Source organism: Glycine max, chromosome 2, assembly GCF_000004515.6.
Source record: "Glycine max cultivar Williams 82 chromosome 2, Glycine_max_v4.0, whole genome shotgun sequence".
Taxonomy (NCBI): Eukaryota; Viridiplantae; Streptophyta; class Magnoliopsida; order Fabales; family Fabaceae; genus Glycine; species Glycine max.
This window is the reverse complement of record NC_016089.4, coordinates 41706093-41778181: the sequence shown is the minus strand read 5'-3', so window position 1 is coordinate 41778181 and position 72089 is coordinate 41706093. Positions and strand designations below refer to the sequence as shown.

Sequence of the window (72089 nt, the reverse complement as noted above, 5' to 3'; positions counted from 1 at the left end):
GAACGCTCGGAGGGGAAGCAACATACAAAGGACTCGAGGAGAACGCAAATCTGAGCTTGGATCTGGATGTCGGGGTGAAGGGCTCATCCCAGTAGTTAGTGTTGCGGGAGTGCAGAGAGGATTCCACGGAGTCGGGGTAGTCGAGGTGCGGTGGCAGAGGTGGCGACACAATCAACCACGTTGTTTTGCCGAAGCTTTCTTGCGAAGGTGGAAGGGTTTGTGGGGTTTGAGAGTGAAGGTGTGGGAAAAGGAGAAATGATGTCATTTTTACCTTTTTTTTAAAAAAAAAAATCCTAAGTGTAATCCCAATCTGACAAATATTATATATGACACCACACGTCGCGTGCCTACGTGTCCGGTTAACAATCATGTAAGTTGATAATGGATAAAAAGTTTTCAAATATTAGGGATCCATCTCGAAACAAAAATTTACTAGGGATCAAATGTTAAAAACAAATATATATTAGAGACAAAAAACATATTTAAACTTTACTTTTTATAGGGCTATATCTTGTCACGCTCATTGTTGTTAACTTGTTATCGTAACTTTTAAGGACATTTTTTAAAGGAAATTTGACTTTCTTTTTTAAAAAAAACTTAAGTCTCAAATTGAAGAAAATATTTCATGATTTTGTCATGCTGAAATTTAAAATGATGCGATCTCGCTTAATTTCCATGCCACATATACTCTTTTTTTTTTTAATTTATAAAAAATTAAGGCCATATGAAAAATCAAGATCATATAATTTCTCCTCAAATTAGTCCTCATGAATCATGATCTTCCTAGATTCCTGACTTTAATTTTAAGGATATTATAGTCATCCTACGTATACTTAATTTATTAGTAAAAAAATATTTATCAAAATTTCATAAAAATATGTGTAAATCTTAATACTTTATATCATTTGCACAAAATTCTTGACTATAACAATTTCAAATATGAAATAAAAATTTGTCACCATTAATTATTCAATATCAACTTTAATATATGTGCCTAACACTAGCAAGAAAAATCAAAATAGTTGGTCGATATGGGATAAAATACGTGAGATGATTTGCTATGACTATGAAATACGTATTGTGCAGTAGAAATTGGAGCGTCTTCATTCTTCCAAGTCCAAACTAAGTGGAAAAAGAGAAGGACGAAAAAACAAACAATAACAATTACTATCAAATACAAATATTTTAAAATTAGAATACAAATTATGAAGATTTTAGTTTAAGATTTAATAATTCAATCTCATTAAACCATAATGGAAGTATAATATTTAAATATGTATTTTTAATATTGTGATTAATCATTTTTATATTTGTATGTTAATTTTTCTCCTAATGGTGGGTGGTTGATCATTTGTTTGGTTCAAATAATTATATTTCTAAATGTGGAGCTTTAGTCAAGCAGCTCTGACACTTGCTAAACTCACATGGAGGTTTTTTAATTTATAAGAATTAAACATAGTATGAAAAGATTTATAATATATATACTTAATTTCTGGATAATCAACTGAGTTAAACTCTTTTTATAACTCATATTGAGATTACCAAGTGAAGTTTGTCAGTGCTAACATAGCATCTCACTCTTTAGCTAATCACTTTCATCAGAGAATCTTGAGTCTTATATTCATTGTATGTCAAACTGCATTTATCATATTATTGAAATGGAAAAATTATGATTCTTCTTTGTGAAAAAAAATGGTGGTTGTTTGAAGGGAGAAAGAAAATAATTAGATCGGGTTTTATATAATATTTTTAAAACTATAACTAGTTATTGAACTATAGAGACTTTAATTCAAGATTCAATTATTCAACAATTATTTTTGGAGTTAAAGTAATAATATATATATATATATATATATATATATATATATATATATAATATCACGGAAGGTGTTAAAATAATAAAATAGAATAAAAAGAAATTGAAAGTAACATAAAAGAATCATATTACATATTTTATAAAAATAAATTCACCATAAATAGTAAAATAATAAGAATACTTGAGTATATTTCATATAAGACTTGTCATTCATTAAAACAGTTTTTACTCGATTTTAGCTAGTTCTTTACTAGTTTGCTCGATTATTGACCATTTTTTTGCTATCTCAATCTTTGGTGTAACACCTCAAACTTATTTGAAAGATTTAATTTTAATAATCTGATACAGACTAGCTAATTAATTTTTTTTGAAGTCTATAATTTTCAATTAGAAGAAAAACTTACATGCATAATTTCAATAAAAATCAGTTAGAGAAAATTTCTTTTTCAAATCTACCGTCAATTATTGTGATTACCATCAATTTTAAAATTACAGACTCTCCACTTCTTTTTTTTTTTTACTATTATTAATATTATTATTACTTTAATTTTTATGCTATTATTTTTTTTTCTAAACCACATATATCCTTCATCAGAAATAAAGTTGTTTGAGCCAAATAAAACCTCTATAAGCGGTAAAACGCTCCCTCCAAATGTATTTAACCTTACACCAACCAATCCACACACACTTGGTGGTTATCAATATTGTTATATCAAAATAGATTTTTTAATGTATAAATGTTTTGACTACGCTATGAGATATAAGAATGGTTAAGTAGTAAAAAGAGAATGGAGTGAGGAAAAAGGTTGTAGGTTCAATTTTTCTCGCTAACAAAAAATTAACAATTAACAAATAACATTTGCTCATAAAAAAATGTTACCACTATACTAACTAAAATTCATTCATGTGTGTGGGTGCACGCACACACAATGGAGAGTCTATTGTGGTAGCAAAATCAAAGGATTAAGTTTATGTGACTTTTAAAATGTCAAGCTTATCCTTCATCCTTGAAGAAACTAGATCCAGAACATGTCAAACAAAAACAATTAAGAAAAAAAAGAAACAAGACGAGAAGTGGAAGAAGAAATATGGAAACGACATTGACTATTCTGCACAATGAGTGTGCGCATCTTCTCCCTCCTTGAAAACAACAATAGCGAAGGGTGGTGGTGGTGCATGTGTGTTTGAATCTTTTTGGCAAGGCAAAGGCGGGGATGCATAGTGTGGCAAGGTAGAGGTGAGGGATGCATAAGCCTTGTTCTCCTTTGTGAGGTTCGAGAGGAAGATGGATTTGTACATGACATAATGACAATCATGTTAGAGTTGTCAATCAGAGTGGTAATTAATGTCACAATGTCGATATGGGCACAATGGTGGACTCTCCATGGATGATGGTGGAGGCGATGGAAAGCTTTAGATTAAGAAGAGGGATGATTCACTGTGAAACATGTATGGTATCAGTGTGAGGATTAGATGAATTCTAGGGTAAATAAAAGTGATGCATAGTAGACCACCTATAAAGGTAGTCCATGGTAGATATGTTTATATAAGAAGAATGGATTGATAATTTTTTTTAAAAAACTTTTTATTTTTCATTTTTAACTAATACACATAAAGTATTTATTAATATATTCCATATTTCAATAAAATATAAGGTTAACTATGTTTTTAATCCTTAAACTTTTTCAAGTTTTTACTTTTAGTCCCTAAACAAAAAAAATCATTGGTTTTAGTCCCTAATGTTTACCTTCATTCTTTTTGTCTTCACCGTTTAAAATCTCTATTATGTGCTAATGGGACAGTGATGGTTGAATTTTAATTATAACAAAATATTTGTGGCAGTTTTTATTTTCCAATGGTAAAAAATTGTGAGAAAATGCTTGGTTAAAGGATTTAATAATATTAACTATCTTCTAGCGGTTAAAAACCCCCAAAAATTTCAGAAATACGATTTCAAATCTTGAATAAGTGCAAACATTGATATATATTGCTTTACCTTATTTAATAAAAGGGGAGTAGTTAATTCATAAAAAGGTGTGGGTGTTCATATAATAAACATACTCCCTCTAGTCTCAAATATAAGAAAAACACTTTTTTCTTGACCTCAAATATAAAAAATGTTTAATTACCTATTTAGTCCTTATAGTTTCAAAACTTATCCATTTTAGTTCCTATAGTTAATAAGTGGTTTTTTTTGTCCCTGTAGTTTACCTTTTAATTTCCAATAGGTCCTTACCATTAAAATTGTTTAACACCGTTAAATTATTGTTGCCAGTCGTTCTTCTCCGAAGCCCCCTATCTTCCGCAACGGCAAAGACTGCGACTCCTCTCCCTCCGCCACCATTAACGTAGCCATGACCCTCGACACCAACTACCTCCGTGGCACCATGGCCGCGGTGCTCTCCATGATTTAACATTCGACGTGCCCCAAGAACCTGGCCTTGCACTTCCTCTTCGCCCATGACGACGCTCCCGAACTCTTCTCCAACATTAAGTCCACCTTCCTTTACCTCAAGATGAAGATTTATCGGTTTGACTCCAACAGGGTTCGAAACAAGATATCCAAGTCCACTCAAGAGGCCTTGGATCAGCCCCTGAATTACGCCAAAATATACCTGGCCGATACCATACCAGAAGACGTGAAATGCGTGATATATTTTGACTTTGACCTGGTGGTGGTTGACAACATAGCCAAGCTTTATGGTGTTGATATGAAGAGCCAAGGTGTGGTGCAAAAACACACCGGTTGTCGGTGCGGTCCTGACAACAATAATATGCTATGGTGAAGCATGGTACCGCAAAGGTAGTTGATGTCGAGGGTCATGGCTACGTTAATGGTGGCGGAGGAAGCAGAGCCGCAGTCCTTGCCGCTGCGGAAGGCGGGAGCCTCCAGAAAGAGAAGGAGCTCCAAGGAAGGACGGCTAACAATAATAATTTAACGGTGTTAAACAATTTTAACAGTAAGGACCTATTGGGAATTAAAAGGTAAACTACATGGACTAAAAAAAGCCACTTATTAACTATAGGGATAAAATGGATAAGTTTGAAAACTATAGGGACTAAATGGGTAATTAAACCTATAAAAAAATTAAAATTAACTTTACCTTATTTATTGATACTATCTATAAAGTACCCTTCATTGAATTGATATTCTAGTTTCAATGACTATTTCTTATCCTTGATATCAAGTTCCAATGAAAGTTAAGTTGAGAAAAATTAATTTTTAATTGAAATTAATGCAATTAAATGTGGTTAACTATCTTTCTTAGTGTGACATGTTTTGTTTTCTTATATAAGAGACTAAAAGGGAGTAATAATTAGCACATCCACACACACGCCTTTGCATGCATGCACACACCACATCATACCACTGCACGCATCTAAATTACTAATTATCCTATTATGATTCTTAGACATGGCATATTAATTAATAAAGAGATCGAGCTTTATGAGAAATAATGCAGCATGACTTACCCAACACCAAGAGTAAAGGAGAATGAAGGCACACATAAAAGGGAACCATTTGGATTCTGTTGAGTCCTCCTCCGACAAGGTGGCATAAGGCGAATTTGTCTCTCTGGCGGACAATGATTCATAATGTTGCTGACTTCTTTGGTGAGAAACCTTCTCAACACTCACCTTCATTGGTTGTAGCGTCACAATTGCCTTGTTGTAGTATCCATCACCCCAAAACCAGAATCCTAAATCAACATAACATATAATATGATTTACATCATTGAATGTTGCTCACGCATGTAGACAACGTCTAAAACCTCACTTTTATGAGTTTTTGAAACACATGTAGTTCTTCAGGGGGGAGAGGGGGGTTGTCGTTGTCATTGGAGATTGTGTCCTCAAGATTCAGATCTACACCCTCCAATGGTGTTGTTGTAGCAATGACGAAAGTTGTGTGAAGAAGAGGGATAGGGGTAGACTGAGAAGAATGTGAGAAAAATTATATACTAGTGTAAAAAAAAAAGCTTAGTTATATAATTGGTCCCTTGCTTATATTTTAAGCTTCAATTTGGTCTCTCAATTATAAAAAGATTCAATTTGGTTTCTCAATTATTTAAAATGAAACAATTTAGTATTGGTTAATTATTTGACAAAAATCAATGCTTTTTGTATTGGTTGTCAACACAACTAATGTAAAACAATTTAGTCATTTTTTTATCATGTGTTATTTCCACCTTTGAACTTCATTTTTTTAAAATTTTAAATTCAATTCTAAAGTTGAAACAAGTCTTTTGCAGTGAGTAGAAATTTTTATAATCACTTTTTATTACAACTTAAATTTTAATAATGTTTTCAAATGTAAAACACGTCACCTACTAGTTTTCTTTCTTTGTCTTTTTTTTTTCTATTCCCAATGTACCAAAAAAATGAGAGAGGAGAGAATAAGTTAATGACAATTTCTTAATTAAAAAACTTAATTAATATATTTGTGAAGAGTTAATTAATTGAGTGGAAGTTATCGCAAATTGATTAATGGTAGGGAATTGATTAATTATATTAGGCTCTATAATTTTACTTAATGTTTAAAATGAAATTAAGATCAAAATAATTTTGAATTAATTTAAATTATTTTAAAATCAATTTAAGGTATATTTTAAAACTCAAAGTGAAATGAGTTAAAGAATAGAAAGATAGATAACGCAAAAAAAAGAACAAAAAGATAGATAATAAGATAATTTGTCTAATATATAAAATAATACTCTATATAATACTTAATAATGATCAAAACATATTAATTAAATTTTAATGTGTATTGTTTTGCAAAGTTGAGAATCATTCACACCAAAATCCGTATCGCATAATCCTTAGTTAGTGTGTCATTTTTTTTTATATTTGAGATCAAAAGGGAACAATAATTAGCACATCTACACACATATGCCTTTGCACGCACACCATTGCACACACCACATCTCCATTGTATGCACGCCACTACATGCACCTACATTACTGAATACCCTATTATGATAGCTAGAAATGACAAATTAATTAACATACCAAGAATAAAGGCAACAAGAACATGACACGTTATAGTGATATATGTTTAGGGAAACTTATAAAACAATCAACACATTTAAAGAATAAATATGGAACAAATTTATAGGAATTATAAATCTTATAATTTGCAATGTAATAAAAGATTAATTTATAATAAAAAAATATTGCTCCCATGAATTTATTCCTAGTCTTATTTTCTTAATAGACATTCGCAGTATTATTTTTTTTTAAAAATGTTATTTCATACATTATCATTTAATTTATGAGAATTTGTCTCTTAGTAATTTCAAATATTGTTATTTTTTAAATTTAGAATCTTTACTATTTTAATTGCTTAATTTTTTGTCAATTAATTAACTTGATATCTAATGTTTAATGCATTGTTACCTTGACATGTCATGAATTGTCACATCAATATTTTTTGAAGAGTTGTTATGCTGTATGAAGCCAAATATCATTTATGTGGGAATGTCTAACTAAATAACTATAACTACCAGTTTACTTGAAGCCAGTGGTTGAACATGCATGACGTCTTGACTTGTGGCTGGTGTTGGAGTTTGGCCAATCATGCGGTCTTCAATTAGCTCTTTGGAGCTGGATTCTGCCTGCATTGGCTCGATGGGCTCTGCCATCGAGGCTTGCACTAGAGTTTGGCAAGTGATGCGGTCTTCGGTTACTTCTTCAGAGTTGGATTTTTCTAACGTCTCCTGCTTTATTAGCTTGTTGGGCTTTGCCGCTAAGGCCGATGTTGGAGTTTAGCAAGTGATGTGGTCTCCAGTTTTGTCTTCAAAGTTGAACTTCTTTTCCTCCTCGTCTATGTCATCGTTTTGGTTGGGATTGGTGGTGGGTGAGTCCATGACAGCGGGGATGTGGTCAGAGGAGGAGCTGGGGTTGGAGGTTGAGTGCTCCGACACATTGTGGTGGTTTAAGAAACTGTCATGTGTTGGATGAGGCTAAGGTCTTCTTAAACCTAAGCAACCAAAACAAATTAACATACATAAAGTGGCAAAAAACATAGATGCTAGCGAAAAACATGGATGAAAACATATTAATTAAATGTTAAGGTTTGTTGTGCAAAGTTGTGAATCATTCACACCACAATGATTGTAGTCCACATCACATAATCCTTAATATCCATTATCGTCAAAACCTTAATGTGACCGTGACCACAATTCAAAACCATGGTGGTCAACTAACTTTCTTAGTTAATGTGCCATGTTTTGTTTTCTTATATTTGAAATCAGAGGGGGCAATAATTAACACATCCACATCCGCATGTCTTTGCACGCACACAACTCTACACATGCACACACCACATCATGCTATTGCACACACACCACTACGTGCACCTACATGACTAAATATCCTATTATGATTCCTAGACATGACATCTTAATTAGCATATCAAGAATAAAGGCAATAAGAACATGACATGCAAGTTTTGAGCTAAAAGATCTATATCATAATTTTTTCCAACTATTTTTACTTTTCTTTAGGAACAAAAGATCAACTTAAAAGTTTTAGAATTTTATATAAGTCGTTTTTAATTGTTTCAAGAGAAAATGTAAATTCATATGTAACTTTATGTTTTAACCTTTTATATTTTTGTTATTTAAAAAAAATGCCTTTTTAACTCAAATTATTTATGTAGTATGATAAACAAAATATTTACAACATCTATACATTTTTAATAAAAATATTCATATTATGAATTATTAACATATCACTTAGGCTTAACTTTTGTAAATGAACTCCAGCAAAAAAAATAATAATTATACATGATATTCAAACCTTTCATTTTCATAATTTATAAAAAAATCTCATTATTATATAATCCCAATAAAAATATTTAAAAAACAAATTGCACTGATGCCAACAACATGCTTTAAAACAGTAGAGTTTCGATCAATTACTTCTTTGGAACAATTGGCTTTTGGGTTTTGAAAAAGTGGAACAATTGGTGACAAGTAAAAGAAAATAAGGTGAAGGAGAACTTCCAAGGAGAGAAGATAATGTAAAGATTAAAGAAATTAGGTATAAAATTACAAGACTTCTATGATTGTAGAAGGTTAGGGAACCCTTGTATGTACCTCCCAATCCCATTAACAGTTTTCTTCTTTTGTGGCTAAAAAAAACTGTGAGAAAACTATAAATTCATGCTGCCATTGCCGAAAAAATGCATAGAGTGAGATAAATAGTGAACTTATTACAAGCTAGTGACACTCCTAAGTTATTCTATCACAAGAACATAAAAGAGCTAGACCATTATAGGCTAACAAAAATAGAAAATGATGGGTTTATGAAAAGGCAAGAAGATGATGGCATGTGAAAGAAATTTATAATTTTTTTTAAAAATATTCATGTTATTAATATTTTTCTCCTAATTTTTTGTCAATACATTCTTTCTCTTATTTTAATTAAGGGTATTCTAGTATAAAAGTAATTAATGCAAGAAACATAGATTAGGTCTTATAAAAAGGAACAACCACAATTTTAAATTTGGGTCTTGTAAATAGGAACAAAGGAAGTAGTTAATTTATAAAAAAGCATGGGTGTTCATATAATAAACATACTCCCTCTAGTCTCAAATATAAGGATAAAACAATTTTTTCTTGGTCAAGTATAAGAAGATTTCAACTAACTCTACCTTATTTAATATCATTAGCTCTAACATACCCTTCATTTAATTGATGTTCTAGTTTCAATAACTATTCCTTATCCTTGATACCAAGTTCTAATGAAGGGTAAGTTGGAAATTATTACCTTTTAATTGAAATTGATGCAATTAAATGTGATTAACTAAGTTTCTTAGTTAGGTTGTCATGTTTTATTTTCTTATATTTGAGATCAAAAGGAGTAATAATTAGTACATCGACACACACATCTCTACACACCATATCACGCACCTACATTACTAATTACCTTATTATGATTCCTAGATATGGCATGTCAAATATAAAACACATCAATTGTAAAACCAAGATCATCTTGTAATTACATTTGCTCAAAGGCATCAATGATTAATGAAGCATCCGTAATTTGAATTGCAGTACTTCACACTTGGTAGAAAAAACACTTGCTATTAAGACTCATCAAATGCACAACTAACATAATATTGTGTAATACTCTACAATAATTGTACAATTTTGTGTCTATACTACATATGAAATAAGGAACAGACTCTATCTCCCAAAATGGCAAAATGGAACTTACACGAAAAATGTCCTCAACCAATTGAATGTTGCATAAGCTTCATTCATTGAAATAAGCACAACAAAATAAATATAATTCACTTTGTTAACCAGGATCTTTATTTATTTATTTATATTTCTGCCTCAAAGAAGGGGGTAAGAGATTCAAATTAATTTGTCTCAGTAGGTTTACAAGGATCCTAGGCAGTGCCTACGATTCCTCAGAACAATGTAGTAGGGAAAGGGAAAGGAATCCATGCACTTGCATAATTTTGGCTCTCCACCCTCATAATACTTTTCTCTTGTATCATTAGGAGTTTCATCTTCATTCTCATCAAAACTTTCTTGCCCACTACTTCATTGTTTGGTCTACTGGGTCCCATTTCAGAATTAAGTTCCTCGTCTTCACCATCAATATCATCATCTTCTCCAGAGTCTTCACTAAGGCTCATTTGGTCAGCCTAAAAATCCTATTCCATCTCAACCCTATATTATTGCTACTTGGCAATTCATTGGAGTCATCTTGCTTTTCATTTTGTTGAACCATTGATACAAGGACATAGATAAGATATATGAGAAGAATATTACCAAATCAGCAAAATATATAAGCTAAAAAGCTAACGTGTTCCTGTGTTCACAACAGTTGATCTTTATTAGCAATCTGATCACTTACATCCTTTAATCCAACACCCTTTCCCATGTCTGTCCCACTTGTATCTCCAGATGTATTGAGGCTTCTATCTTCCTCCTGGTTTTCAGGAGATATTTCAAAACCTTTTGAAAATAAAGAAGCTAAAATATTTGCAATCACATGAATTGTTACTAATACATGCAAATTCACATGTACAATTAGATCATCCAACATGTCTATTAGAGAATATGTCAATTACATGATATACAGGTTCATGGGGAGGGGGGAATGAGCTTTTACACAGAATGAGAAGAGTATTGAGCTTATTGATTTGTGCATGGCTAAGAAATTTTTCATGAGTTCATCACCAAAGTTTAGTAATTGATCCATGAACATATTTAGATTTCTAAAATGGGCTCCTACATACGAATAACTATTGTCAATTTAGTTGTCTAGCAAGAAAGAGTACCAAGTATAAAGATAACCCACAAAGAACATAACTTACCCTAAAAGAAATTGCTTTGAAAAGATTCTCACATAATATGTCCAAGTTAAGATTTGTAACAAATGACTCAAATAGCGATTCTTTGGTCTTTAACAAGTTCCTAAAGCTTGATTTGAGCAGTTGATTACTACACTCTTTGGTTTTGAATTTCATTCCACTAGAGTGTGATCCCTCTCTATCTTAGACACATTGCTCAATCCATTATCACAATCTTAGTTTACGTGGATGACATCATAATTACATGCAGTTCCTTTGCTGAGTTCTTTGATCTGATCTTAGGCCTAAATGATAATTTTCCCCTCAAATTCCCATCTACTCTGCTCCACTACTTCCATGGCATTGAAGGGATCAAAACATGTGAATGTTTCTTTCTCTGCCCACATATATAAAAATTTGAGTAAGGTAAATATAGGTGATGTTAAATTCATGTCTACCCCTAGTAGCCTTATAATAAAACTTTCCTCTATAGGAGTAATTTGTCCAAGACCTAATTATTGATTTGTTAGGATCATGACTCATGAGTATATATACTTACTAACTTGTAGGACCCTATGAGTTTTGGGCATTGGGGTGACAACAATTGGTGATGGTCTAATGGCTATGGTAGTAGAGATAAGGGTTACAAAGACAATGATATAGTGGTAGAGGTGAAAAGAGGTGGCATTGACAATGATAGTTAATAATAGTGATAGTAATGAGAGGAAAAGTGGTGGTAGACGATAGTAGTAACAGCGATGGAGATAATGATAATGGTGAATGAAACACCTAAAAAAAGTAAACAAGAAAAGTAAATGTATAATGTGGATATCAGGTTAGAAATTATGATTTAAAGGATAAGGTTGATTTTAGCTAATATAATTTCATAGATAATTACTTTTGGAATTATTTCAATTTTATGCTAATATTCTAAATGTAATTATAAAAACTACTCAGATTTAATAAAAATTTCAAACACAAATTCTCCATTGATTTCATACGTGTAACAAATACTTATATATGTACAAAATTACAAGCTAAATTGTTAATTATTTTAATACAATTTCGATTCACTTTACATTTTCATAATAGATATGTATATTTTTACTTTTGTAAAAGTTTAAGTTGGAGCAATTGCTGCTGCTACTTAAAAATCTTGTCATTGTGAGTTTTTTTTTTTTTTAAAAAAAATAAAGACTAAGGAAAGGTTCATTTTCAAGTGGGGCTAGTAACTATCACCAATCTCAACAAATTTATGACAACATATAAAGACAATATATACCGACTTTTAGTTTATACATTTTCGATCTTGATCTATTAATTGCACTCTTCAACTACTACTAGTGTATTCTAAATGCAGAATTATAATTTCAATTTCCTTTTTATGTTATAAATTCATTGTTTTCAGTTTTATTTTCTTATAAAAAATAAGGACAAACCTGTCCGTCTTTCTGCTAGTATTTTATAATTGAAACTAAGTCTTGACTTTATGCAAGTGAACCAAGTGAGCCAACACCCATTTTGGCTGCTCATTACGATTTGGCATATTGGCTTAATTAGTTCAAATGATAATTGTTAGAATAGTTAATGTCTCAAATTAGTCTTAGTCTTGTGAAATTTGGGTGCAAAGCAAGTTGTCTAGAAGCAAATTAATTAAATGCCATATAATTAAAACTAACAAGATTATATTACTATATGTGATTTCCGGTTACAAAGTATAACTACCCATTTCTGTCAATAGTAGTCCACCACCCATTAATAGTACATAATCTTTCCTAATAACAAAATTAAGCAAATCAAATTCCTAACTTAATTAGACCAACCTGTCCCCGTTTTCATAGGATCAATTCCACCCCACACCATTTGGGAGTTTGCACAAGATATATTTGTAATAACTAATAATTAATCATATAGCTTAACCATTACCGGATGGCATAACTAAATTCTCGTGGCACCAGCCATTTCCAAAGGTTCCCTATGCATATAACCCTCGCGCACTCTCCTCCCACCAAATCCGTACCCCTCTTCAATTCAAACCTTACGAGACTTAAGAAAAACACAAAACTTGATTGCACTACTCTCTCCCCCTTCCACATCTCCATGCATATTTGATCCATGAAGGTGAAGTATCTAACATAAAATTAAAAGCCTTAATAAACATGTACATCATGAGCTCCTGAAACCACCTTCACCGACCAAGATCATTAGTCCAAAAACATGGAGATGCTGCGAATGAGAGAGTTGTTGTTACTGTGGTCGTCATTTGAAAGCAAGAGAATATCCCTTGTCGGTGGAAATCACACTGCCGCCAGATTTTGCACTCGCTAAAACAATATTCATTCCACAACCTTTTTCCTTCTCTAATCTCTTCTTTTTCTATACCTCTCTTTTTCTTCTTCTACACATAACAAACTCTCTTTAAAATTTTCAACACTGTCGTCGTCGACATCTTCTTTGTGTTTCTTTCTCTTTTTGAATTCCCTACACTTGCTTTTGAAGCCACATACCAACTATATATCTATATCGTGATTAGGTTAATTACCCTAATTCAGAAATGAAGAACATTTCTCACCGTGTGTTGCTTTTGGCATTGTTTCTAGCTTCCTTTACCTTTATATCTTCGACCTCAACTCAACAACAAGAAGCCAAACATGACCCTATTGCCATCAACATGGAAACAAAGCTTGGAACCCAAAGAAAACTATTAGGGTACGTGCCAGAGGCAAAGAAAGCTGCATTGCAAAACCTAGAAGACGTTCTTCTCGAACCCCCACGTGCGGCTTCGGGGAAATCAAGGGTGTACTTGAAGCGTACGAAGTACTTGCCTGATTTGATGGGTGATTCCCTCGAGGGTTACCCTCGTCGCGTTTTCATTGATGTGGGGCTGCCGGAGAAGGACGGAGGGAGTGGCACCGATTGGTTTCACAAGACATACCCTACGAGGAACAAGGACTTTGAGATATATAAGATCGAGACGGTGGCGGAGGGTGGTCCACAGATCGAGATGTCAGATTGGTTGAGGAAGAATGTGAGGGAGGAAGAATATGTGGTGATGAAATCAGAGGCTGAGGTGGTGGAGGAGATGATGAGGAGTAAGGCCATAATGTTGGTGGATGAGCTTTTCTTGGAGTGCAAGCCACAACAAGGGAATGTGAAGAAGAAGAATAGAAGGGCCTATTGGGAGTGCTTGGCTTTGTATGGGAAGTTAAGAGATGAAGGTGTGGCTGTGCATCAGTGGTGGGGTTGATTTTGAAGTTTTAAATTGTGGCTTCGTTGTGATGATTTCTTGATGTTGTGGAAAATTACAGATAAATATGACTGATATATATGACTGTGGTGACCTAAAAACCTAATTGATGTCACGATCGAAATCATGGAGGTGGACCATTTTTTAAAACCTTGGATTGATTGATTCATAGATTACTATGGTAGAAACATGAAAGAGGTGTTTTAAGAATTTTTGTTTCACAGCGAGAATGGTATAACTAGATGAAGAAGACATGGAGTTGGGGGTGAAGAAGGGGTGAAGAATGTTAGAGAGATTTAAGAGTGGAAGTTGTGGCCCCTGAGGAGCTAAAAGTCAAGGAGTTTTAATTTTCTCTCTTGTCCTTTTAATTTCTTATTTTCTTTTGTGGCTTGTGTTTTTTAACAATTTAATCATATTTTTCTATGATTGCTTTGTGGATGTTTATGGAAGTTGTTGATTGAGAAAGAAGTGTGAAAATAGTGACCACCATGGTTACAATTGAGGAATGTGTTCATTGTTCAATGAGATGGGCAAAGAAATGCAGTAGAGATAGATACTATATAAAAAGATGCAGAGGGAAAATAAGTAAAATATAAAACAGCACAAGAAAAACCAAATGAAGATTAAACAAATGAAAAACTGAAATGATCATTAAATTAGAAATTTTATAAATAAATAATAATTGATACATAGCTTCCCAAATATTGTCATTATAAATTCAGTGAGTCCTTTCACTTGTTTAAGAGTTACATCTGTGTGTGGATTGAGGCATGCATGTCTGCTGCAAAAGCAGGACAGACACAACACTCTTGAAGTAATAATCAATGGCTGTTTTCCACTCCATAAGCAAACTGTCTTCTGGACTATTCTTATTTTCAATTTCAGGAATTCCCAAGGTTACACATGGTAATCTACTATTTGCTAGCCGTAAATATTTTATGTTCCCAGAAAGCTGAAGGAACCACCAAGATTTATGTTGGTCCTGTATATTTGTTCAAATAAAAGAAATTAAAGCATTTTTTGGTGGTTTATGACTTCAAGAAAGGATAATGATAATTAGTACGAAAAGTTATCATACGAGATTGCACGAAATCCAAGGATTTTAAAATTTATTGTAGATAGTTATTATCTGTTCTCTACCCGGATGCTAATACAATTATTTTGATTGGCTTTTTTTGAATTCATATCAATTGGTGTTAGCAAGAAAATATAAACCGCCACAAATATTTTGATACAATTAAAAGTTAATTGCCACATCAGCACATAATGGGACTAAAAAGAAAACGGAGGCAAAACATTAAGACTTAGAACAATTATTTTTTTATTTAAAAATTAAAGGAATTAAAAACATAGCCCTAAAATATATAATTAACCCTAAAATATATTTTGAACAAGATAAACAATAAATTATGGTCATTTTCACAATGAAATAAAGTACTTTATACGAGTAGCTTCTAGAGTTGTCCTTGTGTGGATCCAACTATTGAACTTTGAATAAAGTAAAAATATAACGTTGGTTGAACACGAGTTTTGAACATTTTTCTGTTATTGAAATAAGTAAGTTAATTATATTTTCCTTATAAAATTAAATTTTATGTTTATTTTATCTTATCAAATTATCAATGCAATTGGTTCAATAAATAATTGACTGAACACTAGATTCGTAACTCCGCTTTTAAGAGTGTGTCTGACACAGAAGATGAAAACACTACTAGAAAAAGAACAATTTATGACGCACTTTTGACATTTTTGTAATTAGGAAATTTATCAACAAAGACGGTGCTATAAAAAATTGTCTTCGAACACTGTGTGCCTCTTTTTCCATGACGTTTTTGGAAAGCACCGTCTTAGACTTGCCTGTCATTTAGTCATATGAACCCAGGCTCGTGCCCTCAGTCAGTACTGACCTACGCGCATTACATTGTGCCCTACCTCATCTCACCGTCTCCGTCGTAGGTATCTTTTGTGCCGCCTCGCCTCATCATCGAACATCTTCGATCGCCGTTCAATTATCGTTGTCATTGTCGTAGCTAGGTCAGTTTCTCATTTCCCTTATTTGATTGTTACATTATTGTGCCTTCAAGGGTTGCTAAAATTGAACGAAGAAACATCACTTTTGAGGATCTTAAAAAGCCTCCATTAGGGTAGGTATCCTTAAAACTCCAACGTTTCTCTGAAGGCCTTTGTGGCCATGGAGTTCATGTTCCTCTTCAAAACATTTTGCAAAAGAAAAACTTTACTAGTTATGAGCAAGTTTTGCATCCCTTTAGTGAGTGCTCATTGATAGTGTTTAGATCGTGGTTGGAAATATCTAAATCCTAGTTAGACTACATAGAAAAGCAATTTGGGAAATTGGTTTTGTGTATTAGTTTCCTTGTCCCAAAGCCATCAATGGATGGGCTAGAGGAAAAGTGGTTGAAATGGTGAGAAAGTTTCCCTGCAAAATTTGTCATACTATGCTCCTCTACCATTGAGCAATTTTTGAATGATGATCAAATGAAACAATTGGCCAATGGCTTAGACTAGACATAGGGATTGATATGATTATTAATCGATGGGTGAGTAACAACCTTGCTATTGCTCATTTTTTTCATATATGTTATTCTATATAAATTTATCATTTCATTGATATAACATTCTGCATTATTTTGATTAGGATTTTTGGCATGCCAATTGGTATATTTTGGTTTTAAAATGGTTTTACTTTTATTCATGGTTATTTGTTTCCATATGGATTTGGCAGGTCATTGTTAAGTCCTTTTAATTATGAGAAGGAAAGTCTGTCATATGTATTGAAAGCGCTATGTGTGGTCAGCTTTTACTTTAAATAATGTATATTTGATATACCATGTTATGAGACAATGAAGAAGGTTTTTATATTACAATGATTGATTTCATAACAGATTATTCAGCTTCTATTTGACACAAAAATGATTCCCACGAGCTTAGTTAGCATACTGCCAAGAAGAAACTAAGACATTAACAATTGAATTATACCTTACCTCTTTTTTTGGTGGCAGATATAGGTACTATATGGTAGGACTGGGGAGGCATGGAACATGCTAAAGGAGAGTAAAGTTCTGAAACTATATTGTTGATTGACACATGTAAGAATTACAATAATATAAAAACAAGATGAAGAAAAGGTTAAAGCAGCATATTTATGCTTAACGTTTGAATGTATAGACCAATGAAAGAATATGAGTTCTGCTAACTATGTCAACATATATGTTGATCCAACAATAACTTTTCTTTATCATAGTATGTATTACAAATGTGTTTTTTTTAAAAAAAACTTGAATAGAAGATATAAAAATAGGGAAATCGATATACATGAACTCTAATTAACACTGCCAAACAATTTTTTATTCTTGAGCTTTGAGGTATGACTTAAAGAACTGGTTTTAAATATGTTTGAGCTCTGGGATCACCAAAGGTAACTCACCTGGATCTATTTAAGGCTTTGAATTTTCCATATGTCAAGTGGATATTCTCCTGTTAAACTAAGATTCAAGTAGAAATTCACCAAGAATGCTATGTTTTGCCAAATGCAATGAAGTTGAAATTGCATCCTCTAATGACTTAACTGATCATTATGATAACTTTACAACTTACAAGATATGATTTATTTATAATATTTCATATTTTTGCTTAATAGTTCTTATTTATTGTGATAATGTTATGAGATAAAATAAGATCTAATGCAGGAAAACAAGCAAAAGTTAGATGTAGGATTTGATACATCTATAAATCTATTGTTTAATAAATCAAGACAGTATGGGAGGAGTTCTTACAGTTGGATAGTCATATGCTATTAGATCACTATCTTCTGTGATCATCGCTGCAACTCCACCATTTTTTACTCCAAGCTGAGACATGTGCGCTAACTGACCATCTGCCTCATATGGAGCTACAACAAACTCAATGTTCTTTGATTTTAGGGCCTGCAAGGAAATTATATGATGGAATTACCCTAGAGTGTAGATTAAGTAAAGATCATTGTTCTAGAGTAGCAATAGTATTTGACAAAGTTTGTGATAAGGGGAAAGGGGGTATGGTGGGGGTATTTTTAATACTACCAGCCACAACTCACAAGCTTGTACAACAGAAATGTTTACAACATAGTGAATGTACCACAACTTCCTTTCACTATTAGAATCCAAGGGTTTGATGAGAGCATATCTTTGACATAATGCACTTCTGCTTGTTTCCTAAGGGTTTGATGTTGATAGTTTGATTTTGTCAAAAAGTGGGTATGTATTGTTGATGGATTACTTTGTCATATTTGGGAGTCGTTGTATACAATAAAATAGCCATTTCATGGCTTCACCTGTTGTGACACCCTCTACCCCACACATATATGTACAAATAATAAAAGGAATAAGAATGCATAATTAATTAAAAGTTTTTAAAACACATTTAAACAAAAGCATTTCAAAAGGGTAAAAGACTCACATTCACTTTTTTAACATCATAATACAATGTGTCCAAATAAATAATAAAATCATCTCGACTCAAAACAAGGTCGTCCAAGACTTCATGCAATTAATATAGAAACCTATGCCCTAATGTCACATCCTATTAAAGCATTGTATTCCAATGCCCTCTAGCATAAAGTTCTTTAAAATCATTCACCTAATCATCTGCTCCCACAAATACAAGGTTCAAGATCATCACAGGATCCAAGCACAAATAGCACACAGGGAGTGAGTTATCACATTTAAAAAAAAAACAAATAAACAAAGACGTAATCAAAATAAATTAGGGAGGTATTTATAACATAACTCAACTTAATACAATTCACGTCACTTCACCACTTTATCATTTAAAATTCATCTTTCAATCACCAATCACATTACACATGAATCATACATCTGGGTCAAGACGTAATAACACTCATCAATTTCATAATGAACAATTAGCAAGCGTTATGCAACAATTATACTAAAACTCAAGCCTATATGCAATGTGGTACCATGTCAGTGAAAAACAACACTGGGGCGCTTAGGAGTACATAATAAGGCACACCACACAATGGATATGTTAGGTCACTTCCACTAAGTAAAATCATAAGGTGACCAGTCAGGGTCACTCTGTTTTGCGAGAATGCTCCAACCATATGGGATCAACATAGGCTTAAAGGAGCACTCAAATCGAGTGTCTTTACCTACAAGACCTAGACTCCGAAGAATCCGTTAGAGTCTCGCCTTCCTGATTCAGGTCCAATCCCTAAAAATTTTTTTGCTCGTAGACACTGCTCATGAATTATACAATACCCACAACCACACACTCGTGTTTCAAACACATTTAATACATTGCGCTACAATTTAACACTTTAGGTTCCTAATTAGGAATCCTACACGTTCCTTTTAACATTGCGCATAAACACTTTTCTCAAGGTAAATACCAGTCGGGTTGTTGTATAATTCATAGCTCACAACACAAGTATTGTCACATCAAGTGTTAACCACACACTTATCCACAACCAAATCTCATGTCCACAATTTAACACCTTATAATGTCATAATCCACCATCACATGTTTATGTGTATCTCACAAATTAACTCATGTTCAAATTTGCACTTATACTCAATCTCAATAACAATATTATAATCTCAAAGCAACATGTTATCACACAATTCATCACATATTCAATTTATCACTTATACACAATTTCAATCACAATTTCATGATCCCAATATAACTATTTATCACGCTAATCTTATCCAAAACACAAACAAATTATACAAAAATGCTTCTCACAACACGGGGAGTAAAACCCCTCAAACAATTTCACATAATTATACATGAAGAATTACAATACAATAAACATCCTAAAATAAACCCAAATTTGGTCCTCTAAGGACCCCTACACATGTTCATTCTAACCCTAATTGCGATAAACTCGTCCCTTACCTCTAAGCGAGCTCACGTGTGTAGTCTAGCAGTGACAACGGTATCTCTAGCAGTTCCATAAGATTCCTCAAGTTTTTCCTCTATTTGCTCTGTTAGGGTTTCCAAGCGTTAGAGCGAAAGAGAAGGGATTGAAGCCTCCATTTTACTGTCTTCGTGCGATGGACGTTTCTCTCTCTATGAATATTATTTCACAAATCCCTGCAGTGGAGGTGTGCAAACCTAGTGTTTAAATTTCATGACAATCCAACGGTTAACGAGTCCAGGATCGTAGTTTTACTGGAACAGGTTTGGGTGTATGTGAGAAAAATAAAGTTACGATGCGAAGGGAATTTCTCTTATCTAATACATTGTTTCACAAATTCCAATGGTGAGAATGTTTGGAGATAAGTTCTGAACCTGGTGCTCAAATTTCATGATGATCCAACGGTTAACGAGTCTGGGATCATTATTTTACTGACACAAGTTTGGGTGTATGCGGAAAAAAAAGAGGGTTTTGGAAAAGGAATAAGGAAAAACAAAATTGAGAGAAAGAGAAAGCGTAGAGATGTATCGTTAGTTTGAAAACTGACCTAACGTGTCTCTATTTATAGCTAGGGTACTTTCAGCCTATTATTTACTCTTATTTTCTTTATTTTTATTATTGTATAAACAAGAACTCTATTTTATTTCCTATCAAATGAATAAATAAAATATATTTTTTTATTTTCCTTCAAACCATTATTTTAATTAATAAAGTTATTTCTCCTTATTTATTTAATTATAAAAATATCATCATTTTTAAAAAAAAATTATTTTTAAATAAAAAAATTCTTTTAAATTTATTTTACGAAAAATGGAGTTTTACACTTGTTACTATTAAAACTTGCACTCAAGATCGTGAATCCATGACCTAAGGAATGTGTGTGTGTCTCATATATATATATATATATATATATATATATATATATATATATATATATATATCCTTTGAATTCTTCTAATGGAACCCTGCATCCCTAAGCAATGATTTTTAAAATTATCTACTCTATCACTCACGGTTTTCATGATAGTTTATGTAGTATATTTCAATCTTAGTTCTATTATCATTTTGTATTCTGTTGTATTTTAACATCTTTTTTCTAATGTAGGACAATGTCAAGAGTATGGTTGAAAATTTTCCAATATTAATATACTATATGTATTCGATAACTATACTTTTAAAGTGTGATTCTCAACCCAAAGTCTAAATATAAAATTGGAAGAAGTTTATTTATGTGCTGGTTGGATTGTACTCTTCATTACAAATTGACATTATTTCCCTTGTTGAAATCTAAAACAGCTTTCAAGGCTAAGCTTTCATGCCATTTTGGAGTTGGCTTCATGCCAGACCAAGGATTAAGTATTCTATTAGGATCGGACAAAGACAGAGAACTCAATCACATATCAATCAGCCTTTCATTCTATTTCAAGTTCAATATCTAGCTTGATCCTGTGTCCATCCAATGAACAACTCTTATATGTTTTGTAAGTGGGAAATGGAAGGATGTGGAGGAAAGGAAAGGAATTTCAATGAAATTCTCTTGTTTGGTTTAAAAGTAATGAAGGGAAAGAGGAAATTCAAGGTGGGCGTGTTTAATTTCTAATTTCAAAAACTGCTTTTGGTTTAAAAAATACAAGTAAACAAGGTTGTTGCTCAGATAGTTGGTGGAGGAAGGTGCAAGGCACAAAACAGAGTGTAGAATTGAGGGAGAGGCTGAACAAGATGGAAACAAAAGAAGATGAGGAAACATCTTCTAGGTGTTTGTTTTACTTTTTATTTAAAAAAAAACACTTGTTTTGGAAATAATTTTCACAACTTAATAGGATTTGGATGAGAAAGTGATTGCTGAGTAAAGTGGAATTGTTTTAGAAAACCATTTATAAAACCAAAAGCAGAGAAAGGAATCAAATAGTCCCTTAGTTGCCTTGTTTGGTTAAAAAAATAAAGAAGGGGATGGTTGAGATTTTAATCATTCTGTGTGGTTCAAAAAATTAAAAGGAAAGAGTAGGGGAAATAAAATCCCTTCTCCCTTATTTTTGTCTCCCCACCAAAAGTGGGGGATTTGGATGAAATGGGAAGGCCCTTTTTCCCTTCCTATTGCCCATTTCCCTTAAAATTCCTCTCTTCCTCTCTCCTCTCCTTTAAACCAAACACACTATTAAAAAGTAAATCATGTTTGTCTATAGAGCAGTTTATTAAAGTCTCAACACAATCATGAGTGATCATAAGCAGCCAGATTCCAATAATGAATTTCAATCATATGAGGATGCATTGTGAAAATAAAATTGAGGGTAGTTAGTCATGAGTTATAGTCAGTCAGGTTTAGTGATAATGGTTGCTTTCAAACAAAAAAGCAGGAGGCCAGTAACAACATTATGATAAGAATCAAGTCGACATAAATCAACCAGAGAAATTCAAAGATTGTAAGTTGAAAAAATCTCATATTCAGAATAATGAAAAATAGTCGAATACTATAAATCCTTGGAAACTATTTATAGTATAGTTATTCTATACTACTAAAGTACTGATAGCAGAACTTACAGCATATCACTAATCCTATAATAATCCTTAAACATCCTTCATTCTACATCATTTGGCACTTGATCTAACCGGTCAACTTCAAACATGTTTCTTATGTTGAATACCTTGAAATTTTGTACAAGTTGAGATTCTGATCTCTGGGTACCTCAATCAGCTGATCAAATGAGGCTAGGTTCTAGCCTTAATATGCATGCCTGACACAATTGTGAATGGTCAAATAATGTTTACTTGAAGTAACTATGTAAAAGTTCTTTCTTGATTTTAATTCTGTTGAATATTTATTCTTTCCACTCATTCCATTTAATGAAATTTCAAACTTTCTACACAGAGTGAACTTCCTTTCTTGCAAGTAACTTTGTATGGTCTTATCAACATTAGTAGTGCTTAACGTGTGTATGATGTATTCAAATTCAGTCTGTTTAGCTTTCTGCCTTCTGCTTTTAAGATAACTACCTAAGGAAAAAAATGATATGACACGACACAAATTTATAGTTGCCGGATAACAACTAAAAAGGAAAACATGTGGTCCGTGGTTATTCAAAATAAAAATTGCAAAGGTTTTGGAAATCACACTCTCATGTTTAGGGTTGCATTTGCTGCAAACACACGTAAATGACACCAAATTGATTAAAAAAAATGACAAATACATATAACAACCAAGGTGTCGATAGACAAAGAGAGAGAGGAAACCTACTGTCAAAGTAGAAGGATAGAAGATATATATAATATAGTTATGCCAAGAGTTTTTTTCGTTTATTGTTTAACAATCAGTTTTGGTTGTAGGTACAACTTTTTGACTCTAGTTTAGGAAGCTAAAGGTTGTTGTAGCCCGCATTGTACTGCACTAAGAGTTTTGAATAATATTTCGATGCCATCATCGCACTCCTTCTTCGTGTTAGTCACCATTTCTCGAGGTATGTATCTCTTTGTGTCACTTGTCTTCTTATTACATGTTTGTTGATATATATGAGTGTTGTTTTATATTAAACCTATGTACATTGGGAGTGAATTTTAATTTTTCATTTGAGATTCAATACAACTATTAATATAGATAATTTGCATTAGTTGATGTATTGAATCTTGAATTGTTTGTTTGGGTAGTTTGGGAAGACTAATTTTTTTATAATAGATTGATACGTATAGGTTACTTGTATTTACTTAAATTTGGCGATATTTTGATATAGTGTATTTCACTTTGTTCTCCGAGTGCATAGCTGAATGTGGTGGATGATGACATGCCACCGCTTTCATCTCATGTACTTGGAGACCAATGCAAAATACTGTCGAAATTTTGACAAATTTAAGAAAACACAATTAACTTGTAGTTATCAAACTACTATAAAAAATGTCTTTCTGAGATATAACCACACCTTTAATGAAAAAAGTGAGGATTTCATGCATGTCGAGTAATTTTATGAAGTGTGACAACAAAGGGAAAACATAGATCGAAGTTGGATAAAAAACATCACACATTAGTGATGAGTATCAAAATGAGGTTGAAGAATTCTTGCAATTTATTGAGCGCCTCAATTGCTTTCATTTTTTTAAAACAAAAATTAATGATATGAATGTCACGTGTTTAGTGAGTAAGCATAATGACGTGACACTCTACCTGTCACGTTATCACTTAAGAGATACAGTTTGACGACAGATACTAAAATGAAACCTTACAATTTTTCAGATATCTAAGAAAAAAAATAAATGTTAGATAATTTTTTAAAAACAATTATATTTCAAATATAAAAAACTTAATTAAAACCTTGTTTTAAAACAAGTGTGTGCACACAATCAAAGCGACCCGTAGCTATGCACGGTTTAACAACAAGTAGTTTGATAAAGATAAACATCGAGTCAAATACATGTCCGAATTGAATAGGAGCAAACAAAGTCAAAGAAAGAAAAGAAAGAGAAAAAAAATCAGCAATCATCATCTGAAGCGAGAAGCCAACACGACAGACACAAGTGAGAAACCAAACCAAAGCAGGTAGCGATGTCGAGTGGTGGAAACCTTAGTTGCGTGTTGGTAGCTGTGGATGGAAGCGAGGAAAGCATGAACGCGCTGCGTTGGGCACTGAACAACCTCAAGCTCCGATCCCCTACACTCGATTCCACCGGTGCTCCCTCCTTCATCATCTTCCACGTCCAATCCCCGCCCTCCATCGCCACTGGCCTCCATCCCGGTGCCATCCCCTTCGGTGGTCCCAGTTCCGTACATTACATTACATTCTCTCTATTTTCCCATCCTAACCTTCATTGAGTTGAAGTCAAACATTGATCCGTTCTTCACTTCTTTGATTTTTCATCAGGTGATATCGAAGTTCCTGCTTTCACTGCAGCCATTGAAGCTCACCAGAAGCGCATCACCAACGCCGTACTCGACCACGTCCTCGGAATCTGCTCCGAATTCAACCTAACCGTGCGTTTTGCTTATTCCTTTTTCTTATTATTACTACTACATTTTATTTTTCTAAAATCTGACTTTTGACAGTTTGTAGCTTTCTCTTTTCCGTATTTCCATTATATGCAGGTTACCAAAAAAAAATGTTTATTGAAATGTTCGAAACAACGGAATTGGATAGTGGCTACGGCTATCTATTCTTTGAATTTTGTAATTTAGAGATGTTTCTAGTTAAATGTTTGTTATCTTGTTAATTATAGGATCAATTAATGTCACCATTAATTTTTTACTGTTCAACATTTTTAATTGTCTCTACTTTGTATTTATTTCTTATAATTCTTAATTCTGAATCAGTTCATCATTTTTATTTTCTTTCAAAAGTTTATTATATTTTTCGATGACTTTATTATGTCACTCTCCCTTGAATTTAACCTTTTCGCAAGTACATTTCCATTTTTGTCTGTTCGATTGTAAGCATGGTTCCCTTTCGTACGTACTCGACTTTACACAACTTTCATTTTAGAACTCAAGTTCTGGGAATAAAATGGAAGTTTATAACACTATCTGGATGTTTGCGGTTGAAATTTGCACTTGAAATTATTATGACACATGTTTCAATGTATATCCAAAGGATAAAAATAAAAACAAATGTTTTAATCCTTTTGCAAAGATATTTTTGTCTCGAAAGTTATTTTTCACCTTATCTTCAAACATGCTCTAAGTCTAAAGTGAATAACTTTCACAATTTTATTCTTTCTTAGCTATAAAAGTGAATATCTAATCTCTCTTCACTTTACCTACCAATTGAGTCTAGGAGAAGATACCAGTCTCTCACAACATAGCTGACCATGGTTTGAAGAAGTGTTCACACTTAATTTTGGACCGTGCTTTGAACAAAGTAAAAAATTATCTTTTGGCTTTGCCGAGGAACTTTAGCTAGTGGTATAGCATGAAAATTGGTCATGGAAGCTTTATGGTTGTTTTCTGCGCGAGAAGGGTGGATGTGCAATTTTTTTTTTCATTTTATTTTTAAATAAAAGAGTTATCATATTCCCGTAAAAAAAGAGTTATAATATTGATGAAAATAAATATAATATCAAGACATTAAATTTTTATGTTAATATATTATTGTATTTCTTATTTAAAAATATCGAATTAAAAATATTTATTAATTTTTCCTTCAAAGTTCAACACGGACGCTACTGTTTTGTGCAAGTACTCCATCTCAAGTTATTGTCAGCTCCCGTTTACTGCTTTTGACTTTTCTCTATCTATGGCAGAGTAAGGGCAGAACCCATGTCCTTGTTGGAGATCCAAAGGAGAAGATTTGTGAAGCTGTGCAGGATTTGCATGCTGATGTGCTTGTGATGGGGTACATACTTTATAGTTATTTTTTTATCAATAAATATTAACTTATTAGTTTTATTAGAAATGTTAGTGGGGGATTCCAATCCTTTCTTAGCTACCGAGCAAACTTTATATCTCCGGTTATACTTTATTGTAGTATGCATGATTTTGGCAGCACATATCACACACAAAAAAATAAAGGCTTGATAAACAACCTGGACAAGTATTCCCTTTTTGAGAATGTTAACAAGTGCTAGGACATTGTGGACCTATTGTTATACTGGGGAAAAACCTGGAGTTTTCAGACTTCAATGCCATCATGCCTTTCCCAATAAAATGTTTCCAAATTTGTTGGCAATATATGAATTGTGATCCTAGTAGATGACAATCGTAGTCCATATCAGAGAAGAGATGTGATTAGAAACCGATGCCAAACATTAGTGATGTGATGATAAAGTTATAAAGACTTTCAATACACAACCAACGTCTATTATCATTATTACTCCTTTATATGCAGATATTTGTTTTTTGAGTTTATACAATGTTGTAGACAAATGTTGCATTACTATTGCTCCCTGGTCAGAGCCAGTTCTAGTTGTGATTGTGATATGCAACAAACTTTCCATTCGTCATGTACAAAATTTCAAATTGAGAATGCAGCTAGTGTTGGCGGCAGTGTGTCTTATTTTTGCATTATCGACAGAGTGTCCAGCTTAAATAATTTTTTATATGATTTATGACAGAGATTTAGAGTGCCATGGTACTAGTTGATTTCCACTGAATGTAAATGACTATTTTGGTCGGTTGAAGAAAAATGCAAATTGTTTTGTTCAAAAGCTTAACGCTAGATTAGTTTGTAAAGGGCCCTCATTTGCAAAGGACTTTTCATTTGAGGGAAGGGTTTGACATTTCAGACATACAACGGCATTGTCTTGTAGTCAAGCCTGCTACAGTAGAAAATTAGGATTAATAAATTTTTTGTTTAATTTTTAATAACTAATGATTTTGATTAATTTATAATCAACTTAATAATCTATCATGAGGATCAAAATCACTAATTTATGAGACTAGAGAGATCAAATGTTATAATTAAAATCCAATAAAACTAAAATTAGGATTTGAGAAAAAAGAGGCCAAAATAACATTTAGCCTAAAAAAACATGATGACTAATATAGGATCTTGATGTCTTTGCAAATGAGAAATGCAATTAGATTATATGATAGACAGATTTTTTTTTAAATAGTGTTGTATATATATATATATATATATATATAGGTTAAAATAATAGTTATAATACAAATTATTACTATTTCGAAAATTAATTTCTAGAGGGATAAAAAAATATGTAAACAAGTAAAACCTTGGTGTAAAAAATCCAAAATATGATCGACTAATTCTTGAATGATATATGATTACATGGTAGGATTGCAATGGAATAAGGTTAACAGAAAATTCTAGTATCTTTGATAGAGGAGAAGGGGGAGAGGGTAGAAATACTAAGCCAAAAAAAGGGAGAGGGTAGACAAATAGGTGGAAAAGGTTTAGAGGACAATGAGGATGAGAATAAGGTTGTAAGGTGTTTATACAAAGAGGTATTTTGGGTAATAAAAAATACAAAAAAGGAGGGGGTTCGTTTAACAATGGCTTGACAAAAAAAATTGTGGGCATCTCCTTCTTGCAGCTCCAAATTGTTTCCAGCACCCTTTCTGAAATATTTTTTTACCTTTCAAATTGATCATTTCAAAAAGCCAAAATCTATAATCATTTTAGAATGAAATTTCACATTTTGAATTAATCATTCTTGAAAATACGGAAAAAGAGATGCAGAAAACAACTTAAAAGATGCTGGAAATAACAACTAAAATTGTGAAAGCAACCGTAAGAGCTCACATTCAAAGCCCAATATCCTTTAAGCCAATATTGACCCACTAGAAACAGAGTTAACGCACGGATCGAGATGAATTATAATTTTCATTTAATATAGGTTTTATTGTAAAATCTATTCTCTTATTTTTTTTTTCTATTTTACTAAATCGGTCCTTTTATTTTTTAATTGACTACTTAAATCTTTCTATATTTCAAAATTCATTATCTTGAAACAAGACTAAAATTATGATATCTGAAGTGAATGACACACTTCTTTATTAATATACCCACGTGACCATTTGAAAATTTGGTACAAAATATAATATAAATATAAGTTTTATACAAAAGTAATTTAAAATTTAAACTTTATTCTTTTTTAATGTATTATATTTTATTATCTTTATATAAATTATAATTTCATAAAATGACAGTATTTTATTATCTTTTAAAATATTTATATATGTAATTTAATGACAATATTTTATTATCTTTTAAAATATTTATATATGTAATTTAATGACAATATTTTGATATATAACTAAATAAAATGACAATATGTTCTATCTTTAAAAATATTTATGTATGTGATTTATTGATATTATTATTTATCTATATTACAATAAATAACATGAATATCTTAATATAGATAAAAAAATGTTGTCACTAAATCACAAGCATTATTTTAAAAGATAAATATAATATATAAATAAAAATAAAACTTATATAAATGTATATATATTCTAATTTAGTAAAAATAAAATTTAATGTTATATTATATTTTAAAAGATAATATATAAGATTATAAAAATATAATAAATTAAAAAGAATAAATTTTGAATTTTGAAATATGTTTGCATAAAATTTATATTAATATTATATCTTAAATTAAATATTCAAATGAGTATTTGAATGTAGTGGTAAAAATTATGCTTCTTAACGGTTAAAAATCAGCTCTAGTAATTAAAATAATATATTTTAAAATATAAGGTGACTCAAATAGTGAATTAAAAAAATAAAGAGACTAATTTGATGAAATAGACAAAATAGGGAGACAAATTTTACAATTAAACCTTTAATTTACCATGTCATTGACAAAATATTATTGTTTCATTAATCTTGCATGCATTTTTTTTATCTTTATTAATATACTTACTTTTAATTTTAATTAGTACTAGTATTTTAGTCTGAAGATAAGTGATTATTTTTACATCATCATTATTATTATTAAAACTAATAATAAATATTCTTAAAAATATCCATAATAAGTAATTATTTTAACATATATAAATTATATTTTAGATTTATAATAAATAATTTAAATTGTGATTTAATGTTATTTTTAAATTGAAATGAATAGTCAATTTAAAAAACTTAAAGTATACATAAAAAAATGGAGAGTAGTTTGAGAATAATGATAGATATGTTTTTTTGCCGAATTGTTGAGAATGTGTGTGAAATGAACTTGCTAAATATGAAAATAAAGTGTTATATACATGTAGTTGAGAGAGTAAGCAGAGTGAAATTTTTATTTATTATCTAAGTTAGGAATTTTAATTTATTGTACAAAAGTAGACTCATTTATAATTTGAATTTTAATTTGTGTTTTTTTATATTATTGATAAAATAAACACTTTAAGTTTATATATTATCATAGCACATTGAGATAAAAAAATTCATATAACATAAATTTATAAACATAACACATTAAAAAGAAAAAACTAAGATATTAGTATTTTATAATCACATGTAATATTTTAATTGAGATAAAAAAAGATATACCAAATTCTTTTTAATGTTTTTATAAAAATAATACAAAACGATAAAAAAAATTACCATACAACTATTTTTTTTTTTAAATTTCCTTCCCTTCCTTGCCATGGGCCTTGGGCACGCAGTTGCACCCCCTTGCCAGTACCATTACCATCCTAGGGTTCTCTGGATTAGTCCTATATAGTCCGACTGAAAGTGTGGAAACTTATAAAGATATCTTGAGAAGTCAGAAATTCTAATCATGATTGTTAAAAAAAATTAAAAATCATTTTACTTTTATCTTATCTTATCTTACTTTTATATATTATCCCCTCTCTCATATATTATCCAACCGCGCGACCTAAGGAAATATTTAGAAAACAGATGTGGACGGATAAGAATTAGACAAGAAACAGAAATCTTTGGAACTTAGAAAGGGACTTGTGGTCAGTTTGTAGGGGAGATTAATAAATGAACATTGTGCATGAGATTTGGTCGGTCACGGGCATAGATTGAAGACTCTCATTGATTTATTTGCATAAATTCCATGCACGTATGGACCCCTCATTTTCAGTTACATATGTATCGACATGCATTATGATTCTGTAACTCCGGTGAGAAAAGCAAATAATCATTTCCATTTGTTTTTATCAGACAGTAAATATATAATCCAAGTCTCACCAATCTTTTCTCGATAAGTCTCTACCGAGCCAAAGGGGATATTTGCACTCCAATGTACGTAACTATTATTTCGTCTATTTTAAGTTGTTTAAATTTGATTAAGAAAAAAAATAGATTATAAATAGATATTAATTGTACAGGAATAACAATAAACGCTCTTCAAATAGGGAATAAAATTTTGTCGGTGTTGTCCCTTTATGTTCTGGAAATTAGTGTATCTTGTCCCTTTTTAAGGGGCTATTTTCGTGCTTCCATGTTAAACGAAGCGTAGACAGCTCAACTTCTACCAAACAAGCACACTTTACCAGCCATGCAGGAATCCAATGGAAGATTATTGATCTAGTGCTAGTTTGCTACATCGATTTCCGTGCATTGTAACAAAATATGGAAAAGGCATCACGAACCAACAGAAACTATTCATTTCCCAGTTTATCCTCTTGGAGATTCCTCACCAGGCTTGGGTTACCATAAATTTACAAGATATTACATTTAAAGTTTTTATTTTGTTATAACTAAAACTCCCATTTCTAAGTTTTAACACATACTTACAATTTTTCATCAAGAAACTTGTATGCAAAAGACATGTGACGTTAAAGTCGCTTGCTCTCATTTAGGATGAAAATAGATGTAGGGCTTATATCTTTATTAGCTTAATTGCAACCAAACTAGTCACGAGATGCTTATTTGCTAAATAAATAGACTAAAAATATGATTCTTTAAAAGTTTATAGTTAAAAAAACTAAACCTGAAACTATTAAAAATAAATAAAAATCTTTAAGACTAAACAAATAAGTCTATTTAAATAAATAAAAGTATTACAAGGATAATACTATTATTTTCTTATTATTATATTCAATTTTTATACAGTATTATACTATGTGTAACCGGGTGAAAAAAAAGGTTTTGATAGTATAATCACATGTTAGTTAGTAAGACAATTTTTTATAGTAATTAAAAAAGTAACTAAATAAAAAATTGCTGACAATTTAATATATGTATTTACCATAAAAGCTTTATAAAAAAATAACCCTTCTTAATTCTTATCACATAAAGAAACACATCTATAATCTCTCAAAAAAATAAAAACACATCTATAAGTTTACTTATAAATATGTCAATAACATTGAATGCAAAATCATAAAGATAATTGCGTTATTCTAGTAGCTAGTACTTGGTCTAGGTCGCAACAATCAATATATGGGAAAAAATATTCTCCAAGAGCAACTCCAATATATATATATATATATATATATATATATATATATATATATATATATATATATATATATATATATATATATATATATATATATATGTAATTAATATTTTTTATTTTCTTTTAAAAAAATTTAAGCCAATACAATTCCAATTGATTATATAAAAATATTATTTTAGTAAATTTTGTTTACTTATTTTAATAAAAAAAAAGTTAATATACGGTATGTACTCTAAGTTTATGATTAAGTATAAGATTAATATAATATGATAATAGAAAATTTTATTTAATTTATTATATGGTATTAATTAAATATTGAATAAGATTAGAGTTTATGTATGGACGGATACGAATTAGACTTTAGAACTTTGAAGGGACTTGTGGTGATCAGTTTGTTGGGGAAAATTAATGAATGAACATTACTTGATATTTTGTCCTTGGATGGGTCGAGCATGAGATGTGGTCTGTCACATCTTTTCATCAAGTATATACAAAAGACGTACGACGTTGAAGTCACTTCCTGTTGTTTAGTTATGAAAATAGGCATGGGCTTACAGCTTCTTCTTTTTTTTATTGGAAGGCGTAGGGCTTATAACTTAGTTTGCATCAAAATTAACCTATTCAAAGGTATGTTTGTAACCTTACTTAACAAGTGACTCTACACAATAAGTTTTTAATAACCTGTTTGGCTTGGCGTTTGATAGCGTCAATGTGAATCCAGTTGAAGCAAAAAAAACATTTGCTTCAACGTCAATTGAAGATTATGAACGCGAAAAAGTTGGAAAATTTGGATAGTGAAATCCAATCCAAATACGCTATAAATAATGATCATCATTTTGAGTAATGCCAAACTTTTCAAAAGTTCTTTTGGCCTAATTTGAAGCAGCCTGCAGAGGTCCTACACCAAAAAGATCAATCAACCAAAACAAAAAACAAAAGAAGTACCACAAGTCCACAACATGACACATCTTATTTTGAGAAAATACTCCAAACTCCAAAGCCAACCAAATCAGTGCCCACACGGCTTATTCACCACACCCATTTGAACAAGGTCCAAAAAGCAAAACAACATAGGAAATTAAACAAGCAAACAAACAAATACAAACGTACCAATTAAGAAGACAAACAAAAATTACACACGTTCAACTAGCTAGTTACAAAGCTCACGCGCTATGCCAACCCTATTATTAACGGTATCAAACAAAACTCTAAGGTTCTGTTGCTGATAGTTGGCAATGACATTGAGCACCGAGTTCACGTTATTCGGCGCCGCCGCCATCGCCAAGCACGCCATGCCGCCGTAGGCGGTGTGTATGAGGGTGTTCTCGTAGGGCAAAGTCACATCCAAGCCCGTGAAGCGAAGCTTGATCAAGGGCGTCAAATTCTCGTAGGTTTTCACAAAGCACGTGTCGAAACCACCTCTGCTGAAGAACGGTCCCTTCACTTGGTTTCTAAACTCATCCCTTATTGCACTGTAAACCGGTCCTACGAACCGGGTTATGACCGTGCCAGAATCTAGGATGGTTCCGGAGCCCTTATTCGGGTCGAACGCCAGATATTCTATGGGTAATGGGACCTTAACCCGGCCCACGGTGACGCCGGTGAGGTTCACGTAGTAAAGAGAGGGCCGACGCGGGTTTTGGAGGAGCGGGGTGGTCCGGATTCGCCTAGGCTGGCCCGTGGGCCCAAGTTTGAGGGACCCAGAGAAGTAGGAGGACTGGAAACTTGGGAGGCAGTAGGAGAAAATGCCGGAGTAGAGTTTGGAGGATTGGGAAGGAAGTGACAAGGGCCCGCGGCCCAAGCCCAATAGGCCTTGGGCCGGGAGCGTCCAGCCGGAGGCAGAGTTGACGCACCCGAAAGCGTAGCTTGGTAGGGTGTCGATGCCCAATCTGAGAGAGTCTTGCACGAGAGTGGCGGAGAATGTGGAGCCTGCATTATGCAAGATATGAATGGAGAAGGTAGAAACTAGAAAGTAAACAAAATTCAATTTTCATTTGAAAAAAGAAAAAAGAAAAATGATAACACACTTTTTAGTTTCTAATACTCTCATTCTCAACTGCTTCATAAAATTTTGGTTTTGAAATTACTCTCCGGTTCTTACATATTATATAATGAAACTAATTAATATAAATTGGAACATACATGTGATAAGGAGTATATTCTTATTAACAATTAATAATGTAATTGTAGGTTGGTATAAGTGGTCAATGATTCAATGTTGACTCTTATCCTCTCCTCCCCGTTGATGTTAGTTTGACTCTCCAACTCTTCTAAAATTTTGCATGATAGACAAGTTTTTTCAAGAGATCTCTAGCTAAGGCGCAGGAACTAGTTTAATTTAATTCTTCTAAAAAAAGGAACTAGTTTAATTACTATAGCTAAGACTGGTTGATGTTTAAATATAATGTTCAGCTAATAGTTTCATCATTTCATTAATTAGCAGTTTAATTAGCACCCTAGCTGTCACAGTAATATTGAGGATGTCTCTTTGTTTTTACAATTTTTATCCCTAAAAAAGTTAAATACTATATTTTTATAGAATTTTTTTTTACAATGTGTACTATTTTTTATTTTACTATGTTTTTAAAATAGTAATATAAGAAACAAAGATGTAATGAAAAGTTTTTTTTTTCAATTGTTATACAATCAAAATTAAAGCTTCAGATTACGGATTACCAATAATTAACTTAAATTATGATCGAAAGACGGTACTTTCAATTCTATTTTAAGTTTAATCCTAAAAAAAATTGGGTAAAGGGTTGTTCTTACCTGCATAGGATTGGTTGAATGTGCAAGCTTTAGAACCAGTGTAGGGGCAAGGGAGGGCACCACGAGCCTGGGCACAACGCGGGGCGTAGCAAGCTACGGCGCCGCCATAAGTGGTGGAGGCTTGAGGGGAATAATAGGTGGAGGAGGAAGAGCAACCAGTGCAGCCGGTACACGGTACCCAAGCCTCATCGGTGCTGGTATCCAGAACCATAAAAAATAGTTGGTTCGGCGAACCCAGTTTCACTCGGACCACGTAGCTACCAATCCCGAAGGCTTGGCCCGAAGCGATTGGGGCTGCGGAAATGGGCTTTCTCCTCAATGAGGCGTCGAGGCTAGACAAGTACACGACTCTTTCTGGGTCCTTGGAGGCCATGTCGATGATGATGTTCTCCCACGAGGTTGAGTAGTTCTTGAAAGGCGAGCAATTGCCGTAGATGGGAATCATGGTGATGTCGGAGTCGTCGTCGTCGTGTTGAGAAGCGCATGGATCGTTGGCAATGGCTATGATGGAGAGGTGAAGTAGCATTGAAGTGAAAAGAATTGTGGTGGTGGTGGTGGTGGTGTGCTTCACACCCATGGTTGATGGAGGAGGGAGAAAAAAGGTTGTAGCTAAGACCTAAGAGGCTAATGTGTGCATGCATGGACGAGTCCTTTAATACATGCAAAAGTGGAAATTATTGTACAAACTCAATTATTTGTTTCATATAAATTAGTTAATAATATGTCAAACACCAAAACACACACACACTTGATCAATTCGTTCGTACACATAATTCTATCATAAGAAAGTGATGGAAAAAAACATAGTAAGAAAGTGCCGTTAATGAATTTACATAGTCATTCCTGAAACTGTTGGACCATATATAAGTTATTACGGGAATTCTTAATTTCATAAGTTTTGTGTGGTTGCTTATATCTCTTGTTTACTTTTTAATTAGATATTGACAATTTAGTATAAGAAAAAAAAATTATTCTAAATAATTATACTCCCTCGTCCATAAAGTTTGATACATGAAATTTAAATTCATAAATTCGTAAGATAGATTTAAATTTACATTTCAAATCATGATACATTAATTTGAAATTGGCTTACCATGTTGCCACTAAAAATATTTGGTACTGAAGTCGTTTATCGTCGAATAATGAATAATTCAACTGGCTACTTTAGTTGACTGCCGTTGATTAATGCAGTTAAATCTAAATGAATTTTAGCTTGCCCTCCACTACTAAAGATGATTGGTAACTAAAATAATCTAATAACTAAAAGAATCATTTTTAATGGCTAACGATTATTTCTGTTTGCGGACGGTTAATTGTTAATTTCTGATGACTAGCTAGAATAATAAAATTGAACCAGACCTATTTCAGAAAAGATTAAGTTGAAAGGAATATTTGAATATGAAAGATAGTTGCAACTTGCAAGTCGTTTTTATCAAAACTAAATGCATATGAATTCATGATTTCTTAAAAAAATCAGAGAAGTGGATAGTGGGAAGTTAACAAATGTTTTTCCACATGAAGAAGCATAGATCAAAATGTGAGAAAATGTTCATGGCAAAAGGATGATGACGGAAGCATCCCATAACGACCAAATGTTGGTAATTATTAAAAAACAGTTGATATATGGTTGTTATTGCTTAGAAAACATTATAAATAGGAGAAAATTAGATGTAATCGAGGTCCCAAACCAAATCAATCAAATCTATCTTTTTCTAGTGGCTTACCTTTCATTCATAATTTATTTATTTCTTTATTTACAACTTTCCTTTACCACTTCCAATCATTTACAATTTTCTTTAACGATTTCGGTCATTTATAATTTTCTTTACATCTTTTAGTAATTTATAATTTTTCTTTACTGTAATTCCACGTAGGAGTAATTTAATTAGCATAGAAATTTTAGTACATCAACTTCTAAAAAATTCTTTGAAGTGAACTAAGAAACCAATAAAAACAAAATTCCTTCATTATGACAATTGTCTAGAGGAGAATCACTTATTGATGATTAGTCTGCATGGTAGCTAATCAGTCAACAGATTTTCACACATACGTTTAGTTTTGCTTCACCAATGCACTTTGTTTCACAAAACTATGTCAAATAATGCTAAAGAATATAGTAGAAGTTATAAACACGGAACTAGACAGATACATGCTATTAATTATGTACATTAAATGTGTAAAAGAATTTTAAGAAATGTAGAGGCTCGTCTGCACTCACTCGTATGTGAAATATTCTTCATAGGTTGTACTAGCACCACTAAAGTATGTCATCCCTCAATTATTAGTCATTATTCTTTTCGTCTCAAAATAATTATTATCTTATATCATTTTATACAAATAAAAAATATAATAAATAAATAAAAATAATAATTTTTTAAAATTAATCTTATATTACTATTAATTTATTTTTAAAGTATGTCATCCCTCAATTATTAGTACATATTTTTTCTTCTTACATGATGATAGTTATAATGAAATGAAAGAAGCAAGCGGTATTATCTTAAACCATTTATACAATTACAATGATTATTAACATTAAATATGTACTCCTATTATATTCTATAATTCTATAACAATTAAAGTAAGCGAATATAATCACTCATGTTGTGGGGGCACATACTCATGTGAGATACTCTCGACTCTGTCAATTTTGTATAAGAAACACGGGCCGGCCAGCATTGAAATGTAATACACAACATAATGAATAAACGTACCCTTGTCAAGTTTAAATTTATAACCTGTTTTGAGATTCTGCTCAACTTGCAAACAAAGTTTGATTACGACGTTTGCAAAAGAAAATAGATCTGATACAAACGACCTATTGATCATTGGGGTGAAGCAAATAGACAAACTCCGGTTTCAGACACTTTTTGGATTTTAGTACAGTGAATCCAGCTGTTACAGAAAAGAAAAAAGGTAGAATTTGGAACTGGTAACGGCAAAAACTTTACAGTGTTGGCGTTATTGTTGAAATAATTGAAACTATAAAGGTACATGAGAAACGGATGTGGATGGTTAAGAATTAGACAAGTGTTAAAATCTATAGAACTTAGAAGGTTCTCTACATTAATTGGTCATTTTGAAGGGGAGATTAAAAAATGAACATCACTTGATATTTTATCCTTTAGGTATGGGCAGTGCATGAGATGTGGTCGGTCACGGGCATACATTGAAATACTTCACATTAATTTATTTGCTTAAAATCCATGCATGCATGGACCCCTCATTTCAAGTTACGTATGAATTGATGAATCAACATGCAAATTTCTGATTCAGTACGTAACCCCACTGGGAGAAGCAAATAATCATCTCCATTTGTTTTTAGTATCAGAAAAGAAAACCAATGTCACATAGTATATATTTTTTAGCTGTATATATAGTTCAGCTTCTTCCGATCTCTTTTTTATATTAATCTAACTGATCTTATCACTTTTACTTCAGATCAATAAACACTTAAAGTAGTTTTGATATAGTTTTTTGAACTATTATTTGATCAACATATAGAATTTAAATGAAATTAATTGTATAGGAATAAGAATTAACGTACGTTCTTCAATTTGTTTTGGAAATTAGTGTTGTCCCTATTTAACGGGCTATTTTGGTGCTTCCATGTACAATGAAGCGTAGACACAGCTGAACTTGGACTTTACCGGCTAGCTAGGAATCCAAGGGAGTATTCATTTCTCAGTTTCCAGGAATTACTCTTGATATTCCCCCATAAGGGGTACCCTAAATTTACAAGACGTTACTAGCATGTTTGTTTGTGGGAGTAAGTACCATAACAATTTGGATGAATGCGTTGACGAGGAAGAAATCACTTAAACATTATGGTTATATTTAATAAAATTAGCCGAAAAAATAGTTGAAAGTTGAAAAATTAGTTAATAACATGAAATTGAAAGCTTAAAAAATTAGTTTATTAAATTATAAATATTTGATAAAGTTTATTGTTAAATTAGTTAAAAAATAAAAAATGACAAAAAAATAATAAAATTATGATTTATTTTAAAAAATAATAATAAAAATAAATAAATATATTGAGAATAAAAGTGAAAGAAAATATAAAAAACTAAAAACTAATATTTTAAAAAACGTTATTTCAAGTAATGTTTCAAAAAATATTAAAAGATAAAAAAAATTCATTTGTCAAACAATTAAACAAATTTTTTTATTAATGAAAAAGATAAAAATTAATTGAAATGTTTTGTGAAATATAATCTATGTATTGAAGGAAACATATATATGTACCTCTCGGAGTCTAGGTTGACCCAACAGAAAGTTAGACCAAAAAAAAATTAAGACATTTATTTTTTATTTTTAAAAGTGATATATGAAGTTTTTTAGTCAATATATGCGGTAACTTTTGCTTTAAAAACTAATAGTAAATATTGGTAGGTTTAGTGTTTTATCCTTGGGTCGGTCCTGCTCTGAGCATATTGGAATGTATTAGTTCAAACTTTTAAAACTTAAATTTAATTTTATTTTATTTAAGAACATTAAAACCTTTTTTTTAAAAGGGTGATCAATCAGGCCTCATATATTAAATTACAACACTTATTTTAAGAGATAAGATGCAGTTTTTCATCAATAAATTTTATATACAAATGACATGTGACGTTAAACTCGCTTTTTGGACACACGTTAGCATCATCTTTAATGTATTTGACGTGATTTTAAGGATGAAAATGATTTTGGAACTATAATCTAGTTTACATTAAAGAGTCATGTGCCATACAGACCATCAAGGTTATTCTTAGATCTTACAGGGAGTGCAAGTTTTAATGTGCTTAATAGTTAATAGTAATTTTTAAAGTTTTTGTTGTGTTACAATAATCAAATAATTAGTTGCTTAGAGAAATAATTAATTAGTTGGGAATGCAATTAGTTGCTAATTCAATGAGAAAATAGGCTTGTCCTTGAGACAGAATTCGACCAAACATCCTTTTGACGTGTGGAAACAACTATTTTGTGAGTTTTCCCCTTTTATTCATAAGTTGATCGAATTTGTTTAGTTGATATTTGAACATACATTGCGCGTTCGATATATATGCTAAACGTTGAAAATTGAAATGGGTAATGGTTTCTATTTTTTAGGCGCCTATTTGGGATATGCATCGAATAGAAGCTGGATCACCTTCTTCACTGGCAGACCTACAGGCACAGGGTGTATACTTGCATCCCTCATTTTTTAAAATTTATTAAATTTATAAATAAAATCTTATATTTTATATTTTATTTTATTTATATTTATATAATTAAATCCATTGATTTTATTTTTTATAATTTGAATCCACTGATTTAAGATTTTGAATCTGCTATTGATCTTTTTTTATTTTTTTTAGAAATGGGATAGGTGTTGTTATCACATTCTTGGCTTGCTCTTCTGGTTTTAAGATTTGGTGTTTTTGTCTTGCTGTGATTTTGTATAATATACAAATTAACCTTCTTAATTCTTATGCCACCACTCTACCTTGTGTAATTTGTAGTGCTAGCTAGGGTATCATATCAGAAGATAATGCATCATATAGCATTTTAGGATAGAGTGTAATAGGTTTTGTAGGATTATACCTTTTTCTCATGTTTGTAAAGGTGTAGTCTCTTCAAGCTTTAGATTGGCATCCTGTCTTCATGCTTCTGTCTCTCTATGAATGCTTTAGAGCGAAAGGTGTAGCTTATAACAAAGTTAAAGTTTTATAAATTTGTAACCTTAATATTACAATTTTTTCCAACTTTTCTTAGAAATCAAAGACTATTAGGAAATTTACTTTTATAACAACTCTTAATCCTATACTCAACCAATTGAATTAGACTTTTCTAATTATTTTTTTTATACAAAGACAAATTATAGGGACTCGTTTAAAAATTTAATTAAATCATGGACTTACATATTCTTTTTGAGTAGATAATTTAATCTAATAAGTATAAACACCTGTCTCTTAATCTCGTATTCTTTCTTGGTTGGTACTAGTTAATTTTATTTAGTTTTCAATATTAATTTGAATGATACATATATAGATTTTTTTTAGATAATGATATATACATATATAGATATAGGAAGAGGAAAAAGAAAATTAAATAATAAATCGTATAATTGCTCTGTATTGCATTTTAGTATATCAATGATGCTTTCTTTTTTTCTTTTTTTAAAATTAAATGTTCTGTATCAAATTACTGTTTTCTATTAAGTATATAGGAAGGAGAAATAAAATCATAATGCTACTAATACTATTTATAATATAAAATACTCTTTTAAAAATAGTATAAAATCCTATAATTGCTTCATATTGCATTAGAGATACTAAGTTTTATTATTAGTTGAAATTTATTAAAACTAGCATAATTATTTGAATTTCTCTTTATTTATTAAATTTTATTCCAAATTTTATAGTTTTTAGTATATTTATAATAAGAAGTATTATATAAGTTAGAGAATATGTTATTAAATACTCTTCACATTTATATTATTTAATATGTCGATTATGCATTTCTCCCATCTCATTTTATTTTATTTTATTTTTTAAAATCAAGAAATTGGTGCAGTTGAGCCTTGTAACTAAGAATTGCAACTAAAAACAAAAAATCCTTGCAACTTTTTCTTTTACGAAAAAAAAAAAAAAAGCCTTGCACCTAAATACTTGGACATGGACAAAAATCATTTTGAACTAAAATTCACAGCGAAAACTAAAATCCAACTATTAAATCCACATATATGCCAAAGTTAGGAAATGAAATCACAAGAAAATGTTTGACATATATATGATGATTTCATCAACCATGAATCTAAAGATCATATTTAATTTGATGAATCGCAATGCAGATAAAAAACCCCTAAAACTTTAGTTCAATTGAAAAGAATAAATATAGATCCGTAATATTTAATATAATAGAATAAAAGTCATAATATAAGCTTTATGTTTGCATATTTCATACTTAAATACCATGTACACATACTGGAGAATATAAAAGTCAAGGTATAAGCTTCATGCAAATACCTTATTAACACCTGAGGATTTTTCACATAAAGTTTAATAATGTTAAGCTCCTTGATGGCATGCAATAGAACTACAGAAGAAAAGGAATAGCAAAATTAGGAACATGTTAATATGACTACAATAACACTTATATAGGATCTTTATTCCAAAATTCAGTATGAAAAACCTGTATGAATTGAATATATATATATATAAACGGTGAGAATGACACTAGATGTTATGGAAATAGAATGAAAAAAAAATGAAAAAGTGAAAAAAGGATGAGTAAGAAAGATGGAAAGATAAACAAAATGTTAAACCAAATGAAATAATACAAATAATGGAGTGTATGGTTACAATATTGTTATAGATAAGAGAGAAAATATATTGGTAAAATATTAAAAGAAAAAAAATATTAATAACATAAATAGTTTTAAAAAAATTATAATTTTTTTTGCGTGTCATCTTCTTGCCTTTTCAGAAGCCCATCAAGCATTTTCTATTTTTTGAGCCTATAATGTTCTAACTACGTTATGTTCTTGATAGGAGTCTCACTAGTAATAAGTTCACTATCTGTTTCACTCCATGCATTTTTTTTGGCAATGACAGCTGGACTTCATAGCTTTCTCACGGCTTTTTATTTCTTTTTTATCTCAAAGGAAGAAAATTGTGTTAATGGGATTGGGAGGTACCTACAAGGGTTTCCTAACCTTCTACAATCATCAAAAGTTTTATAACTTCATACCTAATTTCTTTAATCTTTACCTTTTTTCCTCTTCTTGGAAGTTCTCCTTCACCTCTTATTTTTTTTTTACTGGTCACCAATTATTTCATTTTTTCAAAAGCCAAAAGCCAATAATTACAGAGGTAATTGATCGAAATCCTGCTGTTTCAAAGCATGTTGCAAGTGTCAGTACAATCTGTTTTTTTTAATATTTTTATTGAAATTATATAAATAATGAGATTTTTATAAATTATGAAAATGAAAGGTTTGAATATATGTATAAAATTTTTTTTTGCTGGAGATCATGTATAAAAGTTTAGCCTAAGTGATATGTTAATAATTCATAATAGAGATATTTTTATTAAAAATGTATAGATGTTGTAAATATATTTTTATCATACTACATAAATAATTTGAGATAATAAGGCATTTTTCTTAAATAACAAAAATATAAAAGGTTAAAACATAAAATTACATATGAATTTATATTTTATCATGAAACGATTAAAAATGATTTATATGAAATTTTAAAACTTTTAAGTTGATATTTTGTTACTAAAGAAAGATAAAGAATAGTAGGCAAAAATTATGATATAGATCTTTTAGCTCAAAAATTGCATGTTATTTTACAATAAACTAAAATTATGATATAAATCTTTTAGCTCAAAACTTTATGTCTTGTTTTTGTTGCCTTTATTCTTCCTATGTTAATTAATAAGCATGTCTAGGAATCATAATAGGATATTGAGTAATACATTGGTGTGCGTGGAGCAGCATATGATGTGGTATGTGCATGAGTGCAGTGGCGTGCATGCAAAGGTGTGTGCACGTGGATGTGCTAATTATTTTCTCTTGTCTTAAATATAAGAAAATAAAACATGACATACTAACTAAAGAAAGTTAATTAACCAGCATGATTTTAAATTGCAATCACGGTCACATTAAGGTTTTCATGATTATGAATATTAAAGATTCTATGATGCGGATTAAGGTCATTAGAGTGTGAATGATTCACAACTTTGTACAACAATCCATCTTAACATTAATTAATATGTTTTCATCCATGTTTTTCATGATGGTTATGCAAAGTTGTGAATCATTCACACTGTAATAACAACAATCCACATTGCAGGATCCTTAATATCTGTCATCATGAAAATCATAATGTGATTGTGACCATAATTTAAAATCATGATGATTAACTAACTTTCTTAATTAATGTATGATGTTTTATTTTTTTATATTTGAGACCAAAGAAAATAATAATTAACACATCCACACGCACAGCACGCACATTCATGGACCTACATTATTGAATACTCTATTATGATTCCTAGACATAACATTAATTAACTTACCAAGAACATGACATGTTAGTATATATGTTTAGGAAAACTTATAGAACAATCAACACATTTAAAGAATAAATGAAGAACACATTTATAGGAATTATAAATCTTATAATTTGCAATGTAATAAAAGACTAATTTATAATAAAAAAATATCGTTCTCATAAATTTATTGTTAGTCTTATATATTTTCTTAATAGACATTCACAATATTATTTTTTCTCTTTTTTTAAAATGTTCTTTCATACATTATCATTTAATTTGTGAAAATTTGTCTCTTAGCAATTTCAATTATTGTTATTTTTAAAATTTAACATATTTATTATTTTAATTGGGTAATTTTTGTTAATTTATTAACTTATCTAATGTTTAATGTAATGTTACCTTGCCACTATTGTCACATCAATATTTTTAATAAATGTTATGTTATACGAAGTCAAATATTATTTGGGTGAATGTCAAACTAAATAATTATAACTACCAGGTTACCTGAAGCAAATTTGCATGGGGTCTTGACTGGTCAGGATTGGAGTTTGGAGTTTGACCAATCATGTGGTCTTTGATTACCTCTTTGGAGCTGGATTCCGCCTGCATTTCCAGCTGGATCAGCTCCTTGGGCTCTGCCGACAAGGCTGGCATTGGAGTTTGGTAGGTGATTTGGTTACCTCTTAGGAGTCAAATTTCACATGCATTTCCTGCTTTATGGCCAAGGCTAGGCTGGAGTTTGGCAGGCTATGCTGGGTCTCCAGTTTATCTTTGGAGCCAGACTTCTTTCCTCATCCTTAATATCCTCGTTCTTGTCATAGTTTTCATTGTGATTGGCAGTGGGTGCATGAGTCCATGACAGCGGAGATGTGGTCAGAGGAGGAGATGGAGTGTCGGTTGAGTGCTCCGACAGGTTGTGGTGGTCTGTCTATGAAGAAAGTTGTCATGTGTTATATGAGGCTAAGGTCTTATTGCCATGAATGAAAACATATTAATTAAATGTTAATATGGATTGATGTTTAAAGTTGTGAGTCATTCACATTGCAAGGAATGTAACTTGCATTGCAGGATCCTTAACATTCATATTCGTGAAAACCTTAATGCAGTGGGCGATCACAATTAGTAATCCACATGTACACGCCTTTGCACCCTATTATGATTCCTGCATGCTGTAAAATTTTGTTCTTTATAAGAATATCGCTTATTTGTTTCATTCCTTTGGTGCAGTTGTGGTGTATTCTTTTCTTCAACCCAGCTCTTATCATATATCAATTATCCAAAGGCATGTTATAGATTAAATTCAGTCTGTTTGCAGTTTCATATTTTAGATTTTGTGACCTAGTTTTTGGAGTTACTTTTGTTTTTGCTTTTGTATTTTGCAGCCTAGAAGACTTCATTCAAATGTCCAGGATTGGGGAATTCAGGAAACGTCTTCAGTTTCTCTTTGCTTTCCTTGGTAAAAATCATATCAGTGCATGCTTGAAAATTAATTGCAGGTATAATTATTTTCTCTTACAGTTTAGTTTTCTTCAAAACAAAAAAAGAAAATTCAGGATATTTTATGTTCTTTGACACATCATATTTTGATGTGAATATTTGTGAAGTTAGCCTCCTTGTAAAATTTAAATCTGAAGGACTTCCCTTATTTTTAAACAATGCAGTTCTTGTCAGTTGGTACAGCCAACATTCTTATACAACATCTTTGGATTTTATGTGCAGTTCTTACCAATGCAAGTAACTTTCACTTATTGGAGAGAGATCGTAGTAGTTAGTTCAAATCTTCTACTAACAAAAACACTAATAACTAACGACAACATGGACAAGGAGGAGGAGGACATTGCCCACAAAACACTAACGTCAGCCATGGTGGCGGATTCCAGCGAGCTGACGCAGCGGAAGTTGCCAGAGGAGGAGGAAGGTGGGAACACAGAAATTAGTCAAACTCCAATGCCTGTCATGCAAGTTCAACCACCTGCTTCAAATAAACTGGTAGTTATAATTATTTAGTTAAACATTTACACATAAATGATATTTGGCTTCATAGAGCATAACAAACTCATTAAACATTCAACAACTAAGAAATACTGTACTGTATAGTAAGTTCATTAAATTTGAAAAACCAATTGTAGCTTCTAGCTACTTGGCTCTTGGACTTAACTAGAGGACCACACTCTGTACACAGGTAACTAGGAAATAATTATTAGATAGTACCCACTGTATATTACTATAATTCCTGAATATATATATATATATATATATATATATAAAATAAGTCGAACATTAATAAATATTACAGACATGTAATAATCTTGCAGTACATAATTTCTGACTAACTATTACAGCAGAAAATGAAAGGCTTCAAGAGAAAGTAATTGAAAAGCTTCAACAGGAAATAACTTTGGCTAGAGGAGTTATTAAAGAATGCTGGAAAAAAAATGAGCATCATTTTTTATCACATTGTTTAATAGATTAAATATTATAAGTTAAAATATATTTTTTGTCATCGTAAATATAAAAATATTCAGAATTTATTTCTAAAAAAATTATTTTTTATTTTCACAAAATTAAAATGTATAAAAATTTATTTTAAAATTAAGTTCAAATATATCCACATCTACATATCTAATGATTATGCACATAAGCGGCCCAGTAACCAATTGGACACCGCCATGTGTTAAATCACTAATCCTCTCTGTCTTGAATGATCATTAACACCAAATCCCTCTCCTCACTCCCTATGATCCCCTCCCTCTGGCGGCAGAGATCTGGTTGAAGGACCCTCGGCGGAGCTTGAACAAAAAATTTGAGGAGCCTATATAAAATTTTATTGTGTAAATTAAACATGTAATGTCATATTATATATCTAGATTTTAAGTTGCAATATAAACACAAATGATAAACAAATAACATTGAGGTAAACAATTATAAATTACCTTATGTAGTGTTTGGACAAAGGATTTTAAAATGTATGTGAATTAATTATTTTAACCCTTTCATTTTTAAAATATTATTTTGATAAAAAAAACAATTTAATTTCTTAATTAATAATATTTAAATAAAATATAAAAAAGAATATATGTGTGATTGTATAAGAAGCTTTTCTATTGCTCTTTTTATTAATAAAATTACCTTATATACATATCCGAGCAACCAAAAACATGCAGTGACCAAAACTAACCGAAAAGCATACATACATTGCAACTGTACCGTGTGTTATATTATGTAGAGTACAAATTATATAATTAATTTTTTTTATCACTTTAAATATGTTATAATTTTGCAAGAATGGAAACATACCTAAAATTTCAAACATTTTCATATTTATAAAGATGAAAAATATTTTAGCCAATATCATATTATTTACTAATGATTTTTAATTTGTAGAATGAAAAGGATGAAAAAAGGGAGTTGCTCCTCGAGTCAATTAGGAAAGCCATGGAAGGGTTGACAATAGTTGGAACTGCAATGATGGTGTTTCTATAGAGATGAATAGAGATGGCCAAGACTATGTTTCTATAGTCACTGAGAATGACATAGAGATGGCCAAGACTGAAGAAGCACGGAGAAAAAAAAAATGAAAAAACCATGAAAGACTCATATGCTATGAAACATCGACACCGATACGGACACCGGACACGACACAGACACGTGGACACCTGTAATGTCCAAAATATAGAACATAGTACAGGTGTCGTGTCGGTGTCGGATACTGACACGGACGCGTGTCGAACACTGAACATGACAAAGGACTGGAGTGTCCGTGTTTCATAGTCTTACGTTTACAACCCTAGCAATTTTTTTAGGTGGCTTAGCATCATTTATAGCTGTTAATTTCATTTTTTAGTATAAGATTAGGATGTTTGTTAGGGTGCTCTTTTTAGGCTGTGTACTCGTGTTGTATTTTCATTTGTCTTTCTATGAAGAAACTGTGATCATGTGACTGACTTGAATTTGTGCACTTCAAATTGAGCTGTGATTTTTCCTGATTCATTGCGTATAGTATTATGCCTTTTTGAGTTTGGCTATTCCAGACTTGAGGAGAAACCAATGAATTCATTAGTTTTCTTTGCTATTAAAATTGACTTCTCTTGCATCATTATTAATCTTCACATAAAATTGGTATGTAACGTATTTCGACAATCCACCAAAAGAATAATGTCATTTTTTTGAACTCCGCCAAAACAATGATTTAGTTAGTGATTAATAGACATATACTTTACACTATAAATCAAATAGAAATTACCCGTAGTATAACCTTTAAGAGTTAATTATAAATTATAAAAATCAACATTTATTTATAGCATACATATAAAATTATAATTAAATGACAATGTAAGAAACCTTTATACCGTTAGTGCATATATTATTTAATTAATATATTAGTTATAAACAAAATATTAGTGCCGTTAGACACTGCACTAGTTAATCAAAAAGGCCAAGGTTTGATTAATAGAATGCAAAAAACTAACATTTATATATTACTACTACCAAGTATTACAATGAGTAATTTTACTGTGTATATATCGTGTATTAAAAAATCACTATTCCCATTGAAAAGCACATCAATCATTCAGGGAGCAGTTGAGTTGCTTGCTCCTACAACAAAATTGGTGATCCATTCTCTTTTTACCCCGTGCATTCCTCTCTTCATATTTACATGTAGAATTAGCCTAATAGTAAAATGTGTTGTCTTTGTGATTGGGAGCATCCTTGCATAGCATGGAACGAACTTCCATGATGGATCTAGGTGGCTCCAGGTCTTTCTCATGCAATGCATTTCCTAGAAGCTGTTGCATGTGTGAAGCAAATGTATCATCCAGAATCTGCACACATTTTACTTGGGGTCAGAAATCACAACCCAGGCAATGTTCTTTGGGACCTTAGAATCTCAATTGAAAGAAACATGCATTTTTGTTTTCATAACTAACCATGCAAATACACTGTTATCAAATCAAAGATGTACTGGTTTAGTTTAGAGGTTAAGTAATGTGAAAAAAAAATTATTTACATTGGTATGCATGCTTTTCATTGGAAAGTGTGAAAATTAATTTCATAACTTCAAAACTATAAAGGTAGCTAGCTACTCACAGAAACAGCAACCCTTGAACCTTTGTACCACGATCTATTCTCTTTTCTGTTCTCCAAGAAACTTAAAATTTCCTGTTAAATAAGAAATACAACAAATATGATGCAATTAATATCTCAAGACTCTGAAATCTAAAGATGCTCAAGGCAACGAAATCCAGATGAAAGTGAACTGACCTGTCCCATACGATCCCAATAACCTCGGCATATGGCAATGAAAACATGAGTCTCAAAGACACTGTAAAGGTGGCTTATGGTATTAGCCAACTGATCTTTCAGTGGCTGCATTCTATTTCTTAAATCAGACTCCACAACAGTTTCCTTCGAATCTTGAAGAATCTTTTTTAATTTTGTGGTATTCTGTAACTTTGCCTGGAACAACATAGATGATGATATTAGGATACGTGAATACTTTATTAACATTATTCTGAAATGGGAACAAAAATTTGAGATATCTTGCACTGCATAAATATGAAGAAAACAGTAACTTCACATTTTCAATTTAATGGTAATATTCTGGTCAGTCATTGGTATATGCATAAATATCCTGACTGCAGTACTGCTCTACCTACTTAAGTTAAATATTATGCTATTAAGAACAGTAAATTTGCTTTCAAAAGGCTACTGACATTCTCCGCAAGTTTCTCCACAATAGCTTGCACGTAGTTCCTGAACTTTGCTCTCAGCATCACTGTCACCTCACTAAGTCGCTCACCAGGTGTTGTGTTTCCAACATGTGGCAAGCAAGAACCCCATGTCTTGAACTGGGATTCGACCCTGGGGCGCAAGCTGTCGAGCATTCTCTTCAAGGAATTCAAAAGAACTCCAAGCTGAAAAAAGTGACAAGTTCAAACAAAGTATAAAATATTTGCTTATAAAAAAAAAGTATCTCAAGTTTTTCAGAAATTCAACTCACCTCATCAGGAACCACATAGGCACATGTAGAGCGTTTGGCAAGTTTTTGGACATATTTATTAAGGCCGAATTTCTTAGGACCCATGCTTTCTTTGAGAGGAGATATTACATCCGCATATTGTTTGTCTAAAGCTTCCACAATGGCCTTTTCAATATCAGCAACGGCCTGTTGCCATTTTTTTCAAAAAAAAAAAAATCAAACTCCTTCATCAATCTTTTGTCCATCTCATTCAATAGCACGTTGAGAATCAAGGAATAAAAACTCCAGTGCTAAATTATGCCTTTTCAATATGAGCAATAATATTTTTTACAAAAAAAAAAAAAACCTAAGGATAGGTATTTGCTTATAAGAGAGATCAAAAGATGAAAATGGAAATGGATAGCATCTGAAATTCACCGGGAAAAGGGGGGAAAGAAATATGCAGGACAAGGAAATAAATAATAGGAACTGGCATACATTCTCTAAGACCAAGGTATATTCTGGCCAGCGGCAAATGATGACCTCGTAGTCTGTCAACGTCTCCTTCAGCCGCTCATACATATCATCAACAAAGGGAGTAGTAGAATGTTGTGTTCTAACTCCTGACCATTTCACCTGCAACAGCAAAGCATTTAGATTTTAGACAACCCGTTGTCACAAAACAATTTACTACTGAAGAGATGCAGCAGTTAACATGACCAGTTTTGAAGTATCCTTCAAAATCAAAAGGTTCATTCAAGCCTAGATCACCTAAAGGGACTATGATGAAGTCCTGAAGACACAAAATGGAATATGACAATACCATTGCGATAAATAAGTACCTTATCTAATTTGCATGACTCCAGCAAAGATAGACGTTTATCTTGGATCCAAACAAGAATATACAAATGGAACAACTCTTTTGCGTCCACTCCACCTTTGATAGGACTGAGAAGGAAATAAAACAAGTTAGACTTGTGTAGTAGTAGGGATTCGTTCTTGAACTTGAAAAACAGGGCTATACTCCTAGACCCTAGTCTCTCCAACTAAAGCATAGTGGCACTTACCCAATACCCCAGCTTACAAGATCTCTCTGAAAATCTGATGTTGCAATAACAAGTTCTGCCACTGGTGATGATGGGCCCGTCGGTGGACAAGATATGAGGAAGGCTCGTAATCTATTGCAAAGCTCTGTGCTGTATATGGAAGCAGAAATATTTGGCAGGTCCACAAAGCTGTGAAAATATTAAACCAGCTACATTAGAACCTTTAGCCTACAATAGTAGTTTGACAAACTAACATAACATGCAAGAATACTTAAAACTAAAGAAGTTGAAGTTTGAAATGCATCTAATCAAGCAATTAAAATGATGATTCTATGTCTGAGCCAAGCTTAAAACAAAAGTAATCAAGAAAGATATGCTGTCACATGTGAATACAGATTCATGATAACAACAGTTGGGGTTAAAGAGACCAAAATAAACAGTTAAACATAAAATACAAAATGCAATAAACAAGAACAAAGACCAAAATAAAAAAAGTTAAGTTCTTTAAGTGTGAACATAAAGATGAGAAACAATACACATAACCTGCATCAAAATTCTAGCAAACTAAATACATACAAGATGCTTTGAGAAACAAATAATACCTAGGTAGTATATTTTGATTATGAATCTGGATATCAGTATGGATCTCATTTCTAAGATTTACACATAGGGTTTTCATCTTCTGGTAAGCAGTAGACATAGCCATGCCATCCATCAAACTGTTTTCATTATTTTGTGTAATATATTCATCTGTTTCACTCAGGTGCCTCTTGGACCTCTTTTTTGCAGCAACCTGGGAAGATACCAGTTGTCAAATAAATTATTTTTTTTTATCAGCAAGTTGTCAAATAAATTGATATGTGAATATAATTAGCAATTGATATCATTAAAAAACTCAAGTTTCTCTAACCTGGAAATAATGACAAAATGCAGTTTGAGCCTCAGGAGATAAGATATCATGAAGAAGCTTGTAGAGTTTAACAGCAGGTTCCAAGGCTGGTGCTGCTTGACCCGTTGCTGGTCTGAAAACCTCTATGATGCCCGAGAAAGAAGACTCATCAAGTGATTTATAATTCTCAAAAACAAGTGTAAGTATCTGTTCAATTTGATCCTTGGTCTCTCCTAGTATTCGGTTCTGGAGATGAACAAAAATCATACCATGTTAGACAAGACAAAAAAATCAATGAATTTAATAGTAAGCAAATGAGATCAGTTCAAGTATATTGACAGCATCTAAAATACAGTACATTGCAGTGAGCAGTTGAAGTTATATCACTTGTGAATTAAAAGATGACAATGATACCTCCTGGTGGCTCAAAGAAGTCTTGCTATTGCCCTTCATGATAACAGGTGCTAGCAGGTTATACACCAAGTTGAGGCAGTCTGCTGTAGGTGTAGCCACATCCATGACATAAGATAGATATCTATTTAAACAGAATGTTATGAACACCATTAGTATCATTAGAAAAGCGTCAAACTAGACATATAAGAAATCAAATATTCAGGGGAAAAGTGCAAATCTATTTCACATTACCGCAGCTTGGTATATATCTCAGATACCCCATAATAAGATGCAAACTGTGTCAACAGCCATTTCCATGGACCGTGCAACAATAAATTCCTTTGCTGAAATCCCTGGATTTTCATTGCAACTTCCAAAACTAAGTCATATGCAACTGTCTCTGCTACAGAACCATACTGGGATTGCAAGAAAAGAGAATAAAATGTGAATACGTGATGCACAAATTATTAGAAAACTCAAGAATTTAAAATAGCACATCATTGAGCAAATGAAGACTCCAACATAAAGCACATGAAACATTTTTATTTTCCTATTTCTGATATGTTGTCAAAGAATAATGATATCTTTGTTTCTTTTTGCGTTTTCTGTTGAGGATACATACAAGAAAGGAAAGGGGGTGACAGAGAGTGACACCTGCCTATGAATTGAAAAAATTTGGGCCAATATTATTTGAGAAATGTTTCCTGTTTTCAGGACCACTATTCCTATACAAATCACTGAAAACAAGAAACAAAGTATGTCTGATGGCAACTACCATGGCTGACAAACAATGTGGCAGTTTTGTAATTGTTTTTGAAACTAAACAGATCCTTACATTGCATCTAAACTAAAATGTAAAATCACACAATTTATAGGTCTGATGAATGAATGCAAATAAAGTTTAACATTAAAATCAAAATACTTAATCAAATAGTATTGTATTTTTGGCAGCCCAAAAACACAATGGCTTGTAATGATATCATGTAAAGTCAGTTCTAGATATCATAAAATGGATTCTAAAAAATAAAAATAACTTCAATTATCTTATATATAAGAAGCCCCGGGAATTTACCAGGAGATATAATTATCTTTTCTACTTTAAATAATTTATCAGTTAGAAGAATCCCTAGTTTTTTTAAGTTGTCATGATAGTTTGATGGTGATTTAAGAAAGAACAGCTCATGAGATCTGAGGCTCTCACTGCTACAGCTTACATGTCCACAAAAATCAAGTCATTGTTCACATTAACTAACCTTGAGGTGACTATTGTCATCTGCACTTGTTGAATAATTTACATACAGCTGTAACTTGCCCACAAGCTCATGGTCTGGTTCACGATAAATAGGCCACCAGCGTAATTTGTCAGCCTGTTTCAGTTGAACATGAATTCTATCATGATGATCATCACTCATGACAGGCACCAATAACGTCCAGAAAAATAAGGAGCATATAGTATTACCGGATCATCAGCTATAGTAGCCACTTGGACAAGAACACGGCCAAAATGCTTTCCATTGGATTCTTGAACTTCAACAATCAAATCATCTCCGAGGCTATCTGGAAAACTGTACAAGTATTCAGAAATTTTTTCAAGAGGTACAATCATAAAAGATTAAAAACACAAAAAAACAAACAAGTAAAACTTACAACATATGGACTTCACTAGATCCAGGCTGCAACCTTATTGCATCTTCTTCAACTGTGCTTTTCAACCTTAAGGAACATGAGTATGTCTCTGATCACATGCATAGATAGAAAAATAAATAAAATGGAACAAATCCAAGCAAAAACCAAACTAGTGAAATGAGAATCAAATAGGTGCATTTAGAACAGCAACATCATGAATCACTGACCCAAGTAATAAAACATGAAAGGAAGTATAAAAGTCAACCAAGATCCACAAATTCAGCAATAACTCATTATAATAAAATGAAATGGAATAATTTTTTTTAACTCAAGCTGTAACAGAAATAACATCCAAAGGAATCTCTCATAACTATTGTTAAGGTTAGTTCCAGCCCAGGAGTATACCTTATAGCTAGAGCACAATTCTTTTTTCTTAGTAATAAAAAGTTGAGAGAGAGAAAGGCTCCCAATTATAAGGTCAGGGAAAGACACGTGTCAATGAGACCTTACAGATTACAGTAGGAATTGGAGAACTTTTATGTTGACTCTATTCAATCTTATTCCTATCTTTATGTCAACCTCTATAGCTACAGTGCAATTTTAATTTTAATTGTGATAAGAATGTTATTATTACACAATCCTTAGTAAGGACTAAGGAGTACTACAACCAACAATGCATAGTAATAATGAATAATTATAATGCATGTTGCATTCTTACATACCTTGCCCAACTTCATAGGATGATGAATTATTCCTTAGAGTTGTTACAACACCAACTTTCAGGAGTCCAGACACCTGCTGTATATAGCGGGTGCTAGCATGCACATATGCCAAGCTCTGTCGAGCCAAGGAACCATTTGCAGGCAAACGTGGTATAAATCGAATTCTTCTGAGAGCTTGCCATCCAGCAGACAGTGATGATTGCAAATTGGAGAAATGGTGTCGCACAGATTCCATTTTAATTTTGTGCGTCATGATCGATGACATGCTACAGCCAGTAGGAGGGTCCAAGCCCATTTTGACTTTACGAACTGCAAAGTGAATAAAGTTTCAACAAAGACTCGCTTGGGAGAAGTTAAATAATTAGTAAAAGATAACATGAGAATGTACCTTGCACCTTCATCTTGCCAATAAGTTTTTTGGGTTTTGGAGCAACACCCTCACTGGAAGGCTCCGCATTGCACTTCACCATTAGTTCATCTTCTGATTGCAATAGAATTTGTCGCAATCTACATATTCAAAAACAAAAATCCAATAAGAACCAAAGTAGTTGTCAAGGACCAACTATTAAAACTTTAGTTAATCTGAATATTCAAAAACAAAAAACCAATAAGAAGCAAAGTAGCTGTCAAGGACCAACTATTAAAAAAACCTTAGTTAAATAGAGGCCTGTGAATTGTTTTATAAATATCACACTCCATTCACACAAGCCATTTAAACTTTGAAGACAATACTACAAACCCACTCCCCTTATGCTGAAGTTCAACTTTTATTTAGAAGAACGAGGTCGACAATGATCAAACTACTGATCACTTGGTCATAGAGTCTATGGTACCATGTTAAGGACCAACATCCTCAAAAGCATAAGATTAGTGAAGGCAGTTTTATATCTAACAATAAAAACAGTTCAGAAAATGAATCATGGACAACATTGTTAGTCAAAATATAAAGGGGATTGAACATAGATTAAGAACAAAGATTGGAATTGCAGAGAATCAATTTGGTTTTATGGCAAGAAGGTCTACAATAGAATTTATTTATCTTCTATAGGAGCTAATGGAAAGGTACAACTACAAAAGCAAAGAAAAAGACTTGCATGTGGTTTTTATTGACTTGGGGAAAGAATAAGATTGAGTGCCAACTGCCAAGAGAAGTTGTGGAAAGCTTTGGAAAAGAAAAGTGAGCATTGGCTCAAATATGGTTTTTATTATCCTAGTTGTTCCTGAACCAGCAATTTTTCTGAATGGAATCATGCAAGCTCAATGTTTACTTGTTTCACGGTTGCAGCAAAATATAGTTTTTTTATAAGGAAAAAATGTTTTGGTCAGACTCAGCATGGCATAGTAAATACCTATTTTTAAATTCTCTACAAGATACTATTTACTCATGGAACCAGACCATGTACAGTTAGCAACACTTGTTTATACTCATGGATTATACACAGCAGCGTAAAGCAATAGCATCTTTACCAGAACCAAATACATAAAGATTCGAGGAAGGATTGGGAAGAAACAGCAGTGGAGGAAGAGCCTTAACTTACCCAAATGCATCCCTAAGTAAAGCACATTCATTTTCCAAAAACATAGGAGCTTCCATGCACTGCATTGCCCAAGCATGAAGGCAAAGACGCACACAAGCATCATATGCAATCACTCCATGCCATGGACCAAGAGCACTGAAATGAATTTGCATATTAGCGCACATTCAAGGAGATAAATATTCAGCACAATAAAGAACACACAAAATACCTTGCATGAAATGTTGGAAGGCGAGGTGGGTGTGAATTTGAAGATGTAGCAGCCTCTGAACCAGTAGCAATTCTGTGAACATAAATCAAGATTAAATAATATTGGATTGCTATACATTCCTATAACTTGTTTGGCTGGGAAGGAATGCTATACAGTTATTATCAAATATACTAACCTAGCAAATTGGTCAGGGCTCCCATTTTCGACATGGTTTTCTATCTTATCCCCAGACATGGATTTCAAAGAACTTGATTCTGCTTTATTTGGAGTAGCATGAACTCTGGAAGCAGCAGTTTCCTCATGTGTTTGTCTGATCTCTTGAGTAGAACCAACAAATGGGGGTGCACTGGGAATGTCATCATCCTCATCATCAGATATTCTTCCATTCTGGGGATTTTCATAACAAAATCAATAAGTTAGACTAATTTCAGCAATACGGTTGAATACTGGTAGGTAAGCAGTGAAGCGACTAATTCAAAGATGAGAAATTTATTAGGAAATAATGAATGTCAAAGAAGAGACACACCGCCCATACAACAATAGCGGGTAACACAGTATCTGTCTTATCAAATATAAATTTTAAATTACTGTGAGCAGTAGTTTTCATGATCAAATTCATATTAATTCGTAAAATAAAAACTGCTATTCTAAAAACAATACTTTTTATCACCATTTTCATAAATAAATAAATAAAAAATCAACATTAACAATTTTTCAGTAATACTGTAGGCACATTACAGCCTCAATAATCTATATCATATCCACCATTCCATACCTTTTCTGCAGTACTTTTCACATTCATCCTTGAAGGCACACTAGAAGCATACCCTTCAGACAAATAAGTTCTACCTCTAGGCAGTGCTCCATTGATACTTCCTCCTACCTGTGTGGTAGAGAATTCGGAGCTGGCTGCAGAATCCGATGAATCATCCTCTGTGAAGCCACTCTGTCTTACATTTGCCGCCCCCCTCATCAATGGATCCCTCACAGTACCAGGTTTGCCAACCAGTGTTTCCCTGGAAGAACTGACCTCGGAATATGTATAATCACTTGCATACCGGGGTCGAGTGAGGTTCCCATATCTCCTAGCAGCACCATTGGGGGGGACTCTTCGGTCTTGCGGTGACGAATCCAATGAATACCTGCCACCATAAACCTCCTCCTCCGATTCGATGCTGTCGTCATTATCAGAATTTGAACCGCTGTCGCCAGTCTCACCCGGCATGACTGTTGACACAGGGATTGCATTAGCAGGAAGATGCCCACTTCTGAATTTTGCTGGGGGTGGCAACCCAAACCCTCTGCCAGCACCACTCTTCATCCCACTGATGGGATCATTGCGAGATCTCAATGCAGTGTTTGAGAATGGGACTTCCTTCTAATCACCAACAAAGACAAAAATAATCAGAATTTTCACAAACACTAATGTGATCTCAAGGTGGACTTGGAGAATGAAACTTCCCTCTAAACACTAACCCAAAAAAGAAAAAGAAAAAAAACATCACAACCTTACAACCTTACAAACATTAACGTGATCTCAATGTAGTGGTAATGTTGGTCCAGAACACCAACACAACAATTAAAAAAAAACAAAACTTTACAAATATTAAGCCGAATCAAGAAAACCCCATTTTGATATACCGTTAAAAAAATCAATCTTTGAGAAAGAAAATCAAAAGGGTGTGGAATTAACGAGTGAAGGTTACCTCTCTGACCCATCGAAGTGCATTTCTGTCAAGGCCTTCGGTGAACATCTTAACCTAACCGTTGAAATCTCAAACAAAGCAAAACCCCTTGATGCAAATGCACTTCTTCAAAATGAAAGGCCTAACACAAAAAAAAAAAAAAAACGAAGCTTTTGGTTAAACAAAGCAAAAGGGTGCTACAAGGAACGAAGGAAACTATCGCATTCTGATTCAGACATGTATAAGAACACCAGTTTTAAGAGGGTACCAAATGGCAACAAAAGACGAAACACTCTTGTGGAGAGAGTGATGGAGTGAATAGAAACTAGAAGAGGATTATGGGGTGCGAGATTTGAGGGGAGAGAAAAAGGGGTTTGCTTACTCAAAAAGCTTCCTTTGGTTAGCACTTAGCACTCACTAACTCTTAGAGACTGAAACAAAAGAAATGACCCACAAAAACTCAAAAAGCGTTGTTCTTCTATGCTCTGCTGCGGCTTGTCTCCTTTCACTTTTGGTGGGTTTGCACTGCAGTGCACTAATTAAATTATCTAATAATACTAAATGATGACCGTTTATATTGTAAAAAATAAAAAATACTGTACGAGGATTTTTTTTATGAAAAAAATATACGAGGATGTTAAGGAAGTAAAGTATTCGGTAAATATATAGCATTCATAACAATATTTTGTTTATTATTATCGTAAAAAATCTTACTTAAATGTTGCCAAATAATCTTGATGATGTTCTTTTATTGATGGAAAAATTATAAAATCTTACACAATAATATAAACACCTAAACTAATATAAAAAAATATACTTTAAATGTTAATTTAATTCACAAAGATTGATTTGATTTTAAGATTATTAAATTAGGATTATTTTTTTATTTATAGAAACTGAACATAAGTAACACAAGATTTACCATCAATTTAAAATTGGAATTTTTTTTATCCATAGAATTTAGTAATCTTAAAATCAAATCAACACTTTTCAGTTTTAGCTTAATTAGCTTGATATCAATTTAATATTAGGAAGATCAAGTTTACAATTTAATATTTTAAACATAATATGTCTACTTTGCAAGATCATTGTGCGAAAAATAGTTTGTTAGACTTCTATTATTGTTACTGTAAAATATTTTTTTCAATTTTCCTTAAATAAAAATTATCAGTTAGATTGCTTTATTACATTTACTTAAATTATTATTATTATAATATTAAAAAAAACAACATGAATTTAATTGAAAACACACTTCACACGTATAACTAGTCAACATTATTCGAAAAAATAACGTGAATTTAACTTGAACCACACTTCATAGTATAATTATAAAAAATATGAATAGGAACGTTTTCCTGTATTATTAAAATATGTGTGATTATAGAAACTAGAAAGTTTTAAACTAAACGACGGCATATCATAAACATGATGGTGCTACGACGCCGTTTTCTCGGCGCGAAAGGACGATCACGTACACTTATTTTACTGATTTATCACCGACTTAAAATGGAAAAAAAATTCGCTGACGGGTCCGAAAATAAAGCGCTCGTAGTTCTATAATAAGATAAGATACTTGCCCAATGAAAATGAATGGGGGTTATTAATTTGCTTTTAATTGAGCTTTTATATATATTTAATTCAAACCAACATCAAAGATTGGGTTAAAACTCGAACGTTGTAGTGGGGACACTTTATGGTCTTTTGTCTTTAACAATAAAATTCATGGTTGGGCATGAGGAAAGAAAAAATGTGCAAAAGAGCACAAGGTGGCCCCCACAAGTGGCACATGCACATGGTGGTGGGTCCCACTTTACGCCTAATCTATGTTTTTGTTATGTTCATATGTTGTGCTACTAACAAAACATGGCACAACAGCATGGTTAGGACGGTGAATGAGTGGATAGTGTCATAGTGATATTGAAGGGAAGAAGGAAAATTGTTGTCACAGCCAACAAGAGGAATATGCTTCACGTTGACGGCTAGAATCGTGAAGAGAGGGGACTTTAATTTGAAATTTTTTGAATGTCAATATAACGATAAACTTTTCATGATATTTGACATTTTCCCATTTCAAATGTTTAATCATGATGGCACTATCATTTTGACGTAGGAGTCGCAATGTTACTTGGTTAGCTGTTACCTTATTATGCATATTAGGCAAGTAAATGAAATAATGAATGATCCACGCGCCCACCAAACTTTTTTAATTTTATTAATTAACACCTCATATAGAAGAAGCCTAGAACCCACATAATAAGAATAAGAATAAGAATAAAATAGTAATAGAATTAAATAAAATATACCCGTTATGGTTTTTTTTGTAATAATAATGGAGGAATGTTGTTGGGGAAGTTATGTTAGAGAAGATGGGTCATATTATAGGCATGGTGCAGTGTGTTATACCTGAGCATCCATTCAGCACAAAAAAAGGTGCAGTAGCAAGAGAGAGTGAGAGACGCTTTACATTAAACTGGATGAATATGAACGCGTTTTAATTTATTTATTTATTTTTAAACTTTAGACAGCCAAGCAAGTAGGCAACAACAGTGTTCAAATTTCAATTGACAGCTGCGTGTGAAAGTTTCATTTGTGAGGTGACAAATAATTGAGAAAAAAAAATCAAGGACCGAACAATGAGACAATTTAGTTGAACAATCTTTGAATCGACCCAATTGTTATGCTTATTGCCTGATAGAAACATATTATGTTCAACTGTCCTCTTCATTGGCTTTATTAGGTACAACATCTAATATTAACCCGTAAACGTATGGCTCATGTTGCATACGTTAGCAAGAATTATCATTACATTATAGTAGATCCTAAAAGAAATGATGTGATCTTACACAATTTTTAGGATAAATTTAGTTGGGCATTTAAAAACTATTTTTGAGCAAGCCCTGGGAAGTGGGAATTCATTTGTCAGGACAAACACTCAGAAGCAAACAGCTGTGACTAAGTCAGCAAACCATGACTGGCTGAGGATGCACACATGTAAAGGAACCGAATTAAGGTAGCATCACACATTACAATGTATTTTATGATCTGAATCACATGGCCCTTTTGCAATGTACTGTTTGTGCCTAATCGGCTAATCTTATTCTATCATCAACAACGTGTATCTAGAAAAGGCCCATCATGATTCTTTTATAGACAAATTATGGTAAAAGTAAAAGGTCGCCAGTTTCATAAAGACCAGCTTGCTTAATTATGTATTACCAACCTGATCCTCCATTTCGTTATATGATAGTGCATTCAAATGTTAAATTAAATATGACTCAAATAGATCACCAAAACTCAACTACCCTTTCAAAAAAGTCCGTCCAAATAAATTTAAATTTAAAGAAGAAAAAAAAATCATCTTCATTGTAGATGGAGAGATCCAACAACCAAAACAACTTATAATACCATTATGGAATGAGGATTTCATTAATCTACTACTCAAGCGTACAATTCATCAAGATTACACTCCCCAAGAAAAACCTTGATGCTCCTCGGAGAACCACAGTTACCTTCAGCAATTAGTGCTCTGTCATTGGCAGCCATATGAGCAATGATCTTGTAAATCATTTCAATCTGCAGAAAAAGTAAAAAAGTTACTAAATTTATAAGGCCCGTGGTTCTTAACGAGGTGATTAATAAACCTAAGTTGAGAAAATTAACAGCGGGATCGGTGAGTATATACATCTTCTGGGGCATGGCAACGGTCAGCTACTTCTTCAAGTGTTAATGGTTCAACAGGCTCCTTGCAGCTGGAGACAAAAACAGATAAATAGTAATCAGTGATGGACTTAACTGGGCAATAATACATTGGTAAATGGTGAAGACTAAGGATCCTGTGTACAAAAGCTTAATATGAATTCCAGATATTGATCCTCTGTCTATTATCTTTAATAGTGAGCATATAACATGCACAACATTAGAATCTGAATCCCGAACCACAAGAAGGGCAATCATCTCAGATTAATAACGAAAATTCCAAAGATAAACCAAGAGATCCAACGGTTCTAAGTTCTTACTATAAGTCAAATCAAATGCATTGTAAGTAGACATAATGATAGGAACCAATACTGTGCCCCAGGATACATCCATGTTCCTTAGCTACACTCTATAAAAATACCCACTCATAGAACTCTTCTAAACTCATGCTTTCAGAAGGATCCTGGCATGCACATGCCGTATATTTTTTAATATTTCTTGCCAAGACAGAGAAGACTGATATATACAAACATACTACATCATACCTTGCTTCATTGAGTACTGCCAATACCCGTTTCTGAAGTGCTAACACTTCTCCTGCTGCTTTCTTACCAGCTTCCACACCTAATTACTCAGATTCAAAAGCAGTTAAATGACAATGATGACACTAATTTAGTCACTGATAAATAAAACAATTTAATTTGCAAACCAACATAGAGCATCGACCACAGTACATGACAAGTAAAGAACAATTTCAATACTTTACTGACATCCATAAATCCTAAAGCAGACTTAAGAGATCAAATGTTTACAGCTTACCAGGTTGGTGATAAGCATTTATGTTAACAAGCGAAGCATATATTCCAACGGCCCGTTCATAAAGGGCTACAAGGGCACCAACTGATCTGGGTGTCACTTCTTGCACTGTGACAGTGATGGATTCACGGTTATTGGCATACAGGGCTGACCTTGTTCCCTGTAGAAACTTAACTTTTTAGCACTATGCAAACATAACAACTAACCACATCCAATCTTAAATAGAATCGCCTTCAAATGCAATGAGAAAATACTTGATTAATAGGTCATACCTGTAGCATACCAAACAGGTAGTCACCACATGTGACACCTGGTTCAAGCTCCCAATCATGACCAGGTGGTCTATCGCGTAGCACCTCAATGAATGTCACAAAAAAATTGTGCACACCTTCCCTCAGTTGTTGAATGTAGCTGTTTCAAGTAAAACTTTTACTAAACAAAAACCGAAAACTATGCCAAACAAACTTTAAATTACTAGAATAATAACTCACGCATGCTGATCTGTGCTTCCTTTATTTCCATAGACACTAATTCCTTGATTAACCTGTGGAATCAAAATCGAAAGACATTTAATTCATGAAGATTTGACATGTTTAAGATTAAACAGTCACAAATTGTGACATAACATGTAGTATGAAAGATCCATCTTCCTAGGATCAGTAGGATGTAAATCCATACTAGGACACCTTATCAACAGCATGTCAATCAAGTTGATAATTGATATATCCCAGGTATGATAAAAGCAGGTGAGCTCCATCTAAAAGTGAAATGTGTACTTCCTACATGAACACAATTTACAAAACTATAGATAATATGAGTCCATTCAGCTTTTTCTAGATACAGGCAGCTGTAAACTTATTAAAGAAAAATATTCTATCATTTTTACCCAAAAATGCAAGACAAAGTATGAAAATAATGATAGTTAGATTTGTTACACATATCACATTTACATACCCGATTACCATTCAAGTCAAACTCCTTGCCTAGAGATTCCATGACCAACTGTTGCAAGTATCTACTAAATAATAACAAGCTGTCCTTATATGGAAGGATAACCATATCCTGAGGAATAAAAAGGAGGAGAAGATCATAATAAGCAATAGTGACAAGAAACAGAAGAGAAGTCAGTTGCTAATCATTCATAAACTATTACTCTATGATCCATACTTTTGATCCTACACCATCTGTAGCCCAATACCAACATAAAGCCAGCAAAGCTGCAGGATTATTCCTTATCTGCATAGAAGTAGAGATTAATAAATAAGAGTTCTTTATGATTGAGGAGAGAATCAAAATTGACCAGACAGAATGGTAAAGTAGAAACAAAGGTAGAAATGGAATTGTACTACAATAAAATATAATTAATGCCACATTAGTAATACAATCAATCACACTATGTTTAAGATGGCAAGGACTTTCTTAAAAAAAATTGTTTTCTGGAGATATAACCAACTTACTACATTCTAATTTTTCACTATAAAGATTTTCCTATTTCCAAATATCAACATTCTTAATTTTGCCTCATTCACATATTATTAAACACTCTACCATCAAGAGGAGAAAACAACAGTTTGCATGGCCACAAAAGCATGATATAGGTTGGAATGAGACATGCTTATTCCAAAACAAGCTCACACCATTGAGTTTTTCACCATGATGATAAAAAGACACATTTCTTAGAGGACAAACATTCACACAACACATCAGCATCAAGTAGTTATATGCTAAACGATCCAAATTCAAATCATCTCAGTATTTTAGCTTTTGCATAGATTTTGACACCGATTGTACCTTAATACATGATTAGTGATTACTGTTTAGGGCAACTAACTTTACCAAGTTGTTATTTTATTTTATTTCTTCTAGTTCTAGAGGTATTTTGGCAATTTTCTAATTCATGGTTGAGTTTTCTCTAGGCTTTTGTTTATCCTCAACTTAATTGTTATTAGATTTTGTTTAAAATCCAATTTCATCTATTTCCTAATTTTTGTACCATAATTGACAGGAGGCATATTTAAACAGCTGTAATGCTTTTTATCAGACCTAACGATCAGATTATATTTACAAGATTTCTGCACAACAGCATGTTGGCTGTAGAATGTGAACAAACCCTAGATTAATACCAGTTCAGATTTGAAGTTGGCCAGATTCAGATGGAAACATGCTGCCAGCTTTGTTTATTTTATGTTAAAGCTTGGGCTACATATATCAAAACAACATGTCATTCATGTAATTACTAATTAGAAACCATAGAGAACTACTAACTTGTAGAGTATAAGAATTTTTTACTTATAGTGTATTCCCAGTTTCTGTTCAAAGTCAGGTGAAAATATCAGTAATAAACTATTTAAAAAAGAAAAAAAATATATATATATATATTAAAGGTACAGAGGCAGCCACTGCAGGCACATAAATTCAGCTTAAAGCAAATTATACTTGCCCTGGAATGAGCCTTTACAACTATCATTATTCTTGTTTCAACAAGGTACTTTCTAAAATCTCAGCCTACCCAAAGCAGCTTATCAATTTATGAATTGCTTGATAACGTATCGGTTTACTGCATCCTAGAAAACACTGGCCTGCTCACTCAATAGGTTTGAGATGCCAAATTCAAAACCAATGAAAGGTGGGCATTAGATCTAATTTAGAAAAGATCTGTATATCCCTAAACACAAACACTCAACTCATTTAGAGGGAGGATGGCCACAAATAATGATAAACCATACATCCATACCAGGAAGATTCTATATGTAGTTATGTACAAAATACAAATGTTTTCCAAGCATCTCACTTGTTGGTAACTAGTTACGGCACATGCTAATTTCCAAATATTTCATACTTGACCACCACCACTCATGTATTTGGCACATGGAGCATCAACAGCACTCAAACATAGACACAGCAAAAGTCATTAAGCAAAAGGTGTTCACTTGTTCCTCTCGGTGGAAAATTTTGTAGATAGGGTCTCATAATCACTTGTTATACAGGAAAAAAACTTCATCTAAATAAGCACATCACTCGAAGTAATCTTCAAATATTAAAACATTGGATAGAATGTCAAGAAAAATATGCATACCACAGTACTCCTATTCGCCTCATCCATTAATGCTGCACCAGCAAGCATTTCTCTTATGTCAATGCTCTGAATCAAGAAACATTACAATTGAATATAAGACATCTAATTAATAGAGCAATGATTTTATGTTTATGCCCAATTACCTGAAGGGCTGCTGGAAGCAGGCCCACTGCAGACATCTCTGATGTTCTACCTCCCACCCAGTCAAACATTGGAAATCTAGCTAACCAACCCTCAATTCTTGCAGTGTTATCCAGCAAAGAATTTTCTTGAGTTATAGCAACGCCCTGCATTACACCATGCATCAGCAAATGAAAATGAGTGTTCACAAACTGACCACATATTTACAAGTGTAGGGCCCACGTCATTGAGAAATTCATAACAGTGCCAACATTAAGCACATAGCTAATAGCTAAAATTGCGATAGATTATAAATAGTCAAAAACAATATCATATTAAGTTATTATAAAGAAATTTTCCATAATTCAAAGACTTAGAGCATGTTTGGAATTACGTTTGCACACACGTAAACATCCGCTTACTTCAATCCACCTAGAGACAAGCTTTTCCATTTGCATTCGTTGGAACATGTGTCTACTGATATCCAAACACACTATTAACCTCGCTGTTTAATTACAGAGTGTAAAAAGACACTTTAAATAACTGAAGAGGCTCAATTATATGTAGACAAGGCAAGAAAATCTATGAAAATAGAAGGCATAGCAGTAATCTAAAATACTATCTTAAGATTTAAACAGATGATAATTCAATAATAGTTAAAAGGAAATCCTTAAGAAAATTAAAACCTGAGATTAAACCTGTTTTGGGAAACTCAATCCAGCTTCACGAAAGGCTTTCTGAACTTCCAATAAGCCATTTCTAGTCTCAGGGGTACCTCCACTCTGAAGATAAATCAAAATTCATAATTCAACAACAGGCAATAATGAATCCCACTAGCACCATATTCAAACAAAAAAGTATAATCTCCATGCAGACCTTCGAAATTACGATCACAAGTGTGGAAGCTAGCTCAGGACCAAGTTGCGCAATCTGGTGATCAATTCCAGCAGGATCCGTGTTGTCAATAAATCTTATCTGCCAAAAGTCAAAAACATATGTTTTACCCCATAACAATGTGTAAGATATTGCCTTATTAGATCTCCTCAAAGAACATAACTAAAGGGGTTGTTTGGTTTGATGAAATATTTTCTATTTTAAGTTTGTACAGGATAAGCGAAAACATGAGTTTAATTTATATGCATTGTCAACCAATCGAAAATCATCATTGCTATGACTTTTAATGTAGTTATTGTAATTGTAAAAGTTAACAAACTTATCATACATGACAATTGGTGATAGATGACATTATAAAAACCCTTTATACTGTAACTGTAACTGCATACACTATTTATTCTTTTACTCTTTCTTATATTCTTATAGGAACAGAGTGAAAATAGGGTGTATTTTTGTAATTAAAAGCGAAAACATAAAACATTCTCTTAAACCAAGCCACATACTGTTATGCAATCAGAATTGCAGTTTCCAATCAGTAGACTTTTAGATGTCAACCTTTACTAAACAAATTACCATGTTAAAACTCCAATTCTAAGAAAAGAATAAGACTCCTAAACTATTGCTACTGAATTTTGTCTAGACCTCTTGCTCGGTTTGGATTACCTTGAGTGGAGGATTATCCGGAGCCAGTGCCTCCGCCACAAACTGCGGTCCAAGCGCGGAACCTCCAATCCCCACGGAAAGTATCTGCGTAAACCTCCCCTCCGGCGACGATGGCGGCTTAATCTGCCAAAAAAACCCAAACCATCACCACAATCACCAACCACACGCAACAAATTCAAAAAATGAGAAATGCTAGTAGCACACTCCCAGACACACTCTTTTGAACACACTATTTATTATTAGTTGAAATTCATTAAAAATCACAAAATTTTACAGGTCTGATATCGCATTCAATGAATCTCTATAGATAGTGTGTCACTAGCACTCCTCTTCGAAACATAACTAACGACGGAGCCGCGAATTTGAAGTTCGAACTAACCTTACCGGTGACGACGTCGTCGGCGAAGGTGCAAATGGCGACGAGCGTGTTATCAATCTGCGATTTAAGGAACGAGGTGGGCGCCCGAGCAGAGTCCCTGAGCCAGTAGTGCCCCACCATTCTCCCTTCGTCGGGGTTGGCGATGGCACCCTTCTCGAGGTCCTCCATGGCGCGGAGCGCGGCGTGGAAGCGGGGCTCCATTTCGCGGACGAAGTCGTCGGAGAACCCGACCCGGCTCACGTCAAGGTAGAGCCCCAGCTCCTTGTGCTGGTAGAGCCACTCCACGTAGCGCCGCCATAGGGCGCGTGGCTCCTTCTCGAGCCCGGCGTGGAGTGGTTTTGTTACTGCGGAGAGTTGTTGTTGTTGTTGTTGCGGCGCGGGGGTCTCACGCGCGAGGGAGCGAGGCGGGGAGGGTTTAGAGGGGAATGAGGAGGAAGGGAGGAGTGGGGTGCGGCGTCGTTTTGGGGTGGAGTGGTTGAGAGTTGGGGAGGATGAGCATATGCCTGAGATTGAAGCCATGAGGGGAATGGGAAATAAGGTTTAGTTGATTTTATTTCTTATTTCTTATTAGAGTTTGTTGTGTCAAGTGATGGGAGTGGCTTTGTGTGATTGTTGGTGACTTGGTGTGCTGACGGGGATAAATTAAAGGGAGTGGTGGGCTTTGATTGGTTTGCTAAAATGGGGTTCAATTCTACATTTCTACTCACTATTACCTCCATGCCCTAGCATGCTCCTCCTCTCTTTTTTTAATTACGCCTTCTGTGATTAGGGAAGACAAAGGCAAGAGAGAGAGAGGGAGAAAATATCACCAAATTAGTACATGTTTAATAAAGTTTCACATCTTACCATCAACTCGATCAATTACTATATGATTGTTATAATTTGAAAGAACAAATTTATTGTTCGATAGTAATTTTGTCCAATTCAAACAATATTAGATATAGAGGAGTTAAATCTTAAGTTATGAGGGAGTTAAACTTAAATTTGTAAATTAAGTTTGTAAACCATCCAAATCTTATTTCTATAAAATTGAATTTCTAAACAAAAGTTTAATGCGGCAGGCAGGTTATTAAACATGTTGTGAAATTGATTTTACTCTTTGAATTGAGTTTGAAACACTTCAAAATGAATAATTAAATATAGTTTTATATTTTTCTTATATAATATTTTATCCATTTATTATTATAATTTTTTTAACTAATCGGTGATTCTTAGGAAATATAATTAATTTAGTTATTCGTGTTAAATTTTTCAATTATTTATATTATCATTAAAAATTTATCATTTTCTTAATTTTTTATTTATTTAATTATTTCTCGTTAATATTCGAAGAAAGAATAATTATATAAGGACATCTAAAAAAATATTTAATACATTTATAAGTTAAAAAATATATCCTATAAAAAAGAACAAATAAAATTCTAAAAAAAATAAATCAGAGACAGGGGAAATATGACTGAAATGAAAATATTAAAAAATAGTGTATTACTCATTAGATTTTTGCTCAAACACATTTATAGAAAAAAAGAAAGAAAAGAGGTGGAGATATCAACATGACTTAAATATATTGATTTCTATATTTCTTTTTTTATTATGGATATTTATATTCTTTATAGTTTATTTATAGTTTATATACCTATGTGTTTAGGTAATCTAGTGTATTAATTGATGTAAGATTATTTTAGTTTAATAAGATATTTTGAGTTTAGTCTAGAAAAAATTCTTTAATTTATAATAATCGTATTCAATTTAAATAAAATTGTCTATAATATATATATTGAAGAATTCATGTAATATATATATATATATATATATATATATATATATATATATATATATATATATATATATATATATTTATAATAATCCTTTCATTTTCTTTTCTTTTACTTATTTTCCTAGATCAAATAAAGCATTAGAAAAATAGTACACCTGGTATGTTCAGTTTATGAGCCGAAAAGCCTATTTAGTTACTCATACCTTAGTAAGAACATCTAGATCCTTTGCTTGTTAGCAATTTTTTATTTTTATCATATTGTTTCATGTATTGACTCTGATATTCTGAATAATTTAATATAATTATATTTCCTTTTAAAAACAAAATAATGTTGCATCGTCTTTTTTTTTTTTTTACTGAAACGATTACAAAAATGATCGTGACAAAGGATATGATTTTAAAAAGTTTGAAAAGATATACAAAGATGATTAAGAAAGAAAAGATAAAGAAAGAGATCATTTATGTTAAAATTAAAAAAGATCAAATTAGTTTTTAAAATTAAGACAAAAATATAAATTGCAAAATCTATGCATATAATAAATCTCCTAACATGTGCATGCATGCAAATGTTAGCTAAATCATTATTAATTGAGAATACTTATTATTCTCTTTTAAAAAAAATTGTAAAGTTTATACATATGGTGTGTGGGAAATTGTCTGGTTACTATTTAATTGAGAATATACATAAAAACATTAAGAAAATAAATCAGTGCAGATGTAAAACGGGATTGGATCATCAACAATTGGACTTTGCTAATCTCCACAACATGTAAGCAACATCTTATAATTATCTCCACAACATGTAACCAACACCTTATAATAATTTGTTTTTTCTATTGCATATACAATGTATAATTACTTGTATAAATTGTTTATCATAATTTTATGGATCTTATAATGTCATATAGATTTAAGTATTTTAAACAAAAAATTCATTCTAATATTAAGATTACTAAAATGAGTACTTAAATAAATTTTATAGATCCTATAATACTTAAAAATATGTTATTTATGTTATAATATTATTAAGTAAAAGTATTTATATAAACAACTCTATCTCATATACTCTTAAGTAAAAAAAAAAAAAAAAACTTAAAGCAACAAATAACTCATGTAAACAATATCATTCAAGATGCTCTTAGATAACAATACCTTATAGTCAAGATCGAGGACATTAAAATGTTTGGAGCTGATTTGTGCTTAGGAGATGAGAAAAGCAATTTTCTCGACGGTTACAACAACCACTACTATAAAAAAATGTTTCTAAGATGGTGGAAAACAAGATACAACAACGGTGGATGATTGTCATTGTATCCAACATCGTGGAAAGTCAAACCTTTCAACGACGGGTCAAAATCCAACGTCAAGGAAAGGGATCCACTTTAAAAGACGGTGCTTACATAAGCAGCGTCTTTGAAAGTTCACAAACAAATACGACGTTGCTTGCACCGTCTTTGTTTGTGGACGTTGCTTGCACCGTCTTTGTTTGTGAACTTTCAAAGACGTTGCTTACGTAAGTACCGTCCTTGAATTAGATATTATTTTTAATTATTTTTATTTTTCCTAAATGATAACTCATCACAAAAAATAAAAATAATTAAAAATAATATATGTTAGCATTGTAATTAATATTAATAGTAAAATTTATTTATAAAATTAATATTTAAATGATAGATTAAATCAAAATAAGAGGTTCACAAATTATTTATATTAATCTATCATACAAATTATTTAATCTATCACAAATTATATATATATATATATACATATTAATTACAAGACTGTAACAAAAAAAATTGTTAAGACAATTTCATACAAAAAAACAAGTTATTATAATTTTAGGATATAAAGTTATTATAATTCGTAAGAGAAAATCCTAAATTAAATAATTATTTTCCAGAAAAATTAAGAGAACGACGTACCTCAACTTTGACAGGATCGATGATTTTATCTATTACAGCATATTGAAAGAAAAACTGAAAAAACAAAAAAATACAACATGAAACAAATATTTAAAAATTCTCAAACTCGTATTTATAGATTTTAAACTGAAATTTAAAATCACAAAAAAATTTGAAACTTATGAGAGAAAATAACAACAATTCATTATTTAATTACTCTATTATAAGCACCAAATTCATAAAAACCTTCAATTTTCAGAGCCAATGGTTAAATTCTTCAAATAAAATCAGAAACCACACAAAATGATAATTGGAGGAGCTCTAATCCCAAATACATATTTGTAGCTAATACAAATTTGTATCCTTATCTATAAAAGCTCTTTTGATTTGTAGTACACCCCTTTTAAGGTTCTAGTTTGTCTCAAGTCAAGTTTTCATTTTGTTTTTGTTTGTGTTTTTATTTTTGTTTTCAGTTTCTAATTATGACTGTTGAGGTTGTGGCTGAAGAGGAGACACAAGCAGCTGAGGTTTTTGTAAGTTGAGCCCCAGAAAGAGGACAAGGTTGCTGAACAAAATGTGGAACCAAGAAAGTCATGAGTGGAAGAAGCCAAACCCAAAATGGTGGACAAAAGCTCTTCTTCCAAGGAAGAAAGCGACTACCTTTCTGATCTCAGGGGGTTTCAAAGAAAGGCATACCGGGGCTGTTCATTCAAGTTGAAGTAACATTCAGAAGAAAACCTAAACTACATATATTGATGATCAAAGCTTCCCTTTGAAGATTAACAAACTTAGG

General features: G+C 32.2%; 5 protein-coding genes, 1 long non-coding RNA gene, 1 other non-coding gene and 1 pseudogene across 11 annotated transcripts; 4 read left to right on the top strand and 4 right to left on the bottom strand.

Moving 5' to 3' along the window:
* Positions 1–13159: 13159 nt before the first annotated feature.
* Positions 13160–14799, top strand: LOC100814797 (uncharacterized). Its single transcript, XM_003518207.5, has one exon. It carries the CDS (start codon positions 13684–13686, stop codon positions 14374–14376), a length of 693 nt encoding a protein of 230 aa, XP_003518255.1. The 5' UTR covers positions 13160–13683; the 3' UTR covers positions 14377–14799.
* A 401-nt stretch (positions 14800–15200) lies between these two features.
* Positions 15201–16938, top strand: LOC121174294 (inactive UDP-glycosyltransferase 79A6-like; annotated as a pseudogene).
* A 6609-nt stretch (positions 16939–23547) lies between these two features.
* On the top strand, positions 23548–27357 carry LOC100814266 (uncharacterized). Of its 2 annotated transcripts, none has more exons than XM_041008083.1 (4): positions 23548–23766; positions 24729–25056; positions 25159–25268; positions 26531–27357. In XM_041008083.1, the coding sequence occupies exons 2-4, from the start codon at positions 24843–24845 to the stop codon at positions 26660–26662; spliced, it is 456 nt and encodes a 151-aa protein (XP_040864017.1). In that variant the 5' UTR covers positions 23548–23766; positions 24729–24842; the 3' UTR covers positions 26663–27357. The 2 variants fall into 2 exon arrangements, with proteins under 2 accessions (XP_040864017.1, XP_006575351.1); XM_006575288.4 differs by lacking the exon at positions 26531–27357 and adding an exon at positions 25380–25551.
* A 5695-nt stretch (positions 27358–33052) lies between these two features.
* LOC100809988 (aspartyl protease AED3) lies at positions 33053–35521 on the bottom strand. Its single transcript, XM_003519149.5, has 2 exons — positions 34880–35521; positions 33053–34039 (listed from the first exon to the last, which is right to left on the bottom strand). Exons 1-2 carry the CDS (start codon positions 35454–35456, stop codon positions 33261–33263), a joined length of 1356 nt encoding a protein of 451 aa, XP_003519197.1. The 5' UTR covers positions 35457–35521; the 3' UTR covers positions 33053–33260.
* Positions 35522–44467: 8946 nt separating this feature from the next.
* Positions 44468–47770, top strand: LOC102670398 (uncharacterized). The gene is made up of 4 exons (XR_413274.3): positions 44468–45041; positions 45136–45404; positions 45628–45897; positions 47293–47770. It is a non-coding gene; the product is annotated as an uncharacterized lncRNA (long non-coding RNA).
* Positions 47771–48363: 593 nt separating this feature from the next.
* Positions 48364–58495, bottom strand: LOC100813198 (uncharacterized). Of its 4 annotated transcripts, none has more exons than XM_006575286.4 (23): positions 58357–58495; positions 57996–58116; positions 57065–57667; positions 56465–56676; positions 56290–56361; positions 56082–56216; positions 54932–55050; positions 54544–54852; positions 53843–53930; positions 53655–53760; positions 53449–53562; positions 52448–52611; positions 52217–52337; positions 51824–52048; positions 51516–51706; positions 50935–51102; positions 50710–50815; positions 50366–50503; positions 49910–50074; positions 49623–49823; positions 49171–49365; positions 48997–49068; positions 48364–48731 (listed from the first exon to the last, which is right to left on the bottom strand). In XM_006575286.4, the coding sequence occupies exons 2-23, from the start codon at positions 58041–58043 to the stop codon at positions 48579–48581; spliced, it is 3705 nt and encodes a 1234-aa protein (XP_006575349.1). In that variant the 5' UTR covers positions 58044–58116; positions 58357–58495; the 3' UTR covers positions 48364–48578. The 4 variants fall into 4 exon arrangements, with proteins under 4 accessions (XP_006575349.1, XP_006575348.1, XP_006575347.1 ...); XM_006575285.4 differs by having other exon boundaries at positions 58212–58463; XM_006575284.4 differs by having other exon boundaries at positions 58243–58463.
* Positions 58496–61309: 2814 nt separating this feature from the next.
* On the bottom strand, positions 61310–68280 carry LOC100809452 (glucose-6-phosphate isomerase 1, chloroplastic). The gene is made up of 14 exons (XM_003519148.5): positions 67619–68280; positions 67240–67362; positions 66559–66657; positions 66381–66464; positions 65706–65849; positions 65563–65628; positions 63654–63722; positions 63441–63548; positions 62978–63030; positions 62759–62897; positions 62490–62646; positions 62216–62294; positions 61657–61723; positions 61310–61547 (listed from the first exon to the last, which is right to left on the bottom strand). The coding sequence occupies exons 1-14, from the start codon at positions 68135–68137 to the stop codon at positions 61413–61415; spliced, it is 1842 nt and encodes a 613-aa protein (XP_003519196.1). The 5' UTR covers positions 68138–68280; the 3' UTR covers positions 61310–61412.
* A 2499-nt stretch (positions 68281–70779) lies between these two features.
* MIR4368B (microRNA MIR4368b) lies at positions 70780–70924 on the bottom strand. The gene has a single exon (NR_048691.1). It is a non-coding gene; the product is annotated as a microRNA MIR4368b (primary transcript).
* Between the last annotated feature and the right edge of the window lie 1165 nt (positions 70925–72089).

Coding starts and splice junctions, on each gene's coding strand:
- LOC100814797 (XM_003518207.5), top strand. CDS start 13,684: ATGAAGAACATTTCTCACCGTGTGTTGCTTTTGGCATTGTTTCTAGCT.
- LOC100814266 (XM_041008083.1), top strand. CDS start 24,843: ATGTCGAGTGGTGGAAACCTTAGTTGCGTGTTGGTAGCTGTGGATGGA. Junction 25,057..25,158: donor CATCCCCTTCGGTGGTCCCA/GTTCCGTACATT, acceptor ATTTTTCATCAG/GTGATATCGAAGTTCCTGCT. Junction 25,269..26,530: donor GCTCCGAATTCAACCTAACC/GTGCGTTTTGCT, acceptor TATCTATGGCAG/AGTAAGGGCAGAACCCATGT.
- LOC100809988 (XM_003519149.5), bottom strand. CDS start 35,456: ATGGGTGTGAAGCACACCACCACCACCACCACCACAATTCTTTTCACT. Junction 34,040..34,879: donor ATTCAACCAATCCTATGCAG/GTAAGAACAACC, acceptor TGCATAATGCAG/GCTCCACATTCTCCGCCACT.
- LOC100813198 (XM_006575286.4), bottom strand. CDS start 58,043: ATGTTCACCGAAGGCCTTGACAGAAATGCACTTCGATGGGTCAGAGAG. Junction 53,761..53,842: donor TCTAGTGAAGTCCATATGTT/GTAAGTTTTACT, acceptor ATACTTGTACAG/TTTTCCAGATAGCCTCGGAG. Junction 49,824..49,909: donor CCTATGTGGTTCCTGATGAG/GTGAGTTGAATT, acceptor CACTTTTTTCAG/CTTGGAGTTCTTTTGAATTC.
- LOC100809452 (XM_003519148.5), bottom strand. CDS start 68,137: ATGGCTTCAATCTCAGGCATATGCTCATCCTCCCCAACTCTCAACCAC. Junction 67,363..67,618: donor ACGACGTCGTCACCGGTAAG/GTTAGTTCGAAC, acceptor TTTTTTTGGCAG/ATTAAGCCGCCATCGTCGCC. Junction 63,549..63,653: donor CAGATGGTGTAGGATCAAAA/GTATGGATCATA, acceptor TTTATTCCTCAG/GATATGGTTATCCTTCCATA.